This window comes from Mustela lutreola, chromosome 5 (genome assembly GCF_030435805.1).
Source record: "Mustela lutreola isolate mMusLut2 chromosome 5, mMusLut2.pri, whole genome shotgun sequence".
Classification (NCBI taxonomy): Eukaryota; Metazoa; Chordata; class Mammalia; order Carnivora; family Mustelidae; genus Mustela; species Mustela lutreola.
The window spans coordinates 153,480,224-153,552,312 of NC_081294.1; the positions used below are offsets into that span (position 1 = coordinate 153,480,224).

The following is a 72,089-nucleotide window of genomic DNA, read 5'->3' on the forward strand; positions in this document are numbered from 1 at the left end:
GCCTAAATGCGCCCATAAAATGACACAGGGTTGCAGATTGGATAAAATGACAGGACCTATCCATATGTTGTCTACAAGAGACCCATTTCAAACCTAAAGATACACCCAGACTGAAAGTGAAGGGATGGAGAAGCATCTTTCATGTCAATGGGCTTCAAAAGAAGGCCTGGGTAGCGATTCTCATATCAGATAAATTAGATTTCAAACTAAAGACTATAGTCAGAGATACAGAAGGACACTACGTAATTGTTTTTTTTTTTTTAAGATTTTATTTATTTATTTGACAGAGAGAGATCACAAGTAGGCAGAGAGGCAGGCAGAGAGAGAGGAGGAAGCAGGCTCCCTGCTGAGCAGAGAGCCTGATGCGGGACTCCATCACAGGACTCTGAGATCATGACCTGAGACAAAGGCAGCGGCTTAACCCATTGAGTCAACCAGGCGCCCAACACTAAATAATTCTTAAAGGGACTATCCACCAAGATGATCTAACAATTGTAAATATCTATGCCCCCAATATTTGAGCAGCCAATTACATAAGAAAACTATTAATCAAGATAAAGAGTCATATTGATATGAATACATTAATTGTAGGAGATCTTAACACACCTCTCTCAGTAATAGACAGATCATCCAAGCACAAAATCAATAAAGAAACAAGAGCATTGAATGACACATTGGAACAGATAGACCTCATAGATATATACAGAATATTCCACCCTAAAACAACAGAATACTCATTCTTCTCAAGTGCACATGGAACCTTCTCCAGAATAGACCACATACTGGGTCACAAATCAGGACTCAACTGATACCAAAAGACTGACATTATTCTCTGCATATTCTCAGATCACAATGCTTTGAAACTGGAGCTCAATCATAAGAAGAAGTTCGGAAGGAACTCAAACACCTGGAAGCTAAAGACACCTTGCTTAAGAATGATGTATCAACCAGGAGATCAAAGAAGAACTTATAAATTCATGGAAACCAACAAGAATGAAGACACTTCTATCCAAAACCTATGGGATGCAGCAAAGGTGGTCCTAAGGGGGAAATATATAGCCAACCAAGCCTCCCTCAAAAAAATTGAAAAACTCAGAATACATCAGCTGTCTCTACACCTTAAAGAACTGGAAAACCATCAACAAATCAAACCAACTCCACACATAAGAAAGGAAATAATCAAGATTAGAGCAGAGATCAATGAGGTAGAAACCAGAGATACAGTAGAACGTATCAATGAAACTAGAAGCTGTTTTTTGAAAGAATCAATAAGATCGATAAACCATTGGCCACACTAATTCAAAAGAAAAGAGAGAAAGCCCAAATTCATAAAATTATGAATGAAAAGGGAGAGATCACAACGAAGACCAAGGAAGTAGAAACAATCATCAGAAGTTATTATCAATAGTTATATGCCAATAAGCTAAGCAACCTAGATGAAATGGATGCATTCCTGGAAAAGGATAAACTCCCAAAATTGAACCAGGAAGAAATTAACAACCTGAATAGACCAATATCTAGTAAGGAGATTGAAGCAGTGATCAAAAACCTCCTCAAAATCAAGAGCCCAGGACCTGACGGATTCCCTGGGGAAATCTACAAAACTTTCAAAGAAGAAATAACACCTATTCTCCTGAAGCTGTTTCAAAAAATTGAAGCAGAAGGAAAACTTCCAGACTCTTTCTATGAAGCCAGCATTACCCAGATCCCCAAGCCAGGCAAAGACCCTACCAGAAAGGAGAATTTCAGACCAGTATCACTGATGAATATGGATGCTAAGATTCTCAACAAGATCCTAGCCAACAGGATCCAACAGCACATTAAAAAGATTATCCAGGGGCGCCTGGGTGGCTCAGTGGGTTAAAGCCTCTGCCTTCGTCTCAGGTCGTGATCCCAGGGTCCTGGGATCGAGCCCCGCATCGGGCTCTCTGCTCCGCAGGGAGCCTGCTTCCTCCCCTCTCTCTCTGCCTGTCTCTCTGCCTGCTTGTGATCTCTGTCTGTCAAATAAATAAATAAAATCTTAAAAAAAAAAAAAGATTATCCACCATGACCAGGTGGGATTCATTCTTGGACTACAAGAATGGTTCAACATTCACAAATCAATCAATGTGATAGAACAAATTAATAAGAGAAGAGAGAAGAGCCACATAGTTCTCTCAATTGATGCAGAAAAAGCATTTGACAAAATCCAGCATCCATTACTGATTAAAACGCTTCAAAGTATAGAGATAGAGGGAACATTCCTGAACTTCATCAAATCTATCTATGAAAGACCCACAGCAAATATCATCCTCAATGGGAAAAAGCTTGCAGCCATCCCGTTGAGATCAGGAACACGACAAGGATGCCCACTCTCACCACTCTTGTTCAACAGAGTATTAGAAGTCCTAGCAACAGCAATCAGAAAACAAAGAGAAATAAAAGGTATCCAAATTGGCAAGGAAGAAGTCAAGCTCTCTCTCTTCGCAGATGACATGATTCTTTATATGGAAAACCCAAAAGACTCCACCCCCAAACTATTAGAACTCAAACAATAATTCAGTAATGTGGCAGGATACAAAGTCAATGTACAGAAATCGGTTGCTTTCTTATACACTAATGATGAAAATACAGAAAGGGAAATTAGAGAATCGATTCAATTTACAATAGCACCAAGAACCATAAGATACCTGGGAATAAACCTAACCAAAGAGGTAAAGGAACTGTACTCGAGGAACTGCAGAACACTCATGAAAGAAATTGAAGAAGACACAAAAAGATGGAAGACCATTCCATGCTCTTGGATCGGAAGAATAAACATTGTTAAAATGTTTCTACTGCCTAGAGTAATTTATACTTTTAATGCTATTCTGATCAAAATTCCACCGGTATTCTTCAAAGAGCTGGACCAAATAATCCAAAAATTTGTATGGAATCAGAAGAGACCCCAAATCAGTAAGGAAATGTTGAAAAACAAAAATAAAACGGAGGGCATCACGGTACCTGATTTCAAGGTTTGCTACAAAGCTGTGATCACCAAGACAGCATGGTACTGTCATAAAAACAGACACATAGACCAGTGGAACAGAGTAGAGAGCCCAGATATGGATCCTCAACTCTATGGTCAATTAATCTTCAACAAAACAGGAAAAAATATACAGTGGAAAAAAGACAGTCTCTTCAATAAATGGTGCTGGGAAACTGGACAGCTATATGTAGAAGAATGAAACTCGACCATTCTCTTACACCGTACACAAAGATAAACTCAAAATGGATAAAAGACCTCAACGTGAGACAGGAATCCATCAGAATCCTAGAGGAGAACATAGGCAGTAATCTCTTCTATATCAGCCACAGCAAATTCTTTCGAGATATGTCTCCAAAGGCAAAGGAAACAAAAGCAAAAATAAACTTTTGGGACTTCATCAAAATCAAAAACTTCTGCACAGCAAAGGAAAGAGTCAAGAAAACAAAGAGACAACCCACGGAATGGGAGAAGATATTTGCAAATGACAGTACAGACAAAAGGTTGATATCCAGGATCTATAATGAACTCCTCAAACTAAACACACACAAAACAGATGATTATATCAAAAAATGGGCAGAAGATATGAACAGACACTTCTCCAATAAAGACATACAAATGGCTATCAGACACATGAAAAAATGTTCATCATCACTAGCCATCAGGGAGATTCAAATTAAAACTACATTGAGATATCACCTTACACCAGTTAGAATGGCCAAAATTAGCAAGACAGGAAACAACATGTGTTGGAGAGGATGTGGAGAAAGGGGAACCCTCTTCCATTATTGGTGGGAATGCAAGTTGGTGCAGCCTCTTTGGAGAACAGTGTGGAGATTCCTCAAGAATTTAAAAATAGAACTTCCCTATGACCCTGCCATTGCACTCCTGGGTATTTACCCCAAAGATACAGATGTCGTGAAAAGAAGGGCCATCTGTACCCCCAATGTTTATAGCAGCAATGGCCACGGTCACCAAACTGTGGAAAGAACCAAGATGCCCTTCAACAGACGAATGGATAAGGAAGATGTGGTCCATATAGACTATGGAGTATTATGCCTTCATCAGAAAGGATGAATACCCAACTTTTGTAGCAACATGGATAGGACTGGAAGAGATTATGCTGAGTGAAATAAGTCGAGCAGAGAGAGTAGTTATCATATGGTTTCACTTATTTGTGGAGAATGACAAATAATATGGAGGACAAGGGGAGATGGAGAGGAGAAGGGAGTTGAGGGAAATTGGAAGGGGAGGTAAACCATGATAGACTATAGACTCTGAAAACAACCTGAGCGGGGGTGGGAGGTTGGGGGAACTAGGTGGTGGGTATTAGGGAGGGCATGTATTGCATGGAGCACTGGGTGTGGTTGCAAAAACAATGAATACTGTTACACTGAAAAGAAATAAAATAAATAAATAAAACAAGTAAGAAAAAATAAGTAAAAAATCTTAGAAAATAAAGAGAATTATATTCACTGTGAGCTTTTCATAGATGGCTTTTAAGATACTGAGAAATGTTCCCTTTATGCCTACACTTTGAGGAGTTCTAATCAAGAAACGATGCCCTATTTTGTCAAGCATTTATCAAATGCTTTTCCTGCATCAACTGAGAGGATTATATGGTTCTCATCCATTTTTTATTAATGTATTGTATCACATTGATTGATTTGCAGATGTTGAATGACCCTTGCATCCCAAGAATCAATCCCACCTGGTCATGGTGGATAATCCTTTTAATGTATTGTTAAATCCTATTAGCTAGTATCTTGGTGAGAATTTTTGCATCCATGTTCATGAGGGATTTTGGTCTATAATTCTCCTTTTAGATGGTATCTTTGTCTGCTTTTGGAATTAAGGTAATGTTGGTCTCATAGAAAGAATTTGGAAGTTTTCCTTCCATTTCTATTTTTTGAAAGTGCTTCAGAAGAATAGGTTAATTCTTTTTTAAATGTTTTTGTAGAATTCCCCTGGGAAGCCTTCTGGCCCTGGACTCTTGTTTGTTGGGAGATTTTTTTTTTTATTGTGTTGTATTAGTCACCATAAAATACATCTTTAGTTTTTGATGCAGTGTTCCAAGATTCATTGTTTATGTGCAACACCCATTGCTCCATGCAATACGTGCCCTCTGATGGGAGATTTTTGATTACTGATTCAATTTCACTGCTCATTATGGGTCTATTGAGAGTTGTTGTTGTTTTTTTCTTCCTGTTTCAGTTTTGGTACTTTTTTTGTTTTAGGAATTTATCCATTTCTTCCAGATTGCCTAATTTGTTGGCATATAATTGCTCATAATGTTATATTTGTTTGTATTTCTTCAGTGTTGGTTGTGATCTCTTCTCTTGCACTCATAATTTTATTTATTTGGGTCACTTCTTTTTGATAAGTCTGGCTATTCTTTTAAAGAACCAGCTCCTAGTTTCACTTATCTGTTTTGGTTTTTAATTTTATATCATTTATTTATGCTCTGATGTTTATTATTTGCCTTCTTCTGGTGGATTTAGGCTTTGCTTTTCTTTCTCAAGCTCCTTTAGGTGTAAGCTCAGGTTGTGTATTTGAGTCTTTCCTTGCTTCTTGAGGAAAGTCTGTATTGCTAAATACTTCCCTCTTGAGACTGCCTTTGCTGCATCCCAAAAGTTTAGTGTTACTTTCATTCTCATTTGCTCCCATGTGTTTCTTCTTAATCTCTTGGTTAACCCATTCTTTCTTTAGTAGGATATTCTTTAACCTCCATTTAGTTGTAGTCCTTCCACTTTTTTTCTTGTGGTTGACTTCATTTTATAGCATTGTGGTCTGAATCTATGCATGGTATGATCTCAATCATTTTGTAACTGCTGAAACCCGATTTGTGACTGAGTATGTGACTAATTCCGGAAAATGTTCCATGCGCTGCTTTGGGATGAAATGTTCTGTGTATATATGTTAAGTCCATCAGGTCCAGTGTGTCATTCAAAGTCCTTGTTTCCCTGTTGATCTGCTTAGATGATCTGTCCATTGCTTTGAGTGGAGTGTTAGAATACCCTACTATTAAGTATTATTATCAACGTGTTTCTCTAATTTTGTTATTAATTGGTTTGGATAACTGGCTGCTCCCACGTTAGAGGCATAAATTTACAATTCTTAGAGCTTTTTGGATAGATCCCTTTATTAAACTATAATGTCCATCTCCAACTTGCAATATAAGAGAAGTCTTTCGTTTAAAATAGAGTTTGTCTGATTTTGTCTGATACAGGGACAGCCACTCCAGCTTTTCTTTGATGTCCATTAGCACGACAATTGTTTTCCACCCCCTCACCTTCAAGGTGACGATGTCTTTGGGTCTAAAACAAGCCCTTTGTAAGCAGCGAATCAATAAATCTTGGTGGTGGTTGTTGTTTTTAATCCATTCTGATACCCTATGCCCTTTGATTGCATTTAGTCTATTTACATTCAGCATATTTATTGATAGATAAGAATTAAGTGCCATTATAATACCTGTAAATTTGCTGGTCCTTTAGATTGTTTCTTTCTAGTCTTTGTTGCCTTTAGTCTCTATTTCTGCTCAGGGTCTCCTTTCACATTTCTTGCAGGGCTGGTTTAGTGTTTACAAATTCCTTCAGTTTTTGTCTGTCTGGGAAATACTTTATCTCTCCTTCTATTCTGAATGACAGTATTGCTGGGTAAAGTATTCTTGGCTGCATATTTTCCCCATTCAGCACGTTGGTTATTTCCTGCCACTCTCTATTCAAGTTTCAGTGGACAGTTTGTTGCTTTTGTTTCTACCCTCATTGGCTAAGGACCTTTTGTCCTTAGCTGTTTTCAGAATTCTCTTTGTATTTTGCGTGTTTCACTGAACATCATGTCCACCTGTTTTTCTTGACTTTAAAGGGAGGTCTCTGTGCCCCCTTTGACTTGAATGCCAATGTCCTTCCCCAAATTAGAGAAGTTCTCAGCTATAATTTGTGCAAATAAACCTTCTGCCCTTTTTCCCCACTCTTCTTCTGGGACTATGGTATGGAGATTATTGTGTTTTATGGAATTATTGAGTTCCCTAAGTACCTTAGTTATCTAATACTTTTCTTTCCCTCTTCTTTTCAGTTTCCTTATTTTACATAATTTTTTTCTTCTATATTACTTATTCTCTGTGCTGCTTCTTCAATTCCCATACTGATTTTTTTTTCCAGCCTGATTAGTTTTTAGGTCTTTTATCTCTGCAGCTAAGTTTACTCTGGTGTCTTCTATGCTTTTCAAAGCCCAGTTTGTCGTCTTATGACTGTCATCCTACACTCTTGTTCAGGTTTTATCTGTTTTGAGCAAGTCCCTTGCTGTGATTTCTTCTTGACTTCCTTTCAGAGTGAATTCTTCCATCTTGTCATTTTGGCTAAATTTCTGTCTTTGTGTGTTTCTTTGAAAGCTTGTTATGGTTCCTGCATCTGAGTGTAATGCTGTATTAAAAAGGGGTCATACGCTGTCCAGTGCCTGGCATTTCAGGAAGTGTTTCTGGTGTTTGCTGTGTGCACTCTGTGCCTGTGTGGCTGCTCTTTTCCTTAGATCAGTTGTCTGAAGATTCCTTCTTGTTTGCAATGGGGAGTCTTTATCTAGGTGTGCTTGGTTTTGTTTGTGAAAATAAACCTGGGAAAAAAGAAAAGAAGAAAAGAAGCCTAACACCCCCCCCCCCCCCACTAAAGTCCGACTGTTTTGGTGGCAAGGGGGAGTTTGTACCACCCCGGCACCACAGCTCTCCCGCATTTTATCTTTGGCACATGGCTGAGATTTAAAACTCCAAATCTTAAAGGACCCGAAACCCCATGGACCCATTCCCCTTCCAGAGTAGAGCCTTGTCACTCTGTCCGGTGTCCTTTGTCCCAGAAAAATAGCTCCATGCCTGCTCAGTGTGCAGGATCTACGCTGTAGAAACAAAAAGCAGAGGTACCTGGTGGTTCACTCCATTCAGTGGCTGAGGTCATGATCTCAGGGTCCTGGTATCAAGCCTGGCACTGGGCTCCTCCTTGTACAGCAGGGAGTCTGCTTGTCCCTTTGCCTCTGCCCCTTCCCCCTGCTCATGCATGCTCTTGAACAAATAAATACAATTAAAAAAAAAAAAAAAGGTGTCTGGGTGGCTCACTCAATTGTCTGGGGTCATGACCCCAGGGTCCTAGGATGGAGTCCTGCATTGGTCTCCTTGCTCAGCAGGGAGCCTGCTTCTCCCTCTGCCCACCCCTCTCCTTGCTTGTGCTCTTTCAATCTCTCTCTGACAAATAAATTTTAAAAATCGTAAAAAAAAAAAAAAAAGGAAAGCAGCAACCAGGTTACCCCCCCTCTGCATGCACCTGTGTCCCCTGCTGATGAAAGGCCATTTGCTAGCACCTGCAGGGTCTTTTGTTCTTGGAGGGGCAATGTAGCCCAGGAAGGGGAACACTAATTAGGATTCTACCAAAGAAAGGAAATGCCCTTTCTCCCTTCTTTTAAATACTTACATCACTATAGACTAAACATTCACTTCACTTTATAGTAATGAACAGGTTTGAAGATTTTTTTTTTAAGATTTTATTTATTTATTTGACAGAGAGAGAGAGATCACAAGCAGGCAGAGAGGCAGGCAGAGAGACAGGAGGAAGCAAACTCCCCACTGAGCAGAGAGCCCAATGCGGGGCTCGATCCCAGGACCCTGAGATCATGACCCGAGCCGAAGGCAGAGGCTTTCACCCACTGAGCCACCCAGGCACCCCAAGTTTGAAAATTTTTGACAGACCTTATCAAATTGCCTCCAGAAATGATGTACAGATTTACACTCCCTCAGGTACCGCATGAGTCTGCCAACCTTCAACAGCCAGTGGTGTTTAAGTAACAAATGCATTTAGTGGAAAAAAAAACCCTACCAATTGCTTTTATTTCATTGCCAACAGAGTGGAACCTCTTGCATGTATTAACTATTCATTTGTTTTTATCTGCCATCATTTTTCTACAGCATTGTACATTTTACCCTTGCTTTCAGTGTGTGTATGATCTTTATTTCCTAAGGATATTACTATAAATGTAATAATTTATTTATTTAAAAATGTTTTTATAATAAAATTCATCCTATATTATGGCTGATATTCCACGCTGGGGGGTAAATAATTTAATTTATAACATTTAGAGATAACTTTTTTTTAAAGATTTTATTTACTTATTTAACAGAGAGAGATCACAAGTAGGCAGAGCAGCAGGCGGGGGTGGGGGGTAGGGAAGCAGTCTCCCCGCTGAGCAGAGAGCCCAATGTGGGGCTTGATCCCAGGACCCTGGGATCATGACCTGAGCTGAAGGCAGAGGCTTAACCCACTGAGCCACCCAGCGCCCTAGAGACAACTTATAAAGACCTAGAATTCAAAATTAAATGGAAGACCTGCAGGGATATCTGCTTGGGGCAGAGGAATGTTATTTTTTCATACCATCATTGTATTTATTAAGACTGATAGGGAAATAACTTTTTAAATCCAGCTTTTTAAAATTTTGAGTACTTTTTCTTTTCTTGCTTGAGCAATTAGATGACATTCCTTATGATTACACAGGTTCAATTCCTAACCCTTCAGTTGTAACTGCTTGGCGTGGAGCTGAAAAATCTCAAGCATGGTATAGTGACTTCCCATATACCATTTTACAGAATAAACTTTTTTTACAAAGATGCACATTTTTTGCCTTATTTACTATTTTTTAAAAGATTATTTATTTGAGAGAAAGTATAAGCAGGAGGCTGAGGCAGAGGCAGAGGGAGAGGGAGAAGAAACTCCCCACTGAGCAGGGAGCCTGATATGGGGTTTGATCCCAGGACCCTGGGATCAGGACCTGAGCCAAAGGCAGACTCTTAACAGACTGAGCCACCTAGGTGTCCCTAAATGTAATAATTTAGAATGTATTTTCTCCATCTGCATTTTAACTTTGGTAATGAATGACAATGTTAGTTCTGTACAGCAGAATATGTGCCCCCTCTTAAATTTGTGCTGTTGTAGAAAGTTCTTTCCCAAATAAAGAGAAGACATTCAACATCCTTTCTTTGATTTCTGATAGTTCCAAATTTTTACATGTGTTTCTTTAAATCTTCTGGAATATATTTCACTATTTTTCAATATAAAATATTTTCTATGTTTCAAAACTTAATCCCAAACTTCAGAATTTATACAGGTAGAATTTAAATCAATGGGGAAATACACATATATTTTCATAAATGGAGCAAACCATAATTGTGGGGGGAAAACAGATTCCTATCTCACATTAGTTATAAAAATGGATTCCATAAAGCTATACTTGAATTAGGAAAATATTTTTATCAGAAAACACAAACTCTACAAATCTAGCCATCTGGATAAACACAAGGCAGATTATCTATCCCTGGACAGTTTGCTAGTGTTAAAGTGAAATAATGTGACAAAATATCCATCATCATATTAATACCATGCTTAGATACTATTGTCCTATCTTAGATTATAATCAATAGCATACAATTATAAAACTTTTTCAGTCTTCATGAAAGTTTCTCTAAGTTTTCGGCTGTATTTGATTTTCTTTACTAGGACTCAGCTATCATCTGGAGCAAGATTTTTATTTGAATAAAAAGGGGCCCATCATTGAAATAAATAACAGTATAGAGACTTAGAAACACTTATAATTATCAATATAAATAGTAACTTATGTTACATGTAGGCACCACAGAAGACAATAAAAATTTAACTGTAATGGAAATGATGGGGGGATACAAAAGCACATCATTAGGGATTCAGGTGTTCTCTTTTCCAATGCAAAACCCAGTGCTCCACGTACTGTATGTAACTGGCTGTGGGCATCTCACGAGCCAAGCTTCCAGAGGGCTCCCTCTGCCCACTGTGCATCACCGGATGTGGTACTCCCTGAAGCACTTGGCGTGGACGCCCTTCTGGCACTTTTCACAGCGGGTGTTGGTCTGCGAGTGGCAGAGGGCACACCGGGTCCTCTTGTCCTGGTGGACTATCCAGTGCCCAATCATGTCAAAGCGGCTCTCAGTTTCCAGCCGCCTGCTTCGCCGCCCCTGGGAGGACATGTCAGCATTGCTCTCCAGGTACACACAGGCCACGTACCTCCGGAAGGCCAGGAGGTCCACCTGGGCGTCGTGGCTGCAGATCCCGTGCAGCTGCCAGGCATTATTGAGAGCGACATCGATGATGTAGCCGATGAAGCTCGAATACCACTTCATGCCACGGATTTTCACCTTGTACTTGGCAATGTTCTGGTCCATCCGACTAACACCCCCCACCTTCTCCTGGTACAGCTTCACCAGGGAGGGCTGATGGACCTGGGTCCGTGTCTTGGCTGCTCCCCTATGGTGGCCGGTGAGCCCCACGGGCTCTATGCCCACGGCATTGGAGCAGATGTTGACCATGCTGCTATCGTGCCAGCGGCACACGATAATCTCCTCACTCTCATCAACTTTATAATCAAATGAGCCCTTCTTCATTTTCTTCAGTTCTTTGGGATCTTTGAGGGGACATCGCTCAGTCTTGTACTCACGAACAGTTCCTGTGGCCTTCACCCCCTTTTTCCTCAAAATGGACATGAGTTTGACACTTGTAAAAACCTTGTTAAAGAATATGTGGTATGGCAGACAGCCACGCTCTTGCAGCGCATCCACGAACTTGACCACCATACTACCCCCGAGGTCCAGGCCCCTGTGCGATTTGGTGAACAGCGTGCCCTGAGAGGGCTCAAACCACACCAGGTAGCCCCTGCTGGTTGTCCCACACCAGATCTTGTAGCCTAGCCGTGTGGGCTTCCCGGCACGCAGCTGCTTGGATCCCCGGTGCCCGAAGTACTCACACATGGACTCTCCGAAGCTGTAGAACTCTTCCAGGGGCGCGTGCTTCTGGAAATTGCGATTCATCCGGACAATGAGAGGCCTGACTTTGGCAAACCTGTCGCTTTCATCCAGCTCAGTGTTATCTGCAAAATGCAGGTATGAGAAGATCAGTTCAAATCTGTCCCTTCTTATTGCATCAGCCACAAGATGATGATGTGAATCGGGGGATGTTTCCCAAAACATCCTTCTCCTCGGATAGGATATATACCCACTTAAAATCAAAATGCCCAAAACACACTTTAATTCCTGGGCTGTGAGCCCAAGGTTGACATTTTTCTGCCAAGCATAACGATTGGTTTCATTAACAATGAAATTAATTGTTCCTTCATCAAAGAACAACTCGAAGAGGCCCACAGGACTCAGTTCCTGGCTTCTGAGATCCTCTATGTGAGGATCTGATGCCGTCCAACTGCTGAAGTCAGGTCGGATATCTCTTTTCGTCCAAATACGCTGAGGCTCCACCATGACCTTCTGCCGCTTCGTGGCCGGCGACAGGTCCTCCTCCTCCTCGGTGCCAGAATCCTCAGGCACCACAAAGGCATGCAGGATGCTGCCTGGCAGGTGGGAGCCTCGCTGGCCATCTTCGTCACCAGAGTCCTCATCAGTGAAGTCCCCTGAGGCATTGTCTGGAGGCGCAATGAAGATCTCCTCCCGGCTGTGGCCAGACTCATCCTCCTCCAGTGCATTCAGGACCTCCAGCAGCTTTGTAGACTTTGGCTTTGAACCGGCTCTACTCCCAACAGTAAAGCTGCTGCAACGACATCAAACAAAATGTGGAGCAGAGACAATGCGTCAGCAGAAAACTCTGTTCAAGGACCGCCTGAGAGGACAGCGCTCCTGCCAGAGTCCCGAGCCTCAACAGTATCCCAGACCCAGCACCACCAGGCCCAGGGCCAGGTAAGGGGATTTTTCAGACCAGCACACATTACTCTTTCATGCACAAATGTATTTCAAGGGGAGGCATTCTAAAGAGACATTTGGTTCTTTCCTTCTTAAGGTGTTTTGCATAGAGGATGCCCTCTAGAGGATGCCCACAATTCAGGAACTGTGGCCATCTCCCAGGTAACAGTGATGAGCCCCAGGAGCCTGGGCTATACAAGTCACACCCACTGGTGTCCTCTGACTCAGTGGCCCCAGGGGCTCTCCTTTCATCCCACCGTCTGACCTGGGTCTTCCCTTTCCCTTATTAAGTTAGCAGTTACAAGTTTCCTGTTTCCCAAGTTCTCAAACTCTCCCTACTGGAACTCCCACTACCCCAGTATAGGACCTGAGCAGATTCAGAGAGATTTTCAGATGGCTCCCTTGACATCAGACATCTTACTATCTCCTAGCTGCAATTCAGAAGCCAAACAGACTCAGGAAATGTGGAAACTCCTGCTATCCTGACTCTCCCTGCATAGGTGGGAACTAATCGGATGCCAAGAGACACTTTTATTTCATGAGCAGCAACCATGAGAAGGCACTTCCCAGGGACAGGCAGTAGGCACACTCCCCTCCTGACCTGCACAGCAACTGTTCTAACTGGAGGAGGAAGAGAACGGTTCAACAAACAAGTAGCTATGCAGGATGGCACCAGGCCGTGAAAGGGGGATCCTGGATAAGGGACAGAGAATATAGTGGAAGAGGAGGACTGGAGTTGCTATTTTACATGGATGATGAGTGAAGGCTTACAACGTGGGGGCCTGAAAAAGAGAGTGAGGCTTACAGACAGCTAGAGAAAGGGTGTCTCAGGCACAGAGAAAGAACTACAGGTACAAGGCCCTGAGCCTGAAGGCAGTTGCTCTCTGTAAACAGCAAGGAGGCTTCAGAGGTAAGAAGAGGAGGAGAGCAGAGCTCTAGAGGCTCTCGTCAGGACATTCTGTTGTATTTGGCTGTCACGGGAAGCCCTCTAGAGTGGAAGGAGCAGGGCAGTGAGGCCTCATAACTGTGGCTGTGAGAGTAGACAGGGCAGGGAAGGTAGGCACTAAGGCTGCCCTGTGCCACTCTGGCCCAACCTCCTCAGGAGAAGAATTTCAACCAGAGGGAGGACACTGGCTTTACCACAGAAGTGAATTCTCTGCAGACCTGCCCTTGGACTTCGGAGTTCAAACCACATTAGAGACTCACTCGAACCTCACGTCCTGGACATTGACTCCATCAGCCTCTGTGCTTGAAGCCAGGGCACAGGAGGTGTGACCTTAGGGGAAGTAAGGTACTTCTCATGCTCTGTGTGGGCCAGGAAGGGAGAGAAAAACTGAAGCCCCAGGTCCCAGGGATCTCGGACAGCGGGTCTTGGGGGACAGTAGCCATTGACACAAGTCCTCTAGCCTCTCCTGGTTTGTAGCAGCAGATTCAGGCCTCCCACCAGTCTCACTACCGAAGCTGCTGTTTGCAGCCCTGCCCACCAGACACCCTCTGCACATGGCTCTTCAGACTCCTGGAGAAGGGGAGGAGGGATAAAGATGAAGGAGTAGTAGGGAGCCCCTATGTTTTCCTTGTCCCTGGAACACAGCTAGATAAATATCAAATCATTCTGAACACCCAAGAAATCAATCAGAGGACCGAAAAAAACAAAGTGCACAACTAGAGGGAGAAAAGAGGCTATACTGTGGAAGGTAGGAAGTGTGAAGACAGGATCTGGGAGAGGAAAGAATTGTGGATGGTGGGGAGGGGAGGGAGCCCTGATCAGGGAGATAGGAGAGAAAGTATGTGGGAGAGTACATGTGGAGGGCACTGCACAAGAAAAACATTTCCCCAAAACCACTGAGGGGAAAAAAACGAGCTTCTTAGAAGCAGTTGCGCTAAAAGTCTGAAGGGTTAGGGGTCCACACCCTCACCAAGGCTGGAGCCTGGCCAGCATAGAGGTGCTCCTGTGGAGAAGGAGGGCAGAAACCCAGGAGTACTCTTTTTGGAGTGCATTTGTCCTTTCCAGGGACAAAACAGCCAGCAACACCAGTGAGCTGCCCTGCCCATGACCATAGGAGCAGAGGCAGCTTCTGAGTACAGCTAACCTGGGCATTGGCTTTTGTGTTACATTTTACCATGAACTCCAAGTCACTGCACGTTTGGGTGACTGTCCTTCACAGATGAAGCGGCACCAGCCACAGTGTGGCTAGACACTTCCCTGGAGGATTAGTGCAGGTCCATGCTACACTAGATCCTGAAAATGTGGAGTACTAAAACCCAGCCAGCATGCCTGAGATGGCCACTGGGTGGGCCAAGAGCTCAGACACAGGGTGAAGGTAGGGATGTGAGGGAAGTCAGGGACTAATGAGGGGAGATTGTTCCCTCTTCTGTGAGAGTTTCCCTGAATAGCAGTGAGCACGAACTCCCATCTCCAGGGAACAAAGAGTGGGGTGACGCTATTTTTATGGGCCGCCATCTGCCCCAGTCAGCACTGGCGGACTTCAGTGAGCAGTACAGCGCACACAGTGGAGGCCTGACACACTCTCCTAAGCTCTAGGTGCTTTTTCACTAGGGCAAGTGTTATGGAGAACCAGAGGAGGGGCTGGGTCTCTCTCCCAGAAAACCAGTGCAAACTCCCCACACCCAAGTCTACCAAACATAGATTAAAACAAAACCAGCTCTAGTGGATACTGGATCCAGCCTTTTGTCTGTTTTTTCAAGATTTTATTTATTTATTTGAGGGGAAGGGGAGCAGAGCAGGGGGAGGGGCAGAGGGAGAAGCAGACTCCCCACTGAGCAGGGAATCTGATGTGAGACTCGACCCCAGGACCCTGGGATCCTGACCTGAGCTGAAGGGAGCCACTTAACCAACTGACACATCCAGTCACCCCTGGCTCTAGCCTTTTTAACAGGAAGACCACAGCACACCTAGTTCAGACTCACCTCACACTGGACAAGGGTCAAACACTCCTCATTGAAAGTAGGGTGAAACATTGTAGAGAACTGACCTGAGGGAAAAAGCGGTCAAAACACAGCAGCAGGGGTGCCTGGGTGGTTCAGTGGGCTAAGCCTCTGCCTTCAGCTCAGGTCATGATTTCAGGGCCCTGGGATCAAACCCCGCATCGGGCTCTCTGCTCAGTGGGGAACCTACTTCCCCTCTCTCCTTCTCTGCCTTCCTCTCTGCCTACTTGTGATCTCTGTCTGTCAAATAAATAAATAAAATCTTAAAAAAAAAAAAAAAAAGAAACAAAAACAGCAGCAGAGTGCTCAAAGCACACACCAGAAATACTTCCTGAAGGGCCAGGCCCTGGTCAGTATGTGACCTCTTTCTTTTCTTTTTTTTTTTTTTTTAAATGACTTCTTAATGTAGTCATTACTCCCATGAGGAGGAAACATAAAGACTTTCCTACACGGAAGACAGAGACTGAGGCAAAAATGCCAAGGAGGAAGAACTCATACCAAAAGAAAGAACAAGAAAAAGTCACAGCTAGGGATCTATTCAAAACAGATATAAGTAGTATGCCTGACCCAGATTTTAAAACAACAATCATAAGGATACTAGCTGGGCCTGAGAAAGGTATGGAAGACACCAGAGAATCCTTTACCACAGAGGTAAGACTAAAAACTAGTCAGTATGAAATAAAAAAATACTATAACTGAGATGCAAAACCAATTAGATATAATGACAAGGATGGAAGAAGCAGAAGAATAAATAAGTGATATAAAAAATAATATTATAGAAAATAATGAAGCTGAAAAGAGGGAAAGAAAAATACTAGATGACATATGTACACTTAGGGAATGCAGCGACATCATAAAGCACACAACATTCATATCATAGGAGTCCCAAAAGAATTAGAGAAAGAGGAAAGAAGGTTTACTTGAGGAAATTATAGTTGAAAAATGTCCCTAATCTGGTGAAGGAAACAGACATCCAAATCCAAGAGGCACAGAGAACTTGGAACAAAATTGACAAAAGCAGGGCAACACCAGGATATAGTGTAGTAAAATCTGCAAAACAGAGAGATAAGGGAAACATCCTGAGAATAGCAAGGGAAAAGAAATCTCTAAATTACAAGGGAAGACATATAAAGTTAGCAGCAGACCTACCCACAGAAATGTAACAGGCCAGAAGAGAGATGCATGATATATTCAATGTGCTCAATGGGAAATATATGCAGCCAAAAATACTTTATCCAGCAAAGCTGTCATTTAGAATAGAAGGAGAGAGAGTTTATCAGACAAATAAAAACTAAAGGAGTTCATGACCACTAAGTCAGCCCTGCAAGAAATATTAAAGGAGACCCTTTGAGAAGGAAATAAATACCACAAGCAATAAAAACAGTAAAGAAACAGAGAAAATCTACAGGAACAGTGACTTTACGAATAACACAATGGCACTAAATTCATATCTATCAATACTCACTCTGAATGTAAACAAACTAAATGCTCCTGTCAATAGACACAAGTATCAGAATGGATAAAAAACAATATCCATCTCTATGCTGCCTATAAGAAACTCACTTTGGACCTAAAGACACTTGTAGATTGAAAGTGAGGGGATGGAGACCCATCTATCTTGCTGAGGGACATCAAAAGAAAGCTGGTGTTACGATACTTAAATGAGACAAGCTAGATTTTAAACTAAAGACTGTAACAAGAGATGAAAAAGGACACTATTATAAAGGGGTCTTATCAACAAGAACATCTAATAACTATACATATCTATGCCACCCCAATTTGGAGTACCCAGATATAAAAATCAATTAGTACAGTAATATTAAGGGACTTTAAACAGCCCATTTATAACAAAAGACAGATTATCTAAGCAGGAAATCAACAAGGAAACAATGGCTTTAAATAACAAACTGGACCAGATGGATGTAACAGATATATTCCAAACATTTCTTCCAAAAGCATCAGAATACACATTCTTTTTGAGTGCAAATGGAACATTCTCCAGAAGAGATCACATGCTGGGTTACAAAAAACGGCCTCAACAAATACAAAAGGACTGAGATCATACCACACATATTTTCTCACCACAACGCTATGAAAGTTGAAGTTTACCACAACAAAAAGTATCGAAAAACCACATAGAGGTTAAAGAGCACCATAAGAATGAATGGGGTAGAGGAGGAGTCAAGATGGCAGGGAAGTAGCAGGCTGAGACTACTTCAGGAGCAGGAGATCAGCTAGATAGCTTATCTAAAGATTGCAAAATACCTGCAAATCCATCGGCAGATCTAAGAGAAGAAGAACAGCAATTCTAGAAACAGAAAAACAACCACTTTCTGAAAGGTAGGACTGGCGGAAAAGTGAATCCAAAGCGACGGGAAGATAGACCTGGGGGGAGGGGCCGGCTCCCAGCAAGCAGCGGAGAAATGGAGCAACGGAGCACAAAATCAGGACTTTTAAAAGTCTGTTCCACTGAGGGACATGGCTCCAGAGGCTAAACGGGGGCGAAGCCCACGCGGGGTCAGCGTGGCCTCAGGTCCTACAGGGTCACAGAAGGATCGGGGGTGTCTGAGTGTCCCAGAGCTTGCGGGTATTGGAATGGGAAAGCCGGCTACAGAGACAGAGCCGACAGTAAGCTCACAGCTCAGGGTTACCTTGAACCGGTCGCAGGCTCGGTGAGCTCGGAGCGCAGCCGGAGGTCAGGCAGACGGGAGTTACTGGGCACTGTTCTCTGAGGGCGCACTGAAGAGTGGGGCCCCGGGCTCTCGGCTCCTCCAGGCCGGAGACCAGGAGGCCGCCATTTGTATTTCCGTCCTCCGGAACTCTAAGGAAAGCGCTCAGGGAACAAAAGCTCCTGAAAGCAAACCCGAGCGGATTACTCACCCGGGCCCCTGGTAAGGGTGGTGCAATTCTGCCTGGGGCAAAGACACTTGAGAATCACTACACCAGGCCCCTCCCCCAGAAGATCAACAAGAAATCCAGCGGAGACCAAGTTCACCTACCAAGGAGTGCGGTTTCAATACCAAGGAGAGCAGCAAAATTCCAGAGGAGGAGAAAGCAAAGCACGGAACTCATGGCTTTCTCCCTGTGATTTTTTAGTCTTGCAGTTAATTTAATTTTTTTCTTATTCATTTTTTTCTCTTCTTCTGCTAAAATTTTAACTTTTACCCTTTCCTTTTTAAACGTTTTTTAACTAGTTTATCTAATATATATATTTTTTCTTTGTTATACTTTTGTTTATTCGTTTTCTTTTTTTAATTCTTTTTTTTTTCTTTCTTTCTATTTGAACCTCTTTTTATCCCCTTTCTCCCACCTCACGATTTGGGATCTCTTCTGATTTGGTTAAAGCATATTTTCCTGGGGTTGTTGCCACTCTTTTAGTATTTTACTTGCTCCTTCATATACTCTTATCTAGACAAAATGACAAGGCGGTGAAATTCACCACAAAAAAAAGAACAAGAAGCAGTATGAAGGCTAGGGACCTAATCAATACAGACATTGGTAATATGTCAGATCTAGAGTTCAGAATGACAATTCTCAAGGTTCTAGCCGGGCTCAAAAAGGCATGGAAGATATTAGAGAAACCTTCTCGGGAGATATAAAAGCGCTTTCTGGAGAAATAAAAGAACTAAAATCTAACAAGTTGAAATTAAAAAAGCTATTAATGAGGTGCAATAAAAAATAGAGGCTCTCACTTCTAGGATAAATGAGGCAGAAGAAAGAATTAGCAATATAGAAGACCAAATGACAGAGAATAAAGAAGCTGAGCAAAAGAGGGACAAACAGCTACTGGACCACGAGAGGAGAATTCGAGAGATAAGTGACACCATAAGACGAAACAACATTAGAATAATTGGGATTCCAGAAGAAGAAGAAAGAGAGAGGGGAGCAGAAGGTATACTGGAGAGAATTATTGGGGAGAATTTCCCCAATATGGCAAAAGGACGAGCATCAAAATTCAGGAGGTTCAGAGAACGCCCCTCAAAATCAATAAGAATAGGCCCACACCCCGTCACCTAATAGTAAAATTTACAAGTCTCAGTGACAAAGAGAAAATCCTGAAAGCATCCCGGGAAAAGAAGTCTGTAACATACAATGGTAAAAATATTAGATTGGCAGCTGACTTATCCACAGAGACCTGGCAGGCCAGAAAGAGCTGGCATGATATTTTCAGAGCACTAAACGAGAAAAACATGCAGCCAAGAATACTATATCCAGCTAGGCTATCATTGAAAATAGAAGGAGAGATTAAAAGCTTCCAGGACAAACAAAAACTGAAACAATTTGCAAATACCAAACCAGCTCTACAGGAAATACTGAAAGGGGTTCTCTAAGCAAAGAGAGAGCCTACAAGTGGTAGATCAGAAAGGAACAGAGACCATATACAGTAACAGTCACGTTACAGGCAATACAATAGCACTAAATTCATATCTCTCAATAGTTACCCTGAATGTTAATGGGCTAAATGCCCCTGTCAAAAGACACAGGGTATCAGAATGGATAAAAAAACAAAACCCATCTATATGTTGCCTCCAAGAAACTCATTTTAAGCCCGAAGACACCTCCAAATTTAAAGTGAGGGGGTAGAAAAGAATTTACCATGCTAATGGACATCAGAAGAAAGCAGGAGTGGCAATCCTTATATCAGATCAATTAGATTTTAAGCCAAAGACTATAATAAGAGATGAGGAAGGACACTATATCATGCTCAAAGGGTCTGTCCAACAAGAAGATCTAACAATTTTAAATATCTATGCCCCCAACGTGGGAGCAGCCAACTATATAAACCAATTAATAATAAAATCAAAGAAATACATCAACAATAATACAATAATAGTAGGGGACTTTAACACTCCCCTCACTGAAATGGACAGATCATCCAAGCAAAAGATCAGCAAGGAAATAAAGGCCTTAAACGACACACTGGACCAGATGGACATCACAGATATATTCAGAACATTTCATCCCAAAGCAACAGAATACACATTCTTCTCTAGTGCACATGGAACATTCTCCAGAATAGATCACATCCTTGATCAATCAGGACTCAACCGGTATCAAAAGATTGGGATCATTCCCTGCATATTTTCAGACCACAATGCTCTGAAGCTAGAACTCAACCACAAGAGTTTAACAAGTTTGGAAAGAACCCAAATACATGGAAACTAAACAGCATCCTTCTAAAGAATGAATGGGTCAACCGGGAAATTAAAGAAGAATTGAAAAAAATCATGGAAACAAATGATAATGAAAATACAACGGTTCAAAATCTGTGGGACACAACAAAGGCAATCTGAGAGGAAAATATATAGCGGTACAAGCCTTTCTCAAGAAACAAGAAAGGTCTCAGGTACACAACCTAACCCTACACCTAAAGGAGCTGGAGAAAGAACAAGAAAGAAACCCTAAGCCCAGCAGGAGAAGAGAAATCATAAAGATCAGAGCAGAAATCAATGAAATAGAAACCAAAAAAAACAATAGAACAAATCAACGAAACTAGAGCTGGTTCTTTGAAAGAATTAATAAAATTGATAAACCCCTGGCCCGACTTATCAAAAAGAAAAGAGAAAGGACCCAAATAAATAAAATCATGAATGAAAGAGGAGAGATCACAACTAACACCAAAGAAATACAAACTATTATAAGAACATACTATGTGCAACTCTACGCCAACAAATTTGACAATCTGCAAGAAATGGATACATTCCTAGAGACATATAAACTACCACAACTGAACCAGGAAGAAATAGAAAGCCTGAACAGACCCATAACCAGTAAGGAGATTGAAACAGTCATTAAAAATCTCCAAACAAACAAAAGCCCAGAGCCAGACAGCTTCCCAGGGGAATTCTACATTTAAAGAAGAACTAATTCCTATTCTCCTGAAGCTGTTCCAAAAAATACAAATGGAAGGAAAACTTCCAAACTCTTTTTATGAGGCCAGCATTACCTTGATCCCAAAACCAGACAAGGATCCCATCAAAAAAGAGAGCTATAGACCAATATCCTTGATGAACACAGATGCAAAAATTCTCACCAAAATACTAGCCAATAGGATTCAACAGTACATTGAAAGGATTATTCACCACGACCAAGTGGGATTTATTCCAGGGCTGCAAGGTTGGTTCACCATCCGCAAATCAGTCAATGTGATACAACACATCAATAAAAGAAAGAACAAGAACCATAGGATACTCTCAATAGATGCTGAAAAAGCATTTGACAAAGTACAGCATCCCTGCCTGATCAAAACTCTTCAAAGTGTAGGGATAGAGGGCACATACCTCAATATCATCAAAGCCATCTATGAAAAACCCACTGCAAATATCATTCGCAATGGAGAAAAACTGAAAGCTTTTTCGCTAAGGTCAGGAACATGGCAGGGATGTCCATTATCACCACTGCTATTCAACAGAGTATTAGAAGCCCTATCATCAGCAATCAGACAAAAAAAGGAAATTAAAGGCATCCAAATCAGCAAAGAAGAAGTCAAATTATCACTCTTCGCAGATGATATGATACTATATGTGGAAAACCCAAAAGACTCCACTCCAAATCTACTAGAACTTGTACAGGAATTCAGTAAAGTGTCAGGATATAAAATCAATGCACAGAAATCAGTTGCATTTCTCTACACCAACAACAAGACAGAAGAAAGAGAAATTAAGGAGTCAATCCCATTTACAATTGCACCCAAAACCATAAGATACCTAGGAATAAACCTAACCAAAGAGGCATAGAATCTATACTCAGAAAACTATAAAGTACTCATGAAAGAAATTGAGGAAGACACAAAGAAATGGAAAAATGTTCCATGCTCCTGGATTGGAAGAATAAATATTGTGAAAATGTCTATGCTACCTAAAGCAATCTACACATTTAATGCAATTCCTATCAAAGTACCATCCATCTTTTTCAAAGAAATGGAACAAATATTTCTAAAATTTATATGGAACCAGAAAAGACCTCGAATAGCCAAAGGGATATTGAAAAAGAAAGCCAACGTTGGTGGCATCACAATTCTGGACTTCAAGCTCTATTACAAAGCTGTCATCATCAAGACAGCATGGTACTGGCACAAAAACAGACACATAGATCAATGGAACAGAATAGAGAGCCCAGAAATAGACCCTCAACTCTACAGTCAACTAATCTTCGACAAAGCAGGAAAGAATGTCCAATGGAAAAAAGACAGCCTCTTCAATAAATGGTGTTGGGAAAATTGGACAGCCACATGCAGAAAAATGAAATTGGACCATTTCCTTACACCACACACAAAAGTAGACTCAAAATGGATGAAGGACCTCAATGTGCAAAAGTAATCCATCAAAATCCTTGAGGAGAATACAGGCAGCAACCTCTTCGACCTCAGCCGCAGCAACATCTTCCTAGGAACAACGCCAAAGGCAAGGGAAGCAAGGGCAAAAATGAACTATTGGGATTTCATCAAGATCAAAAGCTTTTGCACAGCAAAGGAAACAGTTAACAAAATCAAAAGACAACTGACAGAATGGGAGAAGATATTTGCAAACGACATATCAGATAAAGGACTAGTGTCCAGAATCTATAAAGAACTTAGCAAACTCAACACCCAAAGAACAAATAATCCAATCAAGAAATGGGCAGAGGACATGAATAGATATTTCTGCAAAGAAGACATCCAGATGGCCAACAGACACATGAAAAGTGCTCCATATCACTCGGCATCAGGGAAATACAAATCAAAACCACAATGAGAGATCACCTCACACCAGTCAGAATGGCTAAAATCAACAAGTCAGGAAATGACAGATGCTGGCGAGGATGTGGAGAAAGGGGAACCCTCCTACACTGTTGGTGGGAATGCAAGCTGGTGCAGCCACTCTGGAAAACAGCATGGAGGTTCCTCAAAATGTTGAAAATAGAACTGCCCTATGACCCAGCAATTGCACTATTGGGTATTTACCCTAAAGATACAAACGTAGTGATCCAAAGGGGCACGTGCACCTGAATGTTTATAGCAGCAATGTCCACAATAGCCAAACTATGGAAAGAACCTAGATGTCCATCAACAGATGAATGGATCAAGAAGATGTGGTATATATACACAATGGAATACTATGCAGCCATCAACAGAAATGAAATCTTGCCATTTGCGACATCATGGATGGAACTAGAGCGTATCATGCTTAGTGAAATAAGTCAAGCGGAGAAAGACAACTATCATATGATCTCCCTGATATGAGGAAGTGGTGATGCAACATGGCGGCTTAAGTGGGTAGGAGAAGAATAAATGAAACAAGATGGGATTGGGAGGGAGACAAACCATAAGTGACTCTTAATCTCACAAAACAAACTGAGGGTTGCTGGGGGGAGGGGGATTGAGAGAAGGGGGGTGGGGTTATGGACACTGGGGAGGGTATGTGCTTTGGTGAGTGCTGTGAAGTGTGTAAACCTGGTGATTCACAGACCTGTACCCCTGGGGATAAAAATATATGATTATAAAAAATAAAAAATTAACAACGAAAAAGAATGAATGTGTTAATCACAAAATTAAAGAAATTAAAGAAAATAATTGGAAGAACAGATCAGTGAAAGTAGGAGCCGATTCTTTGAAAAAATCAGTAAGATTGATAAAACCCCAGCCACATTTACCACAGGAAAAAAAAAAAAAGAGAGAGAGAGAGAATGAAAGGACCCAAATAAATAAAATCACAAATGCAAGAGGAGAGATCACAATTAATACCACAGAAGTGCAAACAATTATGAGAATATTATGAATACTAGTATGCCAAAAATTGGACAATCTGGAAGAAATGGATAAATTCCTAGAAACATATAAACACCAAAAGTGAATCAGGAAGAAATAGAAAATGTGAACAGACCCATAACCAGGAAATAAATTAAATCAGTAATCAAAAGTCTCCATCAGGGGTGCCTGGGTGGCTCAGTGGGTTAAAGCCTCTGCCTTCGGCTCAGGTCATGATCCCAGGGTCCTGGGATCAAGCCCCACATCGGGCTCTCTGCTCAGCAGGGAGCCTGCTTCCTCCTCTTTTCTCTGCCTGCCTCTCTGCCTACTTTTGATCTCTGTCTGTCAAATAAATAAATAAAAACCTTAAAAAAAAAAAAACAAACTCCAACAAATGAAAGTCAGGGCTAGATGGTTTCTCAGGGAAATTCTACCAAACATTTAAGGAAGAATTAATATCTATTCTTCTCAAATTGTTCCAAAAAAAAAAAAAAAAAAGAAAGAAAGAAAGAAAGAAAGAAAGAAAAGAAATGAAGAAAACGTCCCCAAATCATCTATGAGGCCAGCATTATCTTGATCACAAAACCAGAGAAAGACCCCAATGAGGCCAATATCCCTGATGAACATGGATGGAAAAATTCTCAGCATACTAGGAAACTGAATCCAACACTACACTAAAAGAATCATTCAGCACAATCATGTGAGATTACTCCTGGGCTACAAGGATTGTCTGATATCCACAAAACATTCAATGTGATACATATTAATGAAGTAAAGGTCTGATCCTCTCAATAGATGGAAATAGATGGAATATTTTCCATCTCAATAGATGGAAAATAAATTTGACAAAGTACAATATCCATTCTTGATAAAAACCCTCCATAAAATTGGGATACCTCATATCTCAACATCATAAAGGCCATGTATGAAAGACTCAACTAATATCATCCTCAGTAGGGACAAATAGAGATTTTCCTCCAAGGTCAGGAACAAAACAGGGATGTCTACTTTCACCAGTATTATTTAAAATAGTACCAGAAGTCCTAGCCTCAGCAATCAGACAACAAAAACAAATTAAAGGCATTCAATTCTGCAAAGCAGTCCAACTTTCACTATTTGCAGACAACATGATGCTCTATTTAGGAAACCCAAAAGACTCCAGGAAAATAAATGCTGGAACTGATAAATTCAGCAAAGTTACAGGATACAAAATCGATGTAGAAATCTTTTACATTTCTATATACCAATAATGAAGCAGCAGAAAAAGAAATCAAGGAATTGATCCCATTTACAACTGCACCAAAACAATCAGATACCTAGGAATAAACCTAACCAAAGAGGTAAAAGATCTGTAACTCTGAACTATAGAACACTTCTGAAAGAAATTGAGGAAGACACAAAGAAATGGGAAAACATTCCATGCTCATAGATTAGAAGAACAAATGGGAAAATGTTTATACTACCCAGAGCAAACTATACATTTAATGCAATCCCCATCAAAATACCAGAGGTAGTTTTCACAGAGCTAGAACAAACAATAGTAAAATTTGTATGGAACCACAATAGACCCCAAATAGCCAAAGCAATCTTGAAAAACAAAACCAAAGCTGGAGGCTCACAATTTTGGACTTTAAACTATATTACAAAGCAGTAATCATCAAGACAGTATGATATTTGCACAACACCAAACACACAGATCAATGGAACACAAGAGAGAACCCAGAAATGGACATAGCCCTATATGGTCAACTAATTTTGACAAAGCAGGAAGGAATATCCAATGGAAAAAAGAAAGTCTCTTCAACAAATGGTGTTGGGAAAATTGGACAGCCACAAGGAGAAGAATAAAACTGAGTCACTTTCTTACACCATACGTAAAAATAAACTCAAAGTGGGTGAAAAACCTCAATGTGAGACAGGAATCCATCAAAATCCTTGAGGAGAACACAGGCAGCAACCTCTTTGACCTGGGTCATAGCAACTTCTTTCTAGACATGTCTCCAAAGGCAAGAGAAACAAAAGCAAAAATAAACTACTGGGTCTTCATCAAGATTAAAAGCTTATGCACAGTGAAGAAAACAATCCCTAAAACTAAAAGGTAACCTACAGAATGGGAGAATATGTTTCTAAATGACATAGCTGATAAAGGGTTAGTATCCAAAATCTATAAAGAACTTATCAAACTCAATACCCCAAAATCAAATAATCCAGTTAAGAAATGGGGCAGAAGATGTGAATAGACATTCTTCCAGTGAAGGCATCCAGCTGGCTAACAGACACATGAAAAGATGCTCAACAACACTCAACATCAAGGAAATACAAATCAAAATCATGAGGAGATACTATTCACACTTGTCATAGTGATTAAAATTAACAACACCAGGAACAGATGTTGGCAAGGATGCAGAGAAAGGGGAACCCTCTTGCACTGCTGGTGGGAAGGCAAATTGGTACAGCCCCTCTGTAAAATAGTATGGAGGTTCCTCAAAGAGTGAAAAATAAAACTACCCTATGATCCAGCAATTATACTACTAGGTAAATATACAAACTACTAGGTAAATATACAAACTACCAAGTAAATATACCCAAAGGATACAAAAATACTGGTCTAAGGGGCACATGAACCCCAGTATTTATAGCAGCACTATCAACAATAGCAAAACTATGAAAAGAGTCAAAAGTCTATGGATTTATGAATGGATAAAGATGGGGTGTGTGTAATGGAATATTACTCAGCCCTCAAAAAGATGTCTTCTCATTTGCAACAATGTGGATGGAACGAGAGGGGATTATGTATGCAAAGGAAAGTCAGAGAAAGACAAATACCATATGATTTCACTCATATATGGACTTTAAGGGAAAAAAAAAACAGATGAACACAGGGGAAGGAACTAAAAAAAAGAGTGGGAAATATACCACAAGAGATTTTTTATTATAGAGAACAAACAGGCTTGCTGGAGGGGAAGTGGGCGGGGGATGGGGTAACTGGGTGATAGGTGAAGTCCAAGATATATAAAGAACTAACTATGAAACAAGGGTACTTGTTGTGAGGAGCACTGGGTGTTATATGTAAGTGATGGATCACTGAATTCTAGTCCTGAACCAATATTATAGTATATGTTAACTACCTAAAATTTAAAGATTTTATTTATTTATTTGACAGAGAGAGAAATCACATGAAGACAGAGAGGCAGGCAGAGAGAAAAAGGAAAGCAGGCTCCCAGAAAGCCAGATGACCTGAGCTGAAGGCAGAGGCTTAACCCACTGAGCCACCCAGGTGCCCCTTAACTACCTAAAATTTAAATAAAAACTTGGGGGGGGGGGAAATAAAGCCTTGTTGAGTGGCAAAGCTTACAGGGACTAAGGCAGTCCAACAGCAACCACCTTGTGGATTATAAGGTGAGGAAGGGGTGTGGGGGTGGCGCAGTCAGTTAAGCGACCAACTGTTGGTTTCAGTTTGGGTCCTGATCTCAGGTTTGTGAGAATCAGCCTGGAGTGTGCTCTCCCTTTCCCCCTGCCCCTCCTGCTTGTGCTTTCTCTCACTCAAAAAATAAATAAATCTTAAAAAAATTAAAAAAAGAAGAGGAAAGTAAATCACATTTTTAGATACAAGGTAGACACTGGAGCTACAGAACAATAACCATACCACATACACTACCTTGTTCTGTCTCATCTTCTCTCCAATCTCCCTTTTCTCTTCTCTCTTCCTCCTTTTTCCTTCCTAGACACCAAATGCTTAGTGAGGCCAGCAGGGCCAAGAGCTAAAACTTTCATGGGCTTGGCCTTTCAAAAAGAGAGGCGTAATTACTTGCATAAAGCCATTCATCAAACACACTTACCTTGAAGTTGAAGCCATGATGAACTGGAAACATAGAGTTATGTATATGTGCAGTCAAAGAACCTGTAAGACAACAGAAGTTGATTTTCAAAAAAATCGTATCTTAATTAACAAAGCAACGGGACCTTTCCCACACTTTAAAGGAAGAAACATCTCTAGCTTAAGGTTCACCAGCAACCAGAGGGGGATGGACTGAATATACACAGGAGATGGTATCATCAACTGGCTAACTGGGGGTATAAACAATGAGCTCTCTACCTCACACCAAAATATATTGTAGGGCACAGTCTTCACCATCAGAGCTATTGGCATGTGGGCTGGATGAGTCTTTGTTGTGGAGGGCTATCCTCTGTATTATGGGAAGTTTAGTAGTTTTCCAGGCCTCTACCCACTAGATACCAGTAGAACACCGATCCCCCAGCTGTGGAATTCAGTTATGTTTCTAGACATTGCCATGTGTCCCATAGGGGACAAAACTGCACCTGGTTGACAACTATTATTCTCTATCAAGACTACCAATAGAGGGACACCTGGGTGGCTCAGTGGGTTAAAGCCTCTGCCTTCAGCTCGGGTCGTGATCCCGGGGTACTGGGATGGAGCCCCGCTTCGGGCTCTCTGCTCAGTGGGAGGCCTGCTTCCTCCTCTCTCTCTCTCTCTCTCTGCCTGCCTCTCTGCCTACTTGTGGTCTCTGTCTGTCGAAAAGATAAATAAAATCTTAAAAAAAAAAAAAAAGACTACCAACAGAACCTATTGTAATAATGGAAATATTTTCTACCAATGCTGCCCAATATGGTAGCCATGAGCCACATGTCGTTATTAAACACCTGATATATATGGTTAGTGTGACTAGGAAAATGAATTTTTAATTTTATGTAATTTTAATTAATTTCAATGAAAACAGTCACATGTGCTTTGGTCAGTGGCCACTGTATTAGATAGTGAAGTCCAAGATATATAAAGAACTAACTATGAAACAACATTTTCTTAACAACCAAGGGATCAACGAAAAAATTAAAGGGGAAGTTAAAAAGTACCTTGAGGGCTACCTAGGTGGCTCAGTTGGTTAAGCATTCAACTCCTGATTTCGGCTCAGGTCATGATCTCAGGATGGTGAGACTGAGCCCTGCATTGGGCTATGCACTGAGTGTGAAGCCTACTTAAGATTCTCTCTCTTGACTATGGACTCTGAAAAACAATCTGAGAGTTTTGAAGGGGCGGGGGATGGGAGGTTGGGGGAACCAGATGGTGGGTATTGGAGAGGGCACGGATTGCATAGAGCACTGGGTGTGGTGCAAAAGCAATGAATACTGTTATGCTGAAAATAAATAAAATAAAATAAAAAGATTCTCTCTCCCTTTCTTTCGGCCCTCTCCTGCGCCCCCACAACTCGTGTGCTCTCTTTCTCAAATAAATAAAATTAATAAATAGTATCTGAAACAAATGAAAAGGGAAACACAACATACCAAAACATTTAGGTTGCAGCAAAAGATTTCTAGGAGAGCTTAATGCTATAAACACATACATTAAAAAAAAAAACAAAACAAACAAACAAAAAAAAAACCAGAATGATCCCAAATAAAAAACTTAACTTTATACCTCAAGGAACTATAAAAAGAACAGATGAATGGATAAAGAAGAAGTGGATAAAAGAAGAAATGGATCAAGAAGAAATTCAGAAAGGATGAATACCCAACTTTTGTGGCAACATGGACTGGACTAGAAGAGATTATGCTGAGTGAAATAAGTCAAGCAGAGAGTCAATTATCATATGTTTTCACTTATTTGTGGAGCATAGCAAAAAGCATGGAGGACATGGGGAACTAGAGAGAAGGGGGTTGAGGTAAATTGGAAGGGGAGGTGAATCATGAGAGACTATGGACTCTGAAAAACAACTGAGGGGTTTGAAGTGGTGGGAGGATGGGAGGTTGGGGTACCAGGTGGTGGGTATTATAGAGGGCACAGATTGCATGGAGCACTGGGTGTGGTGAAAAAATAATGAATATTGTTTTTCTGAAAATAAATTAATTAATTTAATTTTAAAAAAGGAAAGAAGTGTGTGTGTGTGTGTGTGTGTGTGTATGTGTTTATATATATATAATATTATATATATATAATATTATATATATATATTTTATATATATATATATATAATGGAATATTATTCGGCCATAAAAAATGAAATCTTGCCATTTGCAAAGACATGGATGGAGTCAGAGAATATAATGCTTAGTGAACTGAGTCAGAGAAAGACAAACCATACAATTTTATTCATATGTGCAATTTAAGAAAGAGAGAGAGAGAAACCAAGAAATGACTCTTAACTATAGAGAACAAACTGATGGCTATCAGAAGGGAGCTGGGTTGGGGATGGTTAAAATAGGTGATGGGGATTAAGGAATGGACTTATGATGAGCACAGGGTGATGTATGGAACTGCTGAATCACTATATTGTGTAAAGTTTTTCCAGCAAGAGAAACACACCAGGCGAGGTAGGCACAAGGCAAGATTTATTAAAGGCACTCTCAGGCACAGTTTCAGGGCCCAGGAGAAGGGGAGCCGGGAAAACTGCGGAGGAGGGCACCCTTGGGCAAGGTTCCGTGACTCCAGAAAGGGGAGTCGGGGAAGTTGCACCGGAGGCAGGGAGAAGGGGGCTTTTAAGGGGTCTCGAGGGGAGTTCAGGGATTTTTTGGCAAGTTTCCTTTATTTGGATATTTCGCCTGCTCGTCGGGGTCCCATTGGTCCACTGGAGCCCAGAGTGGGGGTCTCAGATTCCCACTTGTCAGGGTCCCATTGGTCCATGAGGGCCCAGAGCAAGGGTCATCAGATTCCTGCTCAGGTCTTTGTTCTCCTGTCTGAGCTCAGGTTTTGTGGTGGGAACTTTCGCCATCTTAAGTAGCCCTTTCTTTCAGCCAGCCCAACATACTGTACACCTGAAACTAATATAACATGTATATTAACTACACTGGATTTTAAAATTGAATTAAATTTTTTAAAAAAAGAATAACCTAAGCCTAAAGTTAGCAGCAGAAAGGAAATAAAAGACTGGAGCAAAAACAAGCAAAATAGAGAACAAAAAAATAATTGGTGAGCTAAACAAAACTAAGAATTAGTTTTTTGAAAAGATGAACAAAATAAACAAATTTCTAGCTATAGTATCCAAGAAATAGAGAGAACCCAAATCAACAAAATTATAAACGAAAGAGGGGAAATTAACTGATACCAGAGAAACAAAGGATCACAGAGGCTACAATGAATGATTATTGATTATACACCTATAAACTGGACAACCTAGAACAAGCTGATAAATTCTCAGAAACACACATGCTACCGACTGAAACTGGAGAAACAGAACATTTGAACAGTCCAATTACTAGTAGAAAGACTGAATCAGTAATGCCAACTCTCCCAATCAAAAAAACAAACAAAAACAAAAAGACAAGAACAAAGAGCAAAAACCCAACATCAAATCCACTCACTGGTGAATTTTACCAAGCATTTAAAGAACAATTAATGCCAGTTATTCTAAAATCCATCCAAAAAAGGACAAAACAAAGGGAAAGAACACACTTTGATTAGCATTTGATGATTTGATGAGCATTACCCCAATACCAAAGCCTGATAAGGACATTACAAGAAAAGAATGGAATGTGAAGACAATTCAAAAAACAAATATAGAGGTGACGTCACTCCAGGCCTTCATTCCCCATGGAAATGCAAGTTAACAATATATGAACATGAATACATTTGTGAGAACTCTAGAGACCACTTGAAATGGTGTGGGACCCAGGCCAACAGAAAAATAAGATGGGATTCCATTTAAAAGGATAGAAAAGTTCATGGCATTTTGTGCACAGACAGATCTCTTCCTGTCAGATCAGTAAGGGACAACTAGGGTAAACACAGCGACTCTTTCCTTGGGATGGAAATCAGAGCAGACTATGAGTTCAACATTTTAGCTTGTCTGGCGGCTGCCTGAGGGATAAATTTCTGCCTCACCAGACTTGCAGCACTGATGGGAATGGCAGCAGTTTGGAGGTTACTGAAAATGTAGGCTGTGTCACAGTACACTAGAGCTAAAGAAATTCTACAGTTTTACATGCAGATGCCAGGGAGAGATAAAGATTATACACTTCTGAGGAGAAATTAGGGACAAGCCACTCGTGGTAATTGAAACAATTAAAAGTACAGAAAATGTTGATGAGGTTCGAAACTTCTAGGTAGGCTGACTAGTGAAGTATTCCCCTGAACAAGGCCAGGCCATAAAGATTGAGAGAGGAGAATGGGTTTTTTTGTTTGTTTGTTTGTTTGTTTTTTGTTTTTTGAATGGCCAAATCCCAACAACAGATCATGAGCATACAAAAAACTGGGAAACATGGCCCAGTGACAGAAACAAAATAAAACTCCAGAAATGGATCTGAAAGAAAGTCAGACTGCTGAATTTCTTGGTGAAGAATTTAAAACAATTTGTTAAAGACAGTCAATGAGCTAAAAGAGACCACAGAAAGACACAAAATCAGGAAATGTATAAATGAGAATATTAATAAAATGAAGCAAATTCTGGAGCTGAAAAATATAATAAAGGAGCCAGCATTACCCTGATATTTGAGCCAGATAAAGATACTAGAAGAGGGACGCCTGGGTGGCTCAGTCAGTTAAGTGTCTGCCTTCGGCTCAGGTCATGATCCCAGGGTCCTGGGATCAAGCCCCATTTTGAACTCTCTGCTCAGAAGGGAGTCTGCTTCTCCCTCTCCCTCTGCTCTTCTACCTGCTTATGCTCGCTCTCATTCTCTCTCTCTCTTTCAAATAAATAAACAATATTTTTTAAAAAATACTAGAAGAAAACTAAAAACCAATATCCTTGACAAATATTGATCCTCAAGAAAATATTATTAGCAAAATAAATTCAATGTACACTGAAAGGATTCTATACCACAACAAAGTGGGATATATTTCTGGAATGCAAGGATAGTTCAACTTGAGAATAAAAAAATCTACCAATGTAATATACCAAGTGAACAGAATGAAAGGCAAAAGCCGTATTTTCCCACCAAATAATGCAGAAAAAACATTTAACAAGATTCAACACTCTTTTATTATAAAGAAACTCTTAATAAACTAGGACTAAAAGGAAACTAACTGAACATAATAAAAATGAAATAGAAAAAAAAATCACAGCTAATATACAAAATAGTGAAAGACTGAAAGCTTTTCCTCTAAAAACAAGATCAAGATAAAGTTGTTTCTTCTGGCCTTTCTGTTAAACATAGTACTAGAAGTCTTAGCCAGAGCAATTAGGCAAGGAAAAGAAATAAAAGGCATCCAAACTGGAAAGAAAGAAGTAGAATTATCCATTCGCAGGTAACATGATCTTACATGTAAAGATTTTTTTAAAAAGTCAGAATAAGTAAGTTCAGCAAAGCTGCAGAAGTCAAAATCAACATATCAAAAATTAGTTGCATTTCTATACATTAACAATGAACAACTTAAAGTAGAAATTAGGAACACAACTCCATTTACCATAATATTGAAAAGAATAAATATTTAGGAAGAATTCTAACCAAAGAGGTTGCAAGAACTATACACTGAAAACAACAAAACATAAAGTAATTTAAAAAAAATACACAAAAATAGAAAGATATCTTGTGTTTATGGGTTTGTATACTTAACATCAAAGACCTCGATACTGCCCAAAGTAATCTACAGGTTCAATGCAATCTCTATCAAAATCCCAAAATATTGGGGATATATATATATATATATTTTTTTTTTCTAGAAATAGAAAAATCCATCCTAAAATCATTTGGTATCAAGATACTCCAAATAGCCAAAATAATTCTGGAAAGGAAGAACAAAGTAGGAGAATTCACATTTCCTCATTTCAGTACATATTACAAAGCTAAAGAAGTCAAAACAGTGTGATACTGGTATAATGACAGATACAGAGACTAGTTAATTGTAACAGAGCCAGAAATAAACCCTCACATATATGGTCAGGTTATCTTCAAAAAGGATGTAAAAACTACTCAATAGGGAAAGGACAGTCTCTATAATAAATGGTGTTAAAAAAAAAAAAACTAGGTATCTACATGCAAAAGAATAAAAATGGGCTTTTACATCATATACAAAGATTAACTCAAAATGTATCAAAGACCTAAATAAGGGGCGCCTGGGTGGCTCAACTTTTAAGCATCTGCCTTTGGCTCAGGTCATGGTCCCAGGATCCTAGGATAGAGCCTCCCTGTTGGGTGGGAAGTCTGCTCTTCCTCTCCCACTCCCCCTACTTGTGTTCCCTGTCTCGCTATGTCTCTTTCTGTCAAATAAGTAAATAAAATATTTTAAAAGGAAAGACCTAAACATAAGAGTTAAAATTATAAAATTCTTCAAAGATAACACAGTGTAAAGATTCAGAATATTGTATTGAAAGACCTGCGGATCCCCTTACCCAAGAATTCAACACTGCCACAGGATGCAAACAGCAAGAGGTTCTTTATTGTTTCGCAGGCGCCTGCGGGTGGTCAGCGCACGCCTGCGGGTGGTCAGCAGCTCCTGCTAGCTGAGCACACCAGGCTGGGGTAGTGCAGGATTTTTATGGACAAACAAGTTTCGGGAGGGGCTGAGCTGACTGATTGATAGTTTGAACAGGCATACTTGGCATCAGTGGAGTGGATCAGGGGACCCACGTGCGAAAGCAGACAAAGCAATCTTACAGAAGCAGAACTGGCCGGTTAGCCCAAGCATGCGAATGAAAGCACTATCAGGATATTGAAGGCCTGGTTACTATCAAGCCAAGGCCATCTTCCCTTTAATGAGGTCCTAACATAAAGACAATTGGGAGTCTCCTGGTGAAATGTTACATTCCTGCTATCAAATGTAAGGTAACTTCTTTGTTGTAAATCTCAAGGACATTTGCAAACCAAGGGAGACTCATACCCTGCAGGACTGTGATTTCTGCAAGTTAACTATAATGCTACACATATGGAGGGGAGCGGGTGAAGGGGGGGGGGTGCAAGGCGCCAACTTTTGCTTTGTCCTCAGCCAGCCTCTTGCTCCTTAGAGTTGAGGGTTTAAGCAATTTTTCATTTCTTAGCAAAGCATTAGAAGCATTATTATACAGAAGCCAGAAACAGCTGGGTTAAACACAGATTTTTGCTATTCGTTATCCTGTTATGCTGCTTGCTGACTCCCTTATCTATCGTCAGCTGGCCACAGTTTCTCAGTTAGCATAAGCTGGTTATAAAAAGAATGTTAAAACTTATAGGCTATAGTATAATTCTGACCTGGGGTCCTACAGTATCTCTCAATGATTTCTTGACTATGAAACCAAAGCACCAGCAAAAAAGCAAATATTAAATGTGCATCAAAGGATACAATCAAGAGAGTGAAGAGACAATGAAGGACCCCAGGTCAGAACTATAGTATAGCCTATAAGTTTTAACATTCTTTTAATAACCAGCTTATGCTAACTAAGAAACTGTGGCCAGCTGACCATAGATAAGGGAGTCAGCAAGCAGCATAACAGGATAACGAATAGCAAAAATCTGTGTTTAACCCAGCTGTTTCTGGCTTCTGCATAATAATGCTTCTAATGCTTTGCTAAGAAATGAAAAATTGCTTAAACCCTCGTTCGCTGTGTAATCAAATAAAGTTATACCCTTCCCCTGTTAAGAATTTCCCCTACTACTAAGTAAAATTGATAAGGGTTGCCTCCCGTACCAAGGCTGGAGACGTGCGGTTCAGCACGTAGACAGATAAAGGTTAGAAACGTGCAATTCAACACGTACCCTCTACTGTACACTACCTGAACGGTGACTGGCCAGAATGTATGGTTGGTTTTAAAGGATTGGCTACCTATGTGTAGGCCTTCCTGTAATGCTTTGAAATTACTGGCTAGAAAAGTGAGGGCTCTGATGTAATGGACTGTAAAATTCTATATTAAGGGACTCCCGAAACAGATGTTGAACGTCATTTCATATGCTCTCAGACACTGACCCATCCCTCGCGGATTTCATGGTCAAGTGTCCCTGGGAGTCCGAGCATGCCCGAATAAAATCCTCTTGCTTATTGCATCCAGTGGTCTGTGAGTGCGTCCTTGGGTGCGGGTCCTCTAGGGTCTTTCAACAACTAATGGAATGGGGAAAATATTTGTAAATCATATTATTTGACAAGAAGTTAATACACAAATAACTCCGACAACAGCAAAAAAAATAAGTGACCCAATCAAAACACGGGCAAAGAACCTGTGTGGACATTTCTCCAAAGAAGATATACAAATGGCCAATAAGCATATGAAATGACATTCAACATCACTAATCATTAGTAAAATGCAAACCACTACCACAATAAGGTATCACCTCACACCCACTGGGATGATCACTATTAAAAAGAAAATAAGAAATGTTGGTGAGGCTATGGAAAATGAGAACACTTGTGCTTTGCTGATAGGAATGTAAAATGGTGCAACCACTATGTAAACAGTCTGGTAGTCCCTCGAAAAATTAAAAATAGAGAACTACCATATGATCCAACAATCTTACTTTTGAGCATGCAGTTTAAAGAACTGAAAGCAGGACATCCAAGAGACATCCATCTTCACAGCAGCACTGTTCATCATAGCCAAGAGGTAGGGGCAACTCAAATGTCCATTAAAGATGAATGGAAGAAAATGTGGTATATACTTACAGTGGACTATCATATGAATTCTCCTATCATTCACCCCTATCATTCACCCACCCCTTACAGTGGACTATCATTTACCCATACTTACAGTGGACTATCATTCACCCCAAAGGAAGGAAATCCAGTCACGTGTTACAGCATGGCTGAAACTTAAGGACATGCTAAATGATATGAACAGGCCATGAAAAGACAAACACTGTATGATTCTATTTACATGAGGTTTCTATAGTACTTAAATTCATAGAAACAGAAAGTAGAATGGTGGTTACCAGTGGAGGGAGGAGAGGGAAATGGGAAGATGATGTTTAATGGGGACAGAGTTTCAATGCTGCAAAACAAAAATATTCTGAAGATTGGCTGCACAGCAAGGTGAACATACTTAACACTACTGAGAAGTGGTTAAGACAGTACATTTTATTTTATGTTAATTTGTATAATTAAAAATACAGAGAAGCATTATCAGAGGAAAAAAAGGTTACTTCACGGGAAAGAGTTTTTGACTCACTATAAGGATAGAATAATTTTAAATTGTATGCATTTAATAACCACTTCAAAATAGAAATTAACTGTAGACACCAACAAATCTATCACAATAATATAGATTTCAATATACTCTTCCAGAGATTAATGATCAAGCAGACAAAATTACTGAGACTTGAACAGCAGAACTGACATGAGTCTATTCTAAATAAACAGCAGTGATATCAGCAAGATGGCAGAACGGAAAGGCCCCAGCTTGTCTCCCTACACTATGATATAGCAGCCAACCATGGAAGAAGTGCTTTTGTATGAGCTTTGGGATCCAGGTAGGAGGCTTCAAAACCTGAGCGAACCCCAAGACTAAGAAGCACTTCTTTGAAAAGACAGGCCAGGACTCTGGTGGCAAGCTCTCCAAAAGTAGCCCCAACTCTCTAGGGACTTAGCTCCAGGTCTGCTTGGCAGTACTCCTGCAACCAGTCCCATGGACCAAGAAACTCAGGAAGAACCACACTGTACACACCTCAGTAACAGGCCTGCCAGCCTTGGACTAGACTATGGATTCCAAAGCAGCTCTGTGTCCAAGCTCCTAGCCCTGCCCTTAGTCCTGCTCACCTAGGGACCCAGCAATCCCCATCCATGCTTCTAGCATTAGGCCCACCAACAGCAGTGTCTGCTACAGACCCTTACTCCGCCCAGAGACTTGGTTTCAACCTCTCTCTGCCTCAGTCTAAGAGGAAGCCCAGGGAACCAAGAGGAAACACACTTATCCAAGACTCCGGAGGCCGACCTGCTCACCTTAGTCCCAGCTGTGGACCCTGAAGGAGAACTGTGATCCAGTTCCTGTCTTGCCTGGATGTGGTCCTAAAGGGAATCACATCTCCCTGGAGAACCAGCAGGAACCACATCTATCTGCAGAAAATGTTAACCATAAGAAAATGATTGACAAATTATACCACATTTAAATGAAGAACTTTTTGGTTCATCAGGAGAAACTCATAAATAGAATGACTTATCTGTAACAGATATAAGGAGTTAGTATCTAGGAGCTATAAAGAACTTAAGACATAAAAAGAAATCATAGGAACAATTAAGAAAAACACAATTAACACAACAGGGAAATGGGCAAAAGAATATCAGGACGCACCCCTCAAAGGAAATACAAACAGCACACAAACATGAAAATCTCATTACTATACATGAAATAAAAAATTTAAAAACAATTGAGATACCATTTCACATATACTAGGCTGGCAATTTTGTTTGTTTCAGAAGTAGATTTAGTAATTTACCAGTTGCATTAAAAAAAAAAATCCTTGGGACGCCTGGGTGGCTCAGTTGGTTGGATGACTGCCTTCGGCTCGGGTCGTGATCCCGGAGTCCTGGGATCGAGTCCCACATCGGGCTCCCAGCTCCATGGGGAGTCTGCTTCTCCCTCTGACCTTCTCCTCGCTCATGCTCTCTCTCACTGTCTCTCTCTCTCAAATAAATAAATAAAATCTTTAAAAAAAAAAAAATCCTTAATGCCCATCACCCAGTTACCACATCCTCTCACTTACCTCCCCTCCAGCAACTCTCTGCTTCCTAGAGTTAAGAGTCTCTCACGGTTTTTCTCCCTCTCTGATTTTGTCTTATTTTTTCCCCCTCCTTTCCCCTATGATCCTGTTTTCTTTCCTAAATTTGACATGAGTGAAATCATATAATTGTCTCTCCCTGATTGACTTATTTCACTTAGCACAATACCCTCTAGTTCTATCCATGTTGCTGCAAATGGTAAAATTTCATATTTTGGTGGCTGAGTAATATTCCATTTTATATATATATATACACACACACACACTACATGGTAAGATTTCATATTTTGATGGCTGAATAATATTCCATTATACCTATATATATACACACACACACATATACACACTATGTTATAAACTAACATAAACTAACATACACTACATCTTCTTTATCCATTCATCTGTCAATGGACATCTGGGCTCTTTCCACAGTTTGGCTATTGTGGACATTGCTGCTATAAACACTGGGGTGCATGTGCCCCTTCGGTTTTGGGGAAATACCTTTAGTGCAATTGGTGGGTCATAGGGTAGAGTTCTATTTTTTACTTTTTGAGAAACATCCATACTGTTTTCCAGAGTGGCTATACCAGCTTAAAAGGAGTGTAAACAATGCATTAGTATCCAATAAAGCTGAACACCACCTAAACCAGCAGTTTGGCCCAGGTATCTCTCTGGAGCCCACGTTCTCTGCCTTAGCACTGACACCTGAAGCTGAACAATTCTTTATTGCGTGGGAGGGGTGGAAGAGATGGGAAGCTGTCCTGGACATCATAGAATGTTTAGCAGCATGGGTGGTCTCTACCGGTTAGATACAGTAGCTCCCCCCCTGCTAGGTATGACAACTCAAAGTATCTCCCTGTCTCCTTGACAGCATTTTCCCCTCCTCATGCCCCCCCACCCTACTAAATAACCACTGCTCTAGTAGAACTACCGTCTCTGTGCACAAGGAGACCGGGACAAGAACGCCCACTCCAACACTGTTTATCTGTGATAGCAGAAACCAGAGATGGCCCAAATGGCCATCACTGGAACAGATGCAGAATACGACAGAAAAAATAAATGAAGAACTGTAGCCACACACACCCATGAACAAATCCCAAAAATACACTGAGCAAAACAAACCAGAAAGCTTGCTACATGCTTCGTTTTATAAGGACCAAAAAGTTAAACAAAACTAATATATATTATGTAATATATATTAAATATATATTAAATATATAGAAATATATAGAATATAAACTAAATATATAGAATATAAACTAATAAAATATAAACTAACATAAAAAAACTAATATATATATATATATTATAAATATACAATCTGCAAACACATATATACACATGGTAAAACTTTAAAGAAAAGCAAGGAAGTGATTAAAAGGAGCTTGAGGATAGTGATTACCTCTGGAAGAGAAAAGATACAATTTGCAGACACACAGAGGATTTCTAAGGTTTTAGTAAAGTTCCATTTTTTTTTTTTTAAGATTTTATTTATTTATTTATTTGACAGAGAGAGGGAGAGCACAAGCAGGGGGAACAGCAAGCAGAGGAAGAAGCACTCTCCACAGTGCAAGGGGAGCCTGCCGTGGGACTCGATCCCAGGACCATGGCACCATGGCCTAAGCCAAAGGCAGAGCTTAACCAAGTGAGCCACCCAGGCACCCTATAAGGTTCTATTTCTTAAACTGAGTGGGATATTCAGTTGTTTCATTATTCCTGCTGATATATAATGCATGCAAAATATGCACAAAATGCATATTTTATATATAAATATATATATAATATATATATATTTGCACGCTCACACATGTACACACAAAGAAACTGAGATACTAGCACACACGTGAGCAAATACTACCAGGGTGACCTGCTCAGTGCCCCCAGGTGGGCAGTGGTCTGCAGAAAGTGTTCATCTGGGGTGTTCCAGAACAATGTATCTTGCGCAGCAGGTGGAAGAAAATTAGAGAACAGTCATCTCCCCACTCTAGAGTCTCAAGAAGAATCTCCTTACAGAATCCTTATTTCTCAAAGCCCAGCCTGCCCACATCGCAGCTTATGCACAGCGGCTCTCACCATCTCACCTCCTCCTCTCTCTGCTCTACTTGGCGCTGCATGTAACTTCCCCTACAGCTTTTGAGGAAAACTCACTGCCCAACCAGACCACAAGATACAGCATCATGGAAAAGAGTCCCCATGGGCCCTCGGTGAATCTGAGTCCACCTCTAGGGGGCTCCCACCTCCTTTCCCTTCTGACCTTCCTGGGCACTTGGGCAGGCTGGTTATAGATGCTAGGTGACTGAAGAGTGGGAGAAAGACCTGGTCCTTCAAACCCTCTCCTCACGTCCCATTCACAAGTTAGCAGCCTGGTAAGAATGTAGACGACAAAGCCAAGAGTTGTGGGCTCTGTGACTATAGGCAAGTCGCTGACCCTGTCTGTACCCTCATTTCACCTCTACAAAGGGATCTTCCAGGTACCGAGTAGGGTTGTTATGAGGACAAAAGTCAGTGCATGTGAAGCTCTATAAGCTTCACATAGAGTGGATGCTCTATAAACATTTGCTATCATTTCAAATCCACAACCCCTCACCCACAATTCCCACAAGTCAAAAATGCTGGGAAACCTGAACATTTCTTCAAAATTTGGCAACACTCTGACAGCAAAATCTAAAATGATGGGAGGCTCTTTGGAATGTCTATTTCTATTCCTAACTGCAGATATCCATACATTTTGCTGCAGAAATTCTGTGTTTGATTGGGGGTGCTTTAGTATGACTTTGATAAAATTCAAACATGTCTGGCTGGTTTGGGGTCAGAGAGTGTGATCTGTGCTACCACTTCAGCCACCCCCTCCTCAGCAATAGTTTATCTCAATACCTTTTTCTCTGTTGTGCCCCAGGCGGTCCTCTGTCCTCTTCCATTCACCAGCACTCAGTGACAGCCCCCACCCAGTCACTGTGACGCAGGCCCATCCTCACACCCTGCTGAGAACCTCCCCAGGTCACAATTGCAAGGGTCCTGGAATTAGGTCAAGGCCACCACCCAGACTAGTTTCCAGGGCTCCCCCACCTAGCCCCTGCCTCAGCTGGCTGGGCGACGTCCTTCTCCAAGTCAAGGGTTCCTCTCATATGGTTTTCACCTTATCACATGCTGACCCCACCATGTGCTCCCTGGCCAGGCAGCTGCAGAATTTGTTCACCTTTCTATCCCCAGAAGCCAACACAGCTCCTGGCATGCCCCCAGTGAGTACTTGCTGAACTGAACAACTCACACCACAGAGCAAACAGCCATCATTCCGGCCACCCAACCCAACTCCTCCTCCATCAGGCCTTCATTTCCACTTCACCTTCTGACTCTGAGTCAGCTGTTTAGAACAGAACTAGGACTACTGACATATCATTGACCCTAACCAAAATATATTTGTAAAGATTCTCTAAAACATGCATAGGAAATGGAAGAGTAGGAGAGAGTCAAGTCTGTCAATAGAGTCAGGTAAGACAGCGGATTCAACCCTGATGGAAAGGGAAACTAAGCAAGAAGGGCAGTAGACGTCACCTCTCCTTTTCAATGCTCCTCTGGCTATTCTCTCTAGGCTCTCCATTCCCTCTTGTATGTCTCCTTCTTGCCCTGCCTGACAGTACCAGCAGAGAAACGGAACGAGGGTACACAGTGCCCCTATATACTATGCAAATTCCCAACAATGTTCAGACAGAGGCTGTTGAGTAACCAGATTGCATACCCCTACACGTCCTCATTGATTTGGCAAACATCAAAAGTGTCTACCAGGTCCTAAGCATGTCTGTCTAAAACGGCTACTTTAACAGAGCTACCAAGGAGAGAAGATGATAGAGATTAGGATCCGCACAACAGGACCTAGTTAGGGAGGTCACAGAAAACTTCCCTAAGGAAGGGATGACTAGATGGGGATCTACAAGGAAGAGTAAGAACTCCCTGAGCACACAGGGAACAGAATCCCCGTAGGCAGAAAAGCAAGTCAGGAGAGAAGCAAAGCCAGTCAGAGCAGAGCAGGGAACCTGAGGAAGAGGGTACAGGAAGAGACTGGACCAGCAATTCTGAAATGAGGCCTTGAAGACTTAAGAAGTCTTACCTTTGTCCTACAGCAAGGGGAAATTTTATTTACTTGTGCGTCGTTAATTTTGTTTTTATGTTAATCCTAGTTAGTTAATAGTGTTATACTAGTTTCACATACACAATATAGTGATTCAGTAATTCCGCATAGATCATCTGATACTCATCACAACTGCTCTCCTTAATCCCCATCCCCTACTTAACCCATGCACCTACCCCCATCCCTTCTGATAACCATCAGTTTGTTCTTTATACTTAATGGTCTTATCTTAATTTATCTTTCTTTCTTTCTTCCTTTTTAAGTAAAGGGAAATTTTAAAAGATTATAGGCAGAGTATGGACAATCACATATACATTTTAATAAGCTTAGTGTGATTCTGGTGTGGACAACTGAATGAGGGCACCAAAGAAAGCACAGGGAGACGGGTTCCCAAGGAGAAAAGTGGGCCAGCCCAGGGAGGGTTCAAAAAGGAAACCAAGTCTGGATTGACTGGGGTAGTGAAAGAGCTCATCAGGGAGGCCTTCCCCAGGAGTGGCTGAGTGGCTAGGGTAGGGTGGCATCATTCACAGAATCTGGGGGCACTAGAAGAGGACCAGATGTGTGTGAGTTCAAGCTGAGATATGCTCATATCAAGGCAGAAATGCTTTTGAGATAGCCTGTAAAGCCACTGCGTAGGCCACAGGCTATCTGAGTTTGGAACATAGAAATGGCCTGGGCCGCAATCATAAACAGGTGAGTATTCTGAGGATTTGTGGTATGCTCAAAACCACAAGAATCCTCGAAGCCACAAGAGATCACCCAGGGAAATTGTCCAGATGGTAAGAGAAGATGGCCAAGGACGGGATCTTCAGAGATACCAGGACAGAAGCAGGTAGGTCTGAGAAGTAGGAGGAGAACCAGGATGGGCTACGAGGTTAGGACTAGATGGGTCAGGGCACAGAGGGTGACCACCGGTGCCAAAACTGCCCAGATGTCTTGCCGGACATTGTCTCTTGGGCCTGGCACGAAGCAATTTGAAAAGACCCTTTGATTTGAGACTTGGCGCTTCCAAGACCACACTGAAGGGTCTTGGGGAGTTACAAGGGCCTCCCCTGTTTAAAATGTAATTTTTGGGGGGTGCCTGGGTGGCTCAGTGGGTTAAGCTGCTGCCTTTGGCTCAGGTCATGATCTCAGGGTCCTGGGATCGAGTCCCACATCGGGCTCTCTGCTCAGCAGGGAGCCTGCTTCCTCCTCTCTCTCTGCCTGCCTCTCTGCCTACTTGTGATCTCTCTCTGTCAAATAAATAAATAAAATCTTTTTAAAAAAATGTAATTTTTTCAGGGAGACAAGACAATGCAACTAAATGTATTTAATGCATTTAAATGCAACTAAATCCTGACTTGGATCCTGTACCACAAAAAAGGAACAGAGAGGAGACAGGAGCAGACATATCTGAATAAAACCTGTCGATGTGACTGAGTGTCCTCGTCTTCCTGGTCTGTTAAATTAGACGTTAACATCTGGGGAGTCTAAGGGAATACTACTGAGAAAACTTTCGTACTCGTTTCTCAACTTTTTTTTTTAATTGTGAAGTTATTTCAAAAAGAATTTAAAAAAAATAAAAATAAGACATTTTATAAATGTAAACGCCTCCAAGTTGCGCCACGTGCCAGCGGGCTCCGGAGAAGCCTATAGGCGACACCGCGCCCCCAGCTCTGCCCACCACACCGGCCTACGAAGAAGGGAAGAAGGAAACAAAGGACAGTCCACTCGCAGAGGCAGGCAGAGGCGGCAGGAGCGCCAGCGATGCCCGCATCCGGCGGGTCGCGCAGCCACCCCTTCGCTGGGCGGGGGTGGGGGATGCGGCCCGAGATCGGCGCCCAGCAGGCCCCACCGCAGCCCCGACGCGGCCCGCAAGTCCCGGCCACCGCTGCCCGGTGCACCCTGCGTCAGAGCACCCCGGCTGCCCGCAGGGTCTCGGGTCGCCTCGGCTGAGTCCGCCCCGCAGCGGGAGCGCCTCCGTTCGGCCCCGGCAGCTCGGGGGCCCGGACGCCCATTGTCCCTGGACCAGTCCCTCCAGCCCGCCCCCCGCGCGCTAGGCCGCGTAGGCCAGTGCCTCGGGCACCGTTGAGAAAACGCAACGCCAGGCCCTGCCGCTCACGCACCCAAACCGGGGCAGGTCAGCGACTCGGGCGGGCCAACGCCTACCTGAGCGCGGAACAGCCGAGGCCTCCCACCGCGGGGCAACCAGTCCGGAGCGCCCCGCCGTGCCAGCCCGGGGCGTCGCGGCCGCGCAACGTCCGGCACGAGAGCGCTCGCGGCGCCTGGGCTCGCCTTCTGGACCACGCCCCCAGCCACGCCCCCAGCCAAGCCCCCGTTCCGAGCAACCACCGAGAGGCCGGGGCCTCCGCGGAGCCTAGAGGGAACTGCAAAGTTCCTCGGCGGACTGGGAAGTACCGGCTCTGCCCGCCCCGCTCGCTCGCAGTGCGGCTTCGACGCTGCTGTCGCGGCGGCTCGCAAGGCGCGAAACCGTCTTTCTGTCTGGGAGGCGAGGTCTGCCGACGGAAAGACGTCGGGGGGGGGCGGGGAGGACTCCGGGAAAAGTCAGCCTTCCGCTTCTCAGCGTGAGACGGCCCTTCGAGGTCGCCGGGCCATCTCGCCGGACCACGTCAGCGGCGACCGCGACGCACCCGGTCGTGCAGGGCACAGCGCGTCGGTGGCCGGGAAGGCCGCTGGGGCGCCCGTGCCTGAGTCGCCCTTGCAGGGTCGGAGCGCTCCGATGCAGGACCGAGGGCACCGGCCCCGCAGGATTCCCGCAGAGCCAACGGTGCCGGCCTGGGTGGCCCGCGGGGCTGACCTGCACCTGTCGGCTCGGCACGGCTTGTGCCCGCTGCCGCGCCAGGGGCCCTGCGAAATCCGCTTCACGAATGTGCGCGCTCCCGTCTCTTCACGCTTGCCCGGTTGTGCTGTCCAGAGACACCCGGTTTCCTCCCGGTTGCGAGTAAAACCCTGCCTCTGCCTTCCCTATTCTTCGGCTTCACGGTGTCCTCTGGCTCCACACTCGCCCCAAGACGAACCGCTTCGGGGAGCGGTGGGCCTGTGCGGGCCCCAGACCAGCGGCGGCTTCACCTGGGAACTCGATGGAAGAGCAAATCCTGGAGCTCTGTGGGGGGAGAGACGGAGGGGCCCCGCAATGCGCGCCCTGCCTCCCTGGGGCGGTGTGGGTGCAGACCAGGTTTCCAAGACAACTGCTCTGTGGCGGGGTCTCCTAACCCCTGCAGTCGGGACGGGTTGGCCGGGAGAAGTCTTTGTGGTGGGGGCCTGTCCTGTGCATGAGGCGTGAAATCACCGGATAAAACTCGTTAAGTTTGATTTCCAGGTAAACAAGTGTTGATTTACAATTCGTCGCTTTTAAAGATTGTATTTATTTGACAGAGAGAGACCTCAAGAGAGGGAACACAAGCAGGGGGAGTGGGTGAGGGAGAAGCAGGCTTCTCCCAGAGCAAGGACTCCTCCCAGTGCGCGGCTCCATCCCAGGACCCTGGGATCATGACCTGAGCTGAAGGCAGAGGCTTAATGACTGAGATATCCCAGTTCTGTATTTTATTTGGACACGCTACCCCATGTGTATTTTTGTTTGCTAAATCTGGCCATTTTGATGGTAGTATATTTGAACACCCCTTGTCTCTGCCCACTCAATGTCAGTAGCACTATCCCCTTATCCCTCCAATTATGACCACTAAATATGTCTCCAGTGTCCGCAGTGTTAAATAAAAAAGTCAACTGAGTTCATTTGAAAGATGTACTTGGCTTTATTAAATAATTCACAAATCGGGCAGCATACCATCTAGCAAATAGAAGGACGCTATGAGAAATTATGCAAAATGGAAGGCCGTTATAGAAGGAAAGTGGGGCAAGAAAGCTTTTAGCAAAAAAAAAAAAAAAAAAAAAAAAAAAAAAAAAGGATTGTTCTGGGAAAGACTTCTTTTCCTTGTGAGGGGAAAGGCAAGGACTCTATCTGCAGTGGACCTCTCCTGCCTTTGAGGGATGGAGAGAAGGCCCATGGAGAAGACTGGCACTGATCCAAAAAATTCCCAACTTACTTAAAGACTACATTTCTGGGAGAGTTGAAACTGCAAGTTTTGTTTTGTTTTGTTTTTAATATTTTTTGTTTGCAATTTCTTTTTTTTTTAAGATTTTATATTTTTTTAAGTAATCTCCACACCCAATGTGGGGCTCGAACCCACAACCCTAAGATCAAGAACCCTACCGTATGCGCTACTGGCTGAGTTAGCCAGCTGCCTCTAAACTGCAATTAGATTAGTATTAATCCCCAATTTAGGGACTCAATCTAAGTGAGCCTGTAGCTTTCTTTTTAACATTGGGGAAGCAAAATCCACCCCTCACCCCAACCCTCCCTTACCTTCACACCTTGAGAATCACTGCTTTATAAGATACATGGGACAGTGTACTTCACAGAAAAGGATGACTTGGCCTTAAAGAATTTCTCTAAACACAGATATTCTTGGGAATGACCTATGTTAAACATCCAAGAAAGCCAGGTAGCAGAGGTTTTACATTCGCTTCTCTCCTTAAGCTGTTTATTGTTTGTTTTGTCATTGTTGTTAAAAAGAAAATCATAGGCTCAATATGGTGTCATTTAGGTTGAGGCCTCAAATCAGTAAAGCAATGCTCAATGCCTATCCTAATTGTGGTTTCAATCACAGAAATAGAGCCTTCAGCCAGTCGACAATGGGGATTTCCTGGTCAGCACTAGGAAATATACTGACAGATCCCTTCAGTTCTCCTTGGAAGGACGCGTTTGCTTGAAACAATGGGTTCTTAGCTAATAGTTCCCTTTTTTTCCCCACTCCCTCCTTATCTTTGAAAACATTTCCTTTTCTGTAGCCCTTGGAGCTCCCCTCTACTTACCAGATGGGATGCTGCCTGATTCATCGATCAATCAATAAAACCAATCAGATTTTTAAAATTTACTCTATTGAGTTTCTGTTATTTAACAGATTTGGTAGCAGCAGTGGGATTGGAAGCAAGTTTCTGCAGCTTTCAGGGACAAGACGAAAAATGGGCAAGCTCTCTATCACCCTTTTGACGTCACTTTCTCATATTTCCAAGAACTATAGGTAAGTGCTTCTGAGTTTTGAGTTCCACTCCTTTTTGCGTTTGAGCTCCCAGTCTAATTGGCAGTCTTTTAAAGGACACATCAACTTGAGCTGGCAGACAGTTATCCCCAGAGCCAGTTGAGCTTGTGTATTTGCCTGGAGCACAACTGAACTGGCAGAGGGTCAGCCCAGAGCCAAACACCTGACCTTTCAGACCACGATTCCATGGGAATTGATGATGGTGTGCACACAATGTCTGCCCAGGATGCACTAACATCTCTTCGTTACTGCCAATACATTAAGGTGCACGTGTTTGTTTGTCTTGTTTTATGTAGATAAGGGCTATTGCTAGTGGGGATCTCAGAAGCCAAAAAGCTGCAAATATTGGTAGGCATGGGTTGAGCACTTAAAGTCTATTATAGCACTTTCCACCTCAAGAAGACTTCTGTGATAGGATAGGTGGGTCATGGAAAGGGTTAGATTGGTACTAGGTTGCCCACCGATGTCAAGAAAACTTCCATGCAACAAGGTACCCTGTAAAACATGCACAAACATTAACCATGTAGCCCATCCCTGTTAGGTATTAGTTCAGGTCTGAGAAACCCAAAGACTTAGCTAATGGGATTTTTTTTTAATTAATTTTTTATTTTTTATAAACATATATTTTTATCCCCAGGGGTACAGGTGTGTGAATCACCAGGTTTACATACTTCACAGCACTCACCAAAGCACATACCCTCCCCAATGTCCATAATCCCACCCCCTTCTCCCAAACCCCCTCCCCCCAGCAACCCTCAGTTTGTTTTGTGAGATTAAGAGTCACTTATGGTTTGTCTCCCTCCCAATCCCATCTTGTTTCATTTATTCTTCTCCTACCCACTTAAGCCTCCATGTTGCATCACCACTTCCTCATATCAGGGAGATCATATGATAGTTGTCTTTCTCTGCTTGACTTATTTCACTAAGCATGATACGCTCTAGTTCCATCCATGTTGTCGCAAATGGGATTTTTAAATTCTAGAGTCAAACATCCCACTTTGCAGCACATCTGCTTATTTTATGTCTAAGAATGATAGTCCTAACAGTTGCAGATATCTAGCAAAAACAAAATCTTACTAAGCTTATTTTGTGTCCTGAGCAATTTGGGTTGATAACCATCAGGTTGGGAGCCCCCAAATAAGGCAGGACATAAAAGTGAGTTTCTAAAATGAACAAGCCTTTAGAATCTCTAACAGAAAGAAAGTTTTATTTGATCCCAGGTTAAGACAGCTGCCCAGGAAACATGATCTTCACAAAGAAGAAAGTGCTCTGGAGAATGAACAGTTTTTATAGGGTTATATATTTTTTACATCTTGTAAAAGCTCAAAAGATTCAAGATCGACATACAAGCAGAAATAACAAGTTGTTACATCAAAGAATGCAGTAACAAGAAGCATTGTCCTAAGGACAAGGTAGTTTTCCTACTCATTTACCCAGCAGATATACACATGCTTGGAGAACTTGAGTACAGTTTCAAACCTCGCCCCCCACCCCAAGATATGTAACCTTTAACCAGTCACCATGGGGATTTCTTGGTTGGCATTAGGAAATTTAATGATACACACCCTCTGTTCCCCTTAAGGGCAACCTTGCCTAAAACAATGAATTCTTTGACAATAATTTTCTTCTTTCTACTCTACATTTAAAAAACTTTTTTCCTACAGCCTCTTGGAGCTCATGTCTATTTGCTAAATGGGATGCTTCCTGATTCATAAATAAATGAATGAAGCCAAATAGATCTTTAAAATGTACTTGGTTGAGGGGCACATTGGGTGGCTCAGTGGGTTAAGCCTCTGCCTTCGGCTCAGGTCTTGATTCTAGACTCCTGGGATCAAGCCCCACATCGGGCTATCTGCTCAGCAAGGAGCCTGCTTTCTCCTCTCTCTCTCTGCCTGCCTCTCCACCCACTTGTGATCTCTGCCAAATAAATAAATAAAATCTTTTAAAAATATAAAATTTACTTGGTTGAACTTGTGTTATTTAACCCTGCAAAGTATGTTCCAAAATACTGGGTCAAAAAAATAAGTTCTGCCAATTTGTGAGGTTCTGCAGCCAGTGGTGCACTCAACTTTGTCATTGTTCATTCTACATGTATGCAGGAGGTCCTAGACACTGGAAACAGTAGAGAGCAGAAAGGGTTTGTTCTTGGGATGCCTGGGTGACTCAATGGGTTAAACTGCTGCCTTTGGCTCAGGTCATGATCCCAGGTGGGATGAGTCCCACATCGGGCTCCTTACTCATCGGGGAACCTCCTTCTCTCTCTGCCTACCTGCCTCTCTGCCTGCTTGTGCTCTCTCTCTCTCTGACAAATACATAAATAAAATCTTTTTTTAAAAAAGTGCTTGTTCTCAGGGAACTCACTTCCTAATAGGGGAGACACTCAAGAATCAAGTAACATGTAATGTGTCAAAATGGGATAGATACTGTGAAACATAAAGCCAGTTAAGGGGATAAAGGATGAACCCTAGAAGGGTGGGTTCACTCTTTTAAGTAAGGTTACTATTTTAAGTGACGTAGTGGCAGTGTTTGTTAGATTGCTTTGTTCCCCAGAAATTGGGTCTCATTTGTTTCTTCGTTCAACAAGTGTCTAAGGAATACCCACTCTGTGACAGTCACTGCCCTACCCTAAGCACTGTTGTTAGAACAGCGAGGGAAAAAAGAGACCAAAATAAGCCTCTTGTCTTCATGGTGCTTACACTGTAGTAAGAAAAACAATAAACAAGGAAATGAAATATACATTAGAGAGTGCTATGAAGAAAAGTGATGTGGGGAAGGGGGAAAGTAAATCCAGTTTTATTCTATTTTTTTAAGATTGAATTTATTTATTAGAAAGAGCACAAGCAGTGGGTGGAGGGACAGAGGGAGAGGAAGAAGGAGACTCCCCGCTGAGCAAGGAGCCAACCCAGGGCTCAGTCCCAGGACTGGGGATCATGAGCTGAGCCAAAGGCAGAGAGCTAACCAAAATGAGCCCCCAGGAGGGCTATAAGTCCATTTTTAAATACTGCAGTCACGGAAGGCCTCATTGAGAAGACTATATCTGAGGGAAAATTCTAGAGATAGGAAGAACAAGGAATTTAGCAATCCAGGGGGAAAATAATTGAGGCAAGGAAAATGGCATGTTCGAAAGCTCTGCGGGGAGGGTGAGCTTAGTGAGTTTGAGGAACAGCATAATCTGAGCTGAGTGAATAAGAGAATCAGAGAAATAAAGCCAGAGAGGTAATAGACAGTGTACCTGATGTGTGGTAGGCCATTGCCAGCTTCACTGCTCACTCGGGGTTCAAGCAGAGGAGTAATGCAGTCCAATGTAGCTTTTACAAATCCCGCAGGAGGTGAAGTAGAGCTAGAAGCCAGACTGGATGCTGCCATAGTTGTTCCGATCAGACATAATGGATAGGTCCCTGGACCAGGGTGCTTATGATAGAGAGGGGGAGAGAAATAGACATTCTGGATATATTTTTGAAGGTAGAGACGAGAGTTCCTCATAGATTAGATGGATTGGATACAGAAAATGAGAGAAAGGGGTCAGGGAAGACTCAAGGTTATTGGCCTTCACAGTACGACAGCACTGATGTCAACTGAGAAAGGAGGGATGGCAGAAGGAGCGGGTTAGGTGTGAGATCAGAGGTTTGGCACTGGACATGTTAAATATATACTGGAATCCTCATTCTTTTGAGACCTTACTTGGCAAGTTAGTGGATGTAACTCACTTGTCTTTTTGAGGTGGAGAAATCCCTATTAGATCATGCCCAACCTTTGTCCAAATTAACAGGTAGGATCCCTATCTAAGCCATTTTTCCTGTGTAAGTACTCAGTTGAAAACCTGAGGTTTTCCTTGGTTGGCAGGATTGCTCTACTCAGAATTAGGAAATGGAAATATTGACAACCTCTAGCTAAATCATAGAGTATAACTCGGGGAGGGATTACACAGAGGCCTCCCCCTTTGCTCAGCTTGCCACTTCTGTCCTTCTCAGATAATACAAGGGCATATGGAAGATTTTTATTATTCATATGGCAATAGGTGTGCTGGAGACCGTCTTCATGAATGGGCTCAAATAGAGGATGGAAGAATCTGAGAATGAAAGGCTAATACTTTTCCAGAATAAACAGCACACACACCAACAGAAACATCAGGTCCCTACTGTGGTGTATTGAAGATTATAGAGATATGGAGGAGGGGGGGATCTAGGATAAAGGGATAAATAGGTATGATCAGAAACAGAGAGAAAAATGGTAGTCATGGAAAGATGGGCTGTGGTGAAGAAAGGAAAGAGGGGAATGACAGAGGGGTGGGCTCCAGGTTCCCCTAGGTAAACCCATCTAGTGGATCTGGTGTTCTCTCTTTGTCTGAGCTGTTTCCTTAGAGGGCCTTCAGAAGTTTTCTTGTCCCTAGCAAGGGACAGTGCCACTCTGCCCAAGCAAAGACACATGATAATTAGTTCAACAGGCCCCTTCCTCAGAAGACCAGCAGGAACATCAAGCTAATACCAAGTTTATGGATCACACAGAAATGAAAAACTCCTGCCCTAGGGCAAAATAACATATAGAATTCCAGGTTTTTTTCTCATGATTCTCTGGTTTTTCAGTTTAAAATTTTCCTCTCATTTTCCCCCCTTTCAACTAGTTTCTTATTTTATCAACTCTTTTTTAAGTCTTTTTTTATGTTTCAGTTTTACATTTGCATTTTATAGATATATTCTTGATTTTTGGCTTCCTTTCATGGCATTCAGTGTTATTTTTGTTTATATATTTTTTCTTTACAATTCTGTAAAATTGTAGGAAACCACAAAAGATCCCGAATAGCCAGAAGAATATTGAAAAAGAAAACCAAAGCTGGAGGTGTCACAATACTGGACTTCAAATTATATTAAAAGCTGTGATCACCAAGACAGTATGGTACTGGCACAAAAATAGACACATAGGTCAATGGAACAGAATAGAGAGCCCAGAAGTGAAACCTCAAGTCTATGGTCAACTAATCTTTGACAAATCAGGAATGAATATACAAAGGAAAAAAGACATTCTCTTCAACAAATGGTGTTGGGAAAATTGGACAGTAACATGCAGAAGAATGAAAATGGAAATTTTTCTTACATTGTACACAAAAATAAACTTAAAGTGGGTGAAAAATCTCAATGTGAGACAGGAATCCATCAAAATCCTAGAGGAGAACAAAGGCAGGAACTTCTTTGACCTAGGCTGAAGCAACTTCTTGCTAGACATGTCTCCAAAGGCAAGGGAAACAAAAGTAAAAATGAACTATTGGGTCTTCATCAAGATCAAAATCTTCTTCCCAGCAAAGGAAACTGTCAACGAAACTAAAAGATCACCTACAGAATGGGAGAAGATATTTGCAAATGACCTATCAGATAAAGGGCTTGTATTCAGGATTTATGAAGAACTTACCAAACTCAACACCCAAAAAACAAATAATCCAGTCAAAAATGGGCAGAAGATATGAACAGGCCTTTCTCCAAAGAAGACATACAAATGGCTAACAGACACATGAAAAAATGTTCAACATCATTAGCCATCAGGGAAATACAAATCAAACCGCAATGTGACATTACTCCACACCAGTCAGAATGGCTAAAATTAGCAAGACAAGGAACAAGAAATGTTGCTGAGGATCTGGAGAAAGGGGAACCCTCTTGCACCTTGGTGGGAATGTAACCTGGTGCAGCCTCTACAGAAAACAGTATGGAGATTTCTCAAAAAGTGAAAAAATAGGACTTCCTTAGGACCCAGAAATTGTACAACTGTGTATTCACTTAAAGGGTACAAGAACGCTGAGTTGAAGAGACACATGCACCTTGATGTTTATAGTGGCATTATCAATAATAGTCAAATTACAAAAAGACCCCAAATGTCTATTGAATGATAAATGGATAAAGAAGCAGTTGTATGCATATCCAACGGACTATTACTCAGCCAACAAAAAGAACGAAATCTCCTTATTTGAATGACTTGGATGGAGCTAGAGTGTATTATGCTAAACTAAACTAATCAGTCAAGGGAAGACAAATACCTTATGATTTCACTCTTATGTGGAATTTAAGAAACAAAATAGATAATCATAGGGGAAGTGGAGGAAAAAGAGAAGGTAAGAAATCATAAGAAGGTAAGAAATCAAACTATACAGAACAAACTGAGGGTTGATGGAAGGAGGTGGGTGGCCGATGGGCTAAATGGGGTCATGGGGACTGAAGAGGGCACTTGTTTTGATGAGCACTGGGTGGTGTGTAGGTGTTGGATCACCGAATTCTACTCCTGAACCCAGTATTGCACTGTATGTTGACTATCTGGAATTTAAGTAAAAACTTGGAGATAGATGATGATGATAAATACATAGATAAATAGATAGATAACAAAAGAATGAAAGAACAAACAAAAGATGGAGGTATATGTACAATGGAACCAGCGAAAAGAATGAAATCTTTCTATTATCTGCAATGATGCAGATTCACCTAGAGTGTATTATTCTAAGAAAAATAAATCAGTCAGAGAAAGACAGATACCATATCATTTCACTCACATGTGGAATTTAAGAAACAAAACAGTTGCACATAGGAGGAAAAAAGGGAGAGAGGCAGTCTCTTAAAAGAGACTCTTAAATATACAGAACAAACTGAGGGTTGCTTGAGGGGAGGTGGACACCAATGGGCTAAATTGTTGATGAGTTTTAAGGAGGCCACTTGCCATGAGCACTGGGTGTTATATGTAACTATTAATCATTAAATTCTGCTCCTGAAAATAATATATCACTATATGTTAACTAATGAGAATTTAAATAAAAACTTGAAACAAATAAATGAAAAAAGGAAAACTGGGGAATTGGCATAAAGATATACATAGAGATCAGTAGAATAAAATTGAAAGCCCAGAAATAAACCTGAGCATCTGTGGCCAGTTGGTTTTTGACAAAGTTGTCTAAACCATTCAACATGGAAAGAATAGTCTCCAACAAATAGTGCTGGCACAACTTGATAGCCTCATACAGAACAATAATATTAGATACCTACCTTACATTGTATATAAAATTAACTGAAAATGATCAGTTACCTAAATAAAAGAGCTAAAACCATAAAGCTCTTTGAAGAAAATATAGGGGTAAATCTTCATCACCTTTGGTTTGGCAATGGATTCTTTTTTTCTTTTCTCTTTTCTCTTTATTTATTTATTTGACAGAGAGAGATACAGCAAGAGAGGTAACACAAGCAGGGGGAGAGAGAGAAGGAGAAGCAGGCTTCCTGCTGAGCAGGGAGTCTGATACATAGCTCAATACCAGGACCCTGGGTTCATGACCTGAGCTGAAGGCAGACACTTAATGACTGAGCCACCCAGGCACCCCATAGCAATGGATTCTTAAATATGATACCAAAAGCACAAGTAACAAAAGAAAAAGTAAATAAATTAGATGTCATCAAAATCAAAGTCTTTTGTGCATCAAAGAGCATTATCATGAGAACGAAAAGGCAACACAATATTTTCAAATCATATATCTCAGTATCTTTATTTCCAGAATATATTGAAAAAACTATTATAATGCACCATTAAAAAAAAAACACAACTTAAATGGGTGAAGCAATGAAAGTTTTGAATCAGTATATTTTATACCTGAAACTAATATTACACTGTGTTAAATAACATTTATTTATTTATATTTTTAAATTATCTTCACATAGCCAGCATCTAGCACTTCATTAAGCTTTGATGTAGTGTTCAATGATTCATTAGTTGTGTCTAACACCTAGTGTTCATCACATCATGTGCCTCCTTAATATCTATCACCCAGTTACCCCATCCCATCTCCCTAGCCCGGTAAACCCTCAGTTTGTTTCCTGGAGTCAAGAGTTTCTCATGGTTTGTCACCTTCTCTGATGAATTCCATTCAGGTTTTCCTCCCTTCCCCTATTGTCCTCTGCACCATTCCTTATGTTCCGCCCATATGTGAAACCATATGATAGCTTTCTTTCTCTGCTTATTTCACTTAACATTATCCCTCCAGTTCCATCCATGTTGATGCAAATGGTGGGTATTCATCCTTTCTGATGGCTGAGTAATATTCCATTGTATATATGGACCATATCTTCTTATCCATTCATCTGTTGAAGGACATCTTGGCTCCTTCCACACTTTGGGTATTGTGGACATTGTGCTATGAACACTATGATGCAGGTGCACCTCCTTATCACTACATATGTATCTTTGGAGTAAATACCTAGTAGTGCAATTGCTGAGTCATAGAATAGCTCCATTTTTAATGTCTTTGGAACCTCCACACTGTTTTCCAAAGTGGCTGTACCACCTTGCATTCCCACCAAGAGTGTAACAGGGTTCCCCTTTCTCCACATCCTCACCAAAATTTGTTGTTTCCTGTTTTGTTGGTTTTAGCCATTCTGACTGGTGTAAGGTGGTATCTCATTGTGGTTTTGATTGTATTTCCCTGATGGCTAGTGATAATGAACATTTTTTCATGTGTCTGTTGGCCATTTGTATGTCTTCTTTGGAGTAGTGGCTGTTCATATCTTCTGCCCATTATTTGACTTGATTATTTGTTTTTTGGGTGTTGAATTTGAGAAGTTCTTTATAGATCTTAGATACCAACCCTTTATCTGATATGTCATTTGCAAATATCTTCTCCAATTCTATTGGTGGCCTTTTAGGTTTTTGGCTGTTTCCTTTGCTGTACAGAAGCCTTTTATCTTAATGAAGGCCAAAAGTTCATTTTTTGCTTTGTTTCCCTTGCCTCTAGAGATGTGTCTTGCTAGAAGTTGCTGTGGCTGATGTCGAAGATGTTACTGCCTGTGTTCTTCTGTAGGATTTTGACAGATTCCTGTCTCACATTTAGCATTATCATGAGAGCAAAAAGACAACATACAGAAAGGGCAAAATATTTTCAAATCATATATCTCAATATCTATATTTCCAGAATAGATAAAAAAAAAAACCTCTTATAATACAATATAACAAACAACACAATTTGAAAATGGTTGAAGGAAGGGAAGTTTTGGATCAGTATGTTGTACACCTAAAGCTAACATCACACTATATGTTAAATAACCATAATTTATTTATTATTTACTTATTTATTTTAAATATTTGATTTATTTATTTGAGAGGAAAAGATAGTCAAAGAGCATGAGTGGGGGTGGGGAGAGGGAGAAGCAGGCTGTGCAGTGATCAGTGAGCCAGATGCAGGGCTTGATGCCAGGACCCTGAGGTTCATGACCTGAGCTAAAGGCTGATGCTTAACTTACTGAGCCATCCAGGTGCACTAAATAACCATAATTAAAAAAAAAAAAAACTTGTAAGAAATGGACAAAGGACTTGAGCAGACATTTCTCCAAAGAAGATGTACAAATGGCCAATAAGCATGTGAAAAGATGCTCAACACCACCAATCATTAGGGAAATGAAAATCAAAACAAGATACTACTTCACACCTTTGAGAGTGACTTTAGTAATAAAGCAACAAGCCAATAAAAGATGAAGAATGGTAAGTGTTGGTGAGGACCTGGAGAAACTGGAAAACATATCTGTTGGGAAGGTGAAATGGTTCAGTTGCTGTGGAAAATAGCTTGGCAGTCTCAAAATGTTAAACATAAAATTACTATATGATCCACAATTCCACTCCTAGATGTATACCCAATAGGACTGAGAACAGGGGCTCAAACAAATACGGGTACACAAATATTCATAGCAGCGCTATTTACAATAACCTGAGTGTAGAAACAATTCAAAGATTAATTAATTGTTGAATTGATAAACGTGCTCCTGTATGTGTGTGTGTGTGTGTGTGTATTAGTTAGCCATGAAAAGGAATGAAATACTGATACATATTACTGATACATATTACCACTGATACGTGTGGAAACATTATGTTAGGTGAAAGAAGCCAAATACAAAAAGGCCAAGTGTATGATTCCATTTATAAGGAATATGCAGAATAGGTAAATCCTAGAAATAGAATGCATATTGGTGGTTACCAAAGCCAAGGGCATGGGCGTTGGGGCAGGAGCAGGAAATAAGGAGAAACTGCTTAATATGGAGTTTTACTTTGGAGTGGTTGGAGTGTTTTGGAATTAGATAGAGGTGGTGGTTGCAGGACATTGCAAATGTACTAAATGCCACTGAACTGTTCACCTTAAAATGAATGATTTTTTTTTTGTAATGTGAACCTCACCTTAACAAAACTTATAGAAACAAGTAAAATATGCGGTATGTTAATCATAAATCTGCTGGGGAACAATAAAGCAGAAAAGGGTGATAGAAAGATGGGAGAGGACTTCAATTTAAAATAAAGAGGACTAATATATGTTAACAAGTGGAATGAAAACAAAAACTTAAAAAGAGTATTAATAAATGAATAAATAAATACTTAATTACTTTATAAGTATTTATTTACTTATTACATGAAATTCAAATTCAATTGTGAGCCCAACTCATAGTATGTAGCATCTTTATTTTCAGCAAAGCCATGAAGATGAGGTATCCAGCAGCTGTGTTAACATTTTGACAAAGAGGGGCACTGCAGATGCAGGGAAAGAAGGAGGGAGGCTGGGAAATAGTATACTCAGTTTTCTAGGCAGGAGATGAAGGTGAGTGGGACCAGAGTGGGAGTAATGAAGTTGCTACAAAATGGTGGGTTATACTGGAAGGTGGAGTGGATGGAATTTGTTAATGTGAGTGCAAGAGAGGAGTCTGGGCTGATCCCCCCTAGTTTTGTGTTGAGCTGCTAGAAGTGTGGAAGTGCCATTGGTTAAGATGAAAATAAGGCAATGAGAGGAACAGGTTGGACCTGGGGTATGCAGAGATCAGAAGCTCAGTTTGACCTGACCTCTTCCTGGTCATTTGTCCTCCTGACCGGGGAAGCTGAGCTGGGTAAGCTTGGGTCCCTAAGCCAGTCTCAATGCTTGCCCATGCACGCAGGCAAGATCTCCACTGCCAAAGTGGAAAAGAAAGGACACTGGCCTCCCAGATCTGGTCAGGAATCCCGGGCAATTTAAACAAATCCCAAGGAAGGAGCATAGATTTCTGTCTTCAACTCAACTTTCAGTTATGTGGAGATAAAACAGAAATTTTGGGTTGGAATCTTCCTGAAATGTATTTATCTGCTCATGGTATGGTGACTGACCATCACTAAGTCCCTCTCAAATCATTCACTTTATTCTTTCTTCAAATCATTCACTTTAAATGAAACAGGGCCCCTGAACTTGCACTTCCCCGGTGGAAGTGGAAGCTAGGATGCCCCAGGCTGCAGTTCTCTAATCCTCAAGAGAACCCATCTCCCCATAGTTTAACTACCTCCTTCTAAAGCAATACCAGAAAAACAGTTCTCCAATTAAAAGAGGGTTCCAATTAATGGGGTTCTGAAAAAGAGAACCTTGACTTTGTTTCTCCTGATCCACCAAAAGCACACAGGAACCTCTCCCCACTTATGTCCCCATGCTTCCTCCTCTCCTTCAGCTGCTTTCTGAATCAGAGTTGGTCAGTCACAATGTCCTCAGAAGTCAGTTGTCACAGGCTCACTCCCTTGAGCAGCAGAACCTCACTGCTCACACCCATGCCCTCACCGCCCCCATGTGCGTCCAGACCTCTTGGGGATCCTGAAGACCACTCTTAGTTTCAATAGAAGGACTCCTAGAACTGATTAAAAACAGTTATATTCATGGTTGTGGTTTATTCAGTGAAAGAATTCAGATTAAAATTGGCAAAGATAAAACATACAGGGTCTGGGAAAGACCAGGTGCAGGCTTCCAATTATTCTCTTCTGGTAAAATCATATAGACAGGGCATAGTTCTCTTAGCGATGATGAACGACAACGCATACAGAGTACTGTCAACCAGAGAAGCTTAGTGAGCCTTGGTGTCCAGGGATTTTATTGGGAGTTAGTCACATAGATATGATTGACTGCCTGGGTGGCTGACAGGTCTCCAGCCCCTCCAAAGATCAAGCTGATACCACATGGCTCAAGGCCCCCAACATAAGTCAGGTTGTTGGCATAGACTATCTTGGATGGGCCAAGCCCCAATTAAATGAAGACACTTTATCAGGCAGGATATTCCATGGGTTTATAGATTATCTCCCAGGAGCCACATAAGGACTTCTTTGGAATATGCCAAGTTTAGACACGTCTGAGTCCACTCTTTACTGCAAAGACCATACAAAGAGTTTTCATTTTATTGGACTTTGCCTAGAAAAGTAAAAAACAGCTATATAGACTTTGGTTACAAGGGACCAGACTTTTCTTCAGAACATTTTTAAAAAGTATCCTAAATTATTTTCTTGTGATTCTCCCCTGAAGTACTTAAATTTCTCATTAAATAAAAGAGATAACAAATCATGGAATCAAGCACCTTCAAAATTTGCATGGGAAAGTTCAAAAAGTGTAAACCATATTCCACACTCACAATTAAAGATTTTCTCAAAAACACCTGCAGCATAACCAGTACACTCTGTCCTCACCCCTAGGTTCCGCTGCTGTCTAGCCCTGTGGTTAACACACAGAGAAAAGGATCGTGGGGGCATCTCTCAAGCAAATGGACTCCAGGTAGGGTTTCCCCACCCTTTATACAACCATGAATGAAACTGGCAAGGCCCAGCATTTTATTTTTTTTATTTTTATTTTTTAAAAGATTTTATTTATTTATTTGACAGAGATCACAAGGAGGAAGAGAGGCAGGCGGGAGGGAAGGTGGGAGAGGGGTAGGAGGAGGGTGGGAGAGGGGTGGGAGGCAGGGCCCCTGCTGAGCAGAGACACTGATGCAGGGCTCGATCCCAAGACCCTGAGATCATGACCTGAGCTTATTCCTATGGACCTTAAGCTAGTTGGAGACAGTATGATGTGTGGTGAAGGGTCACACTTGAGGACCTGGAGGCCGGAACTTGAAGCCTCTTAGGAGCTTTGGAACCTTGGATGAATTTCTTGATCACATTGGTTCTCTCAGTTTTTTTTTTTTTTTTTAATCTGAGAATTACGGACATAATGACAGTATGTCATTAATTTTCATGATGTCATAAGAATTACATGAAAAAGATCAAATGTAAAACATTTAGAAAGAGATTAAGTGCACATGCCAATCACATGCAATACAAGATCCTGGTTGGACACCAGTGAAAAATCTTGTAAAATGTGAGTAAGGCCAATAGTTCAGTTACCTTCCTGGTTTTGACAACAGTGCTATGCTTTCATAAAATATTAGCATTACAAGAAGCTATACTCAGGGCGCCTGGGTGGCTCAGTGGGTTAAGCCGCTGCCTTCGGCTCAGGTCATGATCTCAGGGTCCTGGGATTGAGTCCCACATCGGGCTCTCTGCTCGGCAGGGAGCCTGCTTCCCTCTCTCTCTCTGCCTGCCTCTCCATCTACTTGTGATTTCTCTCTGTCAAATAAATAAATAAAATCTTTAAAAAAAATTATTAAAAAAATAAAAATTAAAAAAAGAAGAAGATATACTCTTTTGACTAGTTTTGTCATTTTTCTGTAAGTCTACAATATTTTTAAAATAAATATAAACGTGTGTTGTATATACATATACATGTATATATGCACATAAACGTATATAAATATAATCTATGTTGAGTGCATTGGCTGTAGGAAGCAAGCGCATCTTACCCTCCTGAGATTTTTTGATTAGCCTGCTCTTTGAAAAACTATGAGTCTTCCACTATAGTTCCTTGATTTCCTTCATTATCACAGAAAAGTAAGCTTTGTTTTCTTAAAAAGTTTCCTATTGAACACTTGAGGGAAGATCCCAAGTAGCGCTAGTTAATGAAGATTAATTATGATGATCCTTTGGCTTCTGCCAACACTCCTTTCCCCCAAAAGGCCAGGCTTGGGCCACACCACCACACATGCTGCTTCCCTCTTGGGGAAGCAAGGAAACAAGAGGCAAGAGTCCAGTATGGTATTGCAGGGAGCTGGGATTTTTTTTTTCACTCCATAAATACACTTCCCCCAACATGGAAACCAAACCCTCCAAAACCATCTTCCATCCCAACCATTTAGGAAGACATTTTTCCTCTTCAGTTGTACCATTTGTTCAATACCCGAGTCTATAATTTGAATAAAAGAAGGTCAAGCTTGGAGCAAAAATTATTCCTAAAAGAGTCTTGAAAGTAACAAATCCCTTGGTACCAAATCAAGAATCACCCTCATTTCTTAGCACAAGAGAGTAATTAGTCACCAAGGTGAGAGCTCATTTAGGTGATCATGTTAGGATTAAGAGCAACACCACTATTTCTTTCTATTAATGGAAGTACACTCAAGGATCAGGCTGGTGATATTAATAGTAATAATCCATACATGCATATTATTGATAATTCTGTCCTCTATCTTTATGCTAATAAAATAAGCATTCCATAAGAAACCTGACGTGTAGCAGCCACTGAGAGAGCTCTGTCTTCATTACTCAGCCAGTCTGGGTGTGGAGCAAGTTGGTGAAAACTGCAGGTGAATTCAGCAAGCCGTTTAGCAACAATAGTTTTGCACAAAATACATTAAGACAGATTATTAAAGGGACATGTTGCACATAGAAGTGCACATACAGGATAGGAAAGCTTGTCGGGAAGAGATTTATTCCAAGATGGGCTAAGAACAGAAGCTTGGGTGGAGAGGATAGAAGATGGCAGCAGAGTAGGAGAACTCTAGGCTCATCTTGTCCCAGAAACACAACTAGACAACTATCAGATCATGCTAAATACCACAGAAATTGATCTGAAGACTGACAGAAAAACTCCATAACTATAGGGAAAGAAGAGGGCACATCAAAGAAGGTAGGAAGTGGGGAGACATGGTAGGGAAGACGTCACAGGTGCTCTGAAGGGGAGGTAGCTGTGGTTGCAAAGAAGGGTGAGAGAGAGTAGAGCACACGGAGGAAAGGACAAGAATACTTCTCCAAAATCACTGGCTGGGAAGAGCAGGTTTTTGTGCTTTTGTAGCCAGTAGATCGTAAGCCTGGAGTTTTAAAGGTCTGTGGACTTGATGGGGATAGAGTTCTAAAACAGCTCTTCCCTAAAGGGCACTGCCCAGCTCTTGGAGAGAAGGCAGGTAAACAACCCAGAGACAGACAGCATGATTGGAAGGACACCTGGGACACACAGCAGGGAAATTAGTCACTCTTCTTGGAGCACATCCCTGAGAGGCAGCATCCACAGAGAGGCCTTTCCAGGAACAAAGGAGCTGGCCAGCATCTTTTACTCTGCCACCCCTCAGCATGAACACAGAGCCATCTGCAGGAAGCAGCGTAACACCCACATGGGCTGCATAACTTGCAGGACCCTGGGGCCACGGAGAGAACGGGGTGCCTGAGTGTGGCAGATTTCCCAAATATTGGGGTGGGGAAACCAGTCACAGTCTGTGAGCCCAGGAGGGGGCTGTCAGCTCAGTTTGCCATAAGCTGCAAATATACTTCCCCAACAGTACACAATTTGTACTGCACAATCCAGTGACAGCTCTCGGTGGGTCTGATGTGGTGTTTAGGATATAGGTGAGGTCCAGTGGGGTGAGGTCTGGAGGGGATGACCAAGAAAGAATTCCTGAGACATCTTTGGTGCAAAATGGTGGTTTTAAGAGGACCCATGGGCAGAAAGAGCTGCTGCTCTGGGGTCTTGAGGAGTGGGAGTTGGGGGAAGTAAGGAAAAAGGAGGTTTCAAAAAAACTTTCATATGCTACCAACCAACAAGATACCTACACGATACCAGAGGCCTTGCCATTGTCAAGTTCAGGTTCTTTTCCCCTTTAGCAAAGCATTAACATTAAGATAGTTGGGAGATTCCTGGAAGAATGTCACCCATGTCCCACCCAGGAGTGGGGTGTGGGGGAGGTTACAGTGTGTCAGCTTAGGCCTTGTCTTCAGCTAGCCTTCTGCTCAGTCATCATCTGGGGAGGGGCATTTGCAAAGGACAAAAAAGTAGCAGCCCTCTTCCTTCCCCAGGCAGGGACACCACGGGTTAAGACACAACCAGATAACTGCCTTCCCCCAGAAGGATCAGTGCAGACAGACACCACAAGAATCTGCAGAGTGTGGCACACACAAAAGTAAAGACTGCTTATCCCTGAGTTTTACTGAACAGAAGGGACCATATGAGTAGTCCAGGGTGGAGTGGTCCCTTCAGCTCCGGGGATGGAGATCTGGGTCACGCATTTTTATTTTCATTCTCTACAGACTTCCAGAAAGCCTTCAGGGAACAAAAGCCACATAGAAAAATCAAAAACAGCTTACACTGAGCCCAGCCCTCTGGTAAAAGGCAGTACAACTCCTCCCAGGCAAAGACTCCTGAGAATCAATGCAGTAGAACCCTCCCCCAGATTAACTGGAAGAATGGGGAACATCAAGTTTACAGAGCACACAGCACTTCAAAACTACAGTTCTGGGGGAAAATAGTTTATAGAACTTAAGATTTTTTACCTCATGATTCATTTATATTTCAGTTTAAAAATTTCCTTTTCTCCATAAGACACCTAGGAATAAACCTAACCAAAGAGGCAAAGAATCTGTATTCACAAAACCATAGAACACTCATGAAAGAAAATGAGGAAGACACAATGAAATGGAAAAACATTCCACGCTCATGGATTGGAAGAACCAATATTGTTAAAATGTCTATGCTACCTAGAGCAATCTGCACATTTAATGCAATCCCTATCAAAATACCATAGACATTTTCACAGAGCTAGAACAAATGATCCTAAAATTTGTATGGAGCCAGAAAATACCCCAAATGGCCAGAGGAATGTTGAAAAATATACCAATGCTGGTGACATCACAAGACCAGACTTCAAGTTATATTACAAAGCTGTAATCATCAAGACAGTATGGTATTGGGACAAAAACAGACACATAGATCAGTGGAACAGAACAGAGACCCCAGAAATGAACCCTCAACTCTATGGTCAACTGATCTTTGGCAAAGCAGGAAAAAACATCCAATGGAAAAGGACAGTATCCTCAACAAATGGTGTTGGGAAAATTGGACAGCCACATGCAGAAGAATGACACTGGCCCTTTTTCTTATACCATACACAAAGATAAACTGAAAATGAATAAAAGACCTAAAAGTGGGACTGGAGTCCCTCAAAATCCTAGAGAACACAGGCAGCAACCTTTTGACCTTGACCATAGCAACTTCTTGCTAAACACATCTCCAAAGACAAGGGAAACAGAGGCAAAATGAACTATTGGGACTTCATCAATATTAAAAGCTTTTGCACAGCAAAAGAAACGGTTGACAAAACCAAAACACAACTGACCAAATGGAAGAAGATATTGGCAAATGACCTATCAGATAAAGAGCTAGTATCCAAAATTTATAAAGAACTTCTCAAACTCAACCCAAAAAAAATCTGGTCAAGAAATGGGCAGAGGGGTGCCCGGGTGACTCAGTGGGTTAAGCCTCTGCCTTCGGCTCAGGTCATGATCTCAGGGTCCTGGGATTGAGTCCCGCATCGGGCTCTCTGCTCAGTGGGGAGCCTTCTTCCCCCTCTCTCTCTGCCTGCCTCTCTGCCTACTTGTGATTTCTCTCTGTCAAATAAATAAATAGAATCTTAAAAAAAAAAAAAAAAAGGAAAGAAAGAAATGGGCAGAATACGTAAATGGACATTTCTCCAAAGAAGACATCCAAAGGCCAACAGACACATGAAAAAGTGCTCCACATCAATTGTCACCAGGGCAATACAAATCAAAACCACAATGAGATACCACCTCACATGAGTCAGAATAACTAAAATTAACCAGACATGAAACAACAAATGTTGGTGAAGATGTGGACAAAGGGGAGCCCTCTTCCATTGTTGGTGGAAATGCAAGCTAGTGCAGCCACTCTGGAAAACAGTATGGAGTCCTCAAGAAGTTAAAAATAGAGTTACCAAATGACCCACATTTGCAATACTGAGTACTTACCCCAAAGATACAAATGCAGTGATCTGAAGAGACACCTGCACCCCAATGTTTATAGCAGCAATGTTGACAATAACCAAACTGTGGAAAGAGCAGAGATGTCTATCGACAGATGAATGGATAAAGATGATGTGGTATACAGTGGAGTATTAGTCGGCCATCAGAAAGGATGAATACTTACCATTTACGTTGATGTGGATGGAACTGGAGGGTATTATGCTGAGTGAAATAAGTCAAATGTGGAAAGAAGAAATAGTGCAGAGGATCATAAGGGAAGAGAAGGGAAGGAAAACTAAATGGAAGTCATCAGAGTGGGTGACAAATCATGAGAGACTCTTAACTATTGAAAACAAACTGAGGGTTGCTGGAGGAGAGGTGGGTGCAGGAATGGGATAATTGGGTGATGGGCATTGGCAGGGTACATGATGTTCCATGCAACTGATAAATTATTGAACACTACATCTGAAAGTAATGATGTATTGTATGTCGGGTAACTGAAATTATTTATTTTTTAAAAGATTTTACTTATTTATTTGACAGACAGAGATCACTAGTAGGCAGAAAGGTAGGCAGAGAGAGAGAGAGAGAGGAGGAGGAAGAAGCAGACCTCCTGCTGAGCAGAGAGCCCTATGCAGGGCTCAGTCCCCAGGACCTTGGGATCATGACCCCAGCCGAAGTCTGCCTGAAGCACCCAGGTGCCCCGGGTAATTGAATTAAAAAAAATTTTTTTAATGAATTATTGAGATTTCATCTATAAAAAAAACTTCACATCAAAGGAAACAATCAAGAAAACTAAAAGGTAAACTTCAGTATGGGAGAACATATTTACAAATGACATTTCTGGTAAATGGCTAATTTTCAAAATCTAGCAATAACTTATCACTGTCAATACCCAAAAAACAGAATAATTCAAATAAGTAATGGGCAGCAGATGTGAATAGATACATTCATATCTATAATTATATCTATTATATATATATGGATAAAGCATAAGGAAGATGTGGTATGTATAGATATGTATGTATAGATATCAGATATAGAAATATATATATTCTTATTTTTATTATTTTATTTTGTGTGTGTGTATGCAATGGAATATTACTTGGCCATCAAAAAGAATGAAATGTTGCCATTTGCAATGACATGGGTGGAGCTAGAGTGTGTGATACTAAGTGAAACAAAGTCAGTCAGACAAAGACAAACACCACATGATTTCATTCCTGTGTGGAATTCAAGAAACAAATTGTTGAACATATGGGAGAGGGAGAAAAAGAGAGGGAAACAAATCACGAGACTCTTAACTATAGAGAACAGTCGTCAGGGGAAGGTGGGTAGGGGATGGGAGAGATGGGTAATGGGGATTAAGGAGGGCACTGGTTATGATGAGTGCTGGGTGTTATATATAAGTGATGAATCACTGACTTCTATTCCCAAAACCAACAATGCACTGTATGTTAACTACCTAAAATTTAAGTAATACAAAAATAAAAATAAATAAAAATTTAAAAAGTACAAAGGAGGCGAAATACTATTTTCCCCTAGAGCTAAAGCTGGGTGGCCCTTTATGATCAGTACACTCAGTGGGAGGGAGTAGTTCCTCTGGCTTTGTGGGGAGGGGCCTGCTGTCCTGAATCTCTGGTGGACTTGCCCTGATGAAAATACACCTCCAGGGTGCCTGGGTGGCTCAGTGGGTTAAGCCGCTGCCTTTGGCTCAGGTCATGATCTCAGGGTCCTGGGATCAAGTCCTGCATTGGGCTCTCTGCTCAGCAGGAGGCCTGTTTCCTCTTCTCTCTCTCTGCCTACTTGTGATCTCTCTCTGTCAGATAAATAAATAAATAATCGTAAAAGAAAAGAAAAGAAATATACCTCCAGAGCACAAGGAGGCCCAGCTTGGGGATCCTTGTCTCCACTGGGTGGTGGTGTTTTGCTCCCTGAAGGTTTTCAGCACTGATGGGCACCAAGAATATGGCAGTGCCTTGCTGTCCAGTCCCTGAGCTGAAAATGCAGTCTCTCCTACTCCACAGTGAGCCTTCACAGAAAAACACTCAGTCGCTCTGGTCTTGCGGGTTTTCGTCAGAATCCTGTGCTTACCCTGCCTGTGCCTGAGCATTTTTTTGTCTCAGGTTTGCGACCGAATTTCAAACCTCCAAGGCCTGGGACTCCCTCCAGGCCTGGACCCATGCTGTTCCTCCCAGGAAGGGTGTCTCACCAGCCCTCTGCTGTTTGCTGGGCCATCCTAGGAAAGCGGTTGCAGGACCACAAAGCAGTTCCCAGTTTATGACCATATAGAGCAGAAAGCCAGCATCTCCACCACCAGGCTCCCACACCTGGGAACCATCCAGCACCTGGGCATCACCAGTTCTTCCTGTGACCCAGGGGATCCTCAGACCCCACCGTCCCTGAGATTCTACCCTGCTTCACCACCTGAGCACCTGTAGGTCAGGCCCATCCCCCACTGTAGCAGACTTCTGAAAGTTCAGATTTTGCACTCAGCTACTTGCAGTAGTACTTAGTATACCCTCTGCAAGAAGGCTCCCTCCCCGCCACCCTATCCACAGCTCCATCTCCCCAAATGCAAGTCCCTGTACCTCCTACCTTCCAAACAGTGGTCAGTTTTTCACTTGTAGACTTGCAGTTTTCTTCCATCAAACCTCTGACTTACTGCTCAGGGGTTCAGAATAATTTGATGACTATCTAGCTGTATTCAAGGAGGAGACTAACCCTCTGCCATCTTCACTCCCATCTATGCGTTTCTTTATGGCTTTATATCACCCAAAGAACATGTCTGGACATGATGATTAAGTCCCATCCTTCACGCTTTTCAAAATTCAAAATGTCTTAAGTCTCTTTTAATTTGCAAGTTCCTCCACCTCTTCTTTCCTTTATCTGTTAAAAGGTCCCTGTCATTGGACCTGCAGTTTCTCCCAGTGTGGATGTTGCTGTTTGTGGATTCATTGTGCTGTTCCGCTTGCTTCTCTGTCCTCAAGAGTTTCCTGCAGACTGGTTCAGAGGTTCAATCAGATGTAAGTTTGGTTGCAAGTTGGCAGGAGTATGGAGGATATTGTTGTGTTTCTTCATCAGGCTCCTCATGCCTAATTTATCTTTTATGATATTAGCAGCTGTTGATGCTCAGTGTTTAAATCCATTAAATCCACTGTTTTATTGGAGACTAAAAATATGATTTTCTGAAAACTATTCTTTTTTTCTTTTTAGTGAGAGTACTTTTATGAAGACTATTTCTCCCTCTTTCCTTTTTGTTTACCCATTGTTTAAAACTACACAAGAAAGGCAGGGTAAATACCTGATTTTCCTCTTTAACTCCTTTCCAAGATGATAAATCTGTCCTATATTATTCTCCAAATGTAGTGCAATTGTTGCACAATTGTAGCTCTATTTTTTAACTAATTGAAGAAACTCCATATTGTTTTACAATATGGAGTGGCTGTGCACCAGTTTGCATTCCACAAACACTGCAAGAGGGTTCCTGTTGCTCTATATCCTATCTAACATCTCTTGTTTCTTGTGTTGTTGATTTTAGCCATTCTGACAGGTATTAGCTAATATCTCTCTTTTAAAAGTTTTAATTTTTTGCACTTTTTAAAATTTAAAAATAAAATAATAATAAATAAACATATATAAATAAAATTAAAAGTTTTATTTAAATGTTAGTTATTTAACATACAGGGAGGGAGGAAGAAGGGGGCAGGGAGGTAGGGAGGGCCCTCACAAGCCCTGAGTGCCACCTAGGAAGACACCTGGTAACAAAATGGCCTCTGAGGCCTGAAGATAAGCAGCACTGGCCAAACAAGAAATCAGTGAAGCTACAGAAGGACCCAGTCAAGGATCACACAGCAGCTGGAATTGTCAGGGTTTGGGAGCTTCTGCTGATGTTGCCTCATCAGTAAACATGTTAGTATCCCAGCTCTCCACCTCTCCAGGTCCTCTGTCCTTCACCCCCTTCTTGCAGAGCCAAGGAAATCCCAGAAACTCCTTGACTCACCCTGAAGAGTTAGTTTCCAAAAGCTTCAATGCAAACAGCACTGTGCTCTTATCTGCCCAACTTTGGAAAGATTAGTCTGATGCCCATTAAAGGGATTTCTAGCAGGGGGAAAAATGTACAGGACATTTAGGGACCCCATGCATGCTTGACCGATGGAATTATGTTGCTCCCTGAGCACTCAGGCTGCCTCTGCACCATGGGCCCCGGGGGGCCATCTCTTCCCTCACCCACTCCACTGCTGAGGGGAGTCAGAAGACACAGAGCGACCAGGAGCCAGGCTCCGCTGTTTCTACCATTTCTGGATATGTGGTGTGATCTTTCAAGTTACTTAGTGTCTTTGAGTCTTGCTTTCGTACAAGGCACACTGTTGCTTTTGAGGCAATAGTGCTGTCCTGTTAAATAAATTACAGTATCAAAGTACAGACCTGGCTCAGAAGAAGTCTCAGCCAAGAGACTCTTATACCCTGGGGACACTGTGGCCAGAGTGATTCAATTCGCTTGTTCCCTACACAGCTGTGAGCTGGGACTCTGCCCCTCCTCTCCCCTCTTTTAACCCCAAGCACCACCCCACCCTGGCAGCTAAGCCTGGAAGTTCTGCCCCCATGAGGCTCCCAACACACAGAAGGGGCAATGCACTTACCTTCAAGGAGAACTAGAGGGGTGAAAGGTGTTATACACTGAATGTCATCCATCTTTCCCAAATGTATATGTGGAAGCCCTGATTCACAAAGTGATGGTGTTTGGAGATGGGGCCTTTGGAGGCAGTTGAGTTTAAATGAGGTGGGACGTGGGGGTGGGTGAAATGAAGACGGTTAAGAGGTAGAAACTTCCAGTTATAAAATAAATAAGTCTTTTGCCATTTGCAACGACATGGATGGAGGTAGAGAGTATTATGCTAAGCCAAATAAGTCAGGCAGAGAAAGGCAAATACCATATGATGTCACTCATATGTGATGTCATTCACATGTGAAATTTAAGAAATAATACAGATAAACATAAGGGAAGGGGGAAAAGGAGAGGGGGAAACAAATCATAAGAGACTTGTAGCTATAGAGAACAAACTAAAGGTTGATGGAGGGAGGTGCATAGGGGATGGGCTACATGGGTGATGAATACTGAGGAGGCCACTTGTTATGAGCAGGGAGTGTTGTACGTAAGTGATGAATCACTAAATTCTACTGCAGAAACCAATATTGCACTGTATGTTAACTAAGTAAAATTTAAACAAATTAAATAAATAAATAAATAAGTCATGGGGATTTATTATATAGCATGGTGACTATTTTTAATAATGTAATACAATATACAAGAGTATATTTGAAAGTTACTAAAGAGTAGATCTTAAAAGTTCTTATCACAAGGAAAAAAATGTAACTCTGTGAGGTACTGGATGTGAATTAGATTTATTGTGCTGATCATTTTGCAATGTATACATATATCAAATCATTATTTTGCACAACTGAAACTAATACAATGTTATATGTCAATTATATCTCAATTTTAAAAAAAAACATTATGAGCGTGTCTGTGAGAGTGTTTCTGGATGAGACAAATTAATTAATTAATTAAATTAATAAAATAAAATAACTGGTAAATCGTGACCCTTCAGATTGATTTCAAAACTGAACAGTATTGTTACAATGTTTTATGAGTGTCAGTCTAAACTACATTGTTTGGGGTCGCCTGGGTGGCTCCGTAGGTAAACGTCTGCCTTTCGCTCAGGTCATGATCCTCTAGGCTTGGAAACTGAGCCTCACCACGGGCTCCCCGCTCAGCAAGGAGCCTGTTTCTCCCTCTGCCTGTTGCTCCCTCTACTTGTGCATTCTTTTTCTTTCAAACAAATAAATAAAATCTTTAAAGATAAATAAATAATTTTGTCCAAGAGACAATAAACAAATTATGTAGTTTTTACCTTTTTATCTTTGTGTATCAATTTTAAATATAATATACCTGCATGTTATATGATAAAAGAGAGGGGCAGTGGGTG

General features: G+C 41.6%; 1 protein-coding gene across 12 annotated transcripts; it reads right to left on the bottom strand.

The window, feature by feature from the left end:
- Positions 1-10,153: 10,153 nt before the first annotated feature.
- On the bottom strand, positions 10,154-45,371 carry PGBD2 (piggyBac transposable element derived 2). Of its 12 annotated transcripts, none has more exons than XM_059176004.1 (8): positions 45,257-45,361; positions 38,207-38,320; positions 37,020-37,080; positions 36,245-36,376; positions 35,533-35,567; positions 34,698-34,801; positions 28,257-28,318; positions 10,154-12,597 (listed from the first exon to the last, which is right to left on the bottom strand). In XM_059176004.1, exons 7-8 carry the CDS (start codon positions 28,271-28,273, stop codon positions 10,845-10,847), a joined length of 1,770 nt encoding a protein of 589 aa, XP_059031987.1. In that variant the 5' UTR covers positions 28,274-28,318; positions 34,698-34,801; positions 35,533-35,567; positions 36,245-36,376; positions 37,020-37,080; positions 38,207-38,320; positions 45,257-45,361; the 3' UTR covers positions 10,154-10,844. The 12 variants fall into 12 exon arrangements, 9 of the variants coding, with proteins under 9 accessions (XP_059031987.1, XP_059031986.1, XP_059031993.1 ...); XR_009354140.1 differs by adding an exon at positions 28,076-28,138 and having other exon boundaries at positions 12,478-12,594; positions 36,245-37,080; XR_009354139.1 differs by adding an exon at positions 28,076-28,138 and having other exon boundaries at positions 12,495-12,597; positions 36,245-37,080.
- Positions 45,372-72,089: the final 26,718 nt, after the last annotated feature.